Here is a 72,089-nt window from a genome sequence, read left to right as displayed (position 1 = left end):
TAGAGGTAGCGCAAATTAATACTAAAAAAAACGCAATCGGACTTCGAAGATGACTCGTGTACTTCTAAAAACGCAAACGGACTTCAGTTAGGTTAGGTTATAGGTTAGGTTACATTAAGTTAAGTTAGGGTTATGTTATAGGTTAGGTTAGTTTATAGGTTAGGTTAGAGCTATTGTCAAATTAATAGTAGAAAAAACGCAATCCGACTTCAAAGATGACTCGTATACTTTTAAAAACGCAAGCGGACTTCGGTTAGGTTATGTTATAGGTTAGGTTTAGGTTAGGTTTAGGTTATAGGTTTAGGTTATAAGTTAAGTTACATTAAGTTAGGCTAGGGTTATGTTATAGGTTATGTTAGATTATAGGTTAGGTTAGAGCTAGCGTCAAATTAATAGTAGAAAAAAGACAATCGGACTTCAAAAGTGCACACAGACTTCAAGAACCTTCATATATAGTCATTGACCAATAAAGACAATATTATTACCCTGTAGTCCTAATCTCCGTGCACCTCTAGATCAGGTGTGCGGGGATCGGGCTTGGCTAGAGAATGTGAGGTTGTTAGAGCTAGCAGAAAATAGTTGAAATAATGCAATCGGACTTCAAAAGTTCACATAGACTTCAAGAACTTAATATATAGTCATTGACCAATAAAGACGAGATTATTACCCTATGGTCCTACTCTCCGTGCACCTCTAGACCGAGGTCTGCGGGGATCGGGTCTGGCTAGAGAATGTGACGTTGTTTAAGCTTGTCATGTACTTAGTAGTGTGTATTTATAACAACTAGAGTGTTTTAATTATTTGTTGCATCATTGGTAGATAAAGTATGGACGATAGGATGGCGTGTCCTTGTGCGCATTGAAAGCATCAGATCTTTCCAAAACAAAAAATTTACGATCAAGACATACTCAATCACGGTCTCTTTCCGATAGAGCAAGTACAAGACATGCGTTATCGATCTCATGGTCTAGAGATTGAAGGTCAAAGTCCGCAAGTAGATATTGCTCCAACTTCATCCCAGAGATGAAGATTTTCAAACAAGCAGCCATCAACTGAGTCCTCCCAACTAATACCTGAAGCGGCATTTCAAGAAGTAGAGATGGAGCAGATGTTCTTACCATCCAAATGCATGTATTTGTGTCTGTGGTCGATGATGTTGCAGTTGTTGGGGTGGTCCATAGCAGGTGGATGTTCGTCTAGGAGAGATTTATAAAGACTTTAAAGGGGTTTGTTCGTCAAAGGGCTCCCCCGAAGGTAGAATGGCCGAAGGATAACTTGTACAAGAGTCTCTTGTCCTCATCAATGAATTTTTGGTCTCAATTGATCCAGAGATGCATTGAATGTAGACTACTGAGGTGAAGGTCAAGGTGATAGGGGACGAGCCGCAGGGACAAGGCATCATTAGGAAGATGGACATCACGATGCGAGAAAAGGTTATGAGATTTTGCCTTCTCAACTCAAACATCATGCAAAAGTGGCTAGAGAGGTACGAAGGGAAAAAGCAACAACGTTTGACAGATCGCCTTCAATTCAAGCGCAATCATGCAACTAGAAACCTTCCTTTTTCAAATCATCTTCAAAAATTTCTTGACTTTCCAACTGGCGGTGGTTAGATGTGTCACTCTCATAGGTAAAGAGGAGTGGAGTGTTGATTACTGAAGAGGAAGAGGAGATGTCAAGGGGTTGCGATTGGCATGTACATTTCACAACTTCCTTTTTGAGCTCCACATGTAAATTAGTTTGCTTTAATAACTTTTAATATGTTTCAATTTTGTGGCTGCAGTATCACAAATATGGAGCTTTGTGGTCGCATGAGAAGCACTTCAGAGTGCAACGGATCGTCGAACAAAGGGTCACTTTCGACAGTGGTGTTAGGGCAAGCTTTGTCCAAGAAAGTAAAAGTAGTGTTAGGGATGAGAATATAGAGACTAGCCAGCTTGAATACTTTGGCTACATCCAAGACATCTTGAAGATTAGCTTTAGAAAGTTCGATATGTTTATCTTTGATGTGAAGTTGTTCAAAGTTATTACCAGCGGCCCTAATGCAACTGTGCACAAAGACAAGAGTGGATTGATTCAAGTGAACTCTAAGCGGGTGTGGACAGATGTGCAGGATACATTCGTTCTTCTGCAGCATTGTGAACAAGTTGTGTTCATACACGATCCACTATGGACAGAAAATGATGAGAATGATCTGTCTAAACCCTGGTGGGTCTATGTCGTTCAAGTTGCTCCACGTAGCAAGCAAGTGTGTGAAGGATTGGATGTTGAGCTCGAAAGAGATGATTCATGAACAAAGCGCAGGACCGACTCCAACTTTAAGTTTAGATTTTGAGGTGGATGTCAGCATTGAGCAATTGTCTGAACCTAGAGATGAAGTGTCAAATAGTGAAGCTGATGTGGAGAGTGACGAAGAAGTAGAGTTTGATGACGAATATGCAGAAGTACAGATTGAGAAAGACATATTTGGTGCATCAGATCTCATAGAGGATGAGAGATTAACTAATGACTTTTGCTAGGAAACCTTTTGTAAAGCTCTTTTTATTAGTTTACAATACAATTTAGATGTTGTCATTTGTGTAGCAGTTTCGTTGATTTGTTATTTGTATGATTAAGCATTTCTTACAAACTAACGTATTTTGTGGGTGTTGTTTGTGTATGATTAGCCATGGCCGATGAAGATGAGCCATACTCTTCTAGTTTTAGTTTTCCTGTCACTCCGGTCGGCATGTCACCCGAGCAGATGGGCAGATCGCGATGACACAACACCTTTGGGGTGCAGATCCCTCTAGACCTACTACGGCCAATCCTATGCCCTGGACTAGTGTGGTCCCTACATCAAGCGGCCCCACATCTCAGTCTAGTGTGCCCTCTACGCGTAGGACTCGTGTGTCCCCTACACCGACGGGTGGTTCATCCTCGAGACGACGTAGGCGTCGCTCTACAGGCAGTGGTTGCTGTGGTAGAGGTTCTACCGATGCATCCACACCATCGAGAGAGCATCTACCACTCTCTTCAGTAGACAGTTCACCGATGGGCACACCACGTACACCTTGGGGATAACACGAGCATGATCCTAGCAAGGTGTACAAGAGTAGGGATGGGGCTGTTGTGGCAGATAGGGCCGGAAAGGCCATGCGATAGAGGATTTGACAACTCTGTACGATTTAGTTTGATCACTCTATGATGGACATTTGGGAAAACCTCGATATTGAGAGAAAAAATTACATCGTCGACGCCATTCAAAGAGAGTACAGGCCCACAGAGGGGTACGATCAAGTCTTGAACAACTGGATTTTGAGTGTGGCGAAGTCCAAAAATGTCACACCGTCGGTCAAAGGCGAGACACAGGTACAATGACGACAGTCCCAAGCCGGCATGGTTGGATGCAGAGGAGTGAACGGGGATTGCACGAGAGACACAAAACAATCCCAATAGATTTCAGCAGCAGAGAGATGCAGCCAGAGACGTTTGGAGTCTGTTGGAGCGTCACATCTTGAGAGTGGAGGCTACGATACGCTTCGACATGAGTTTGTAAGTATTATACGTATGCTTTAAATTATTGAGGTAATGGGATCCATTCTTCCAAAACCCAACAAGATGAACACACTAGATATACCACAAACTTGGAATAAGGTAAATCAATGGCAATGCTAGCTTAAGAATTTTCAAATGTCAGGTCACTATCTCATAACCTTCACTTTGTCTTCAATGATACACTATGAATAAGTCAATTGAGTGCATATGGAGCTCAGCATCTTGACAAGGCCAGCTATGCCTTCACCTTCACACCATCAGGCAAGGAAAGACGTTTTTAATGAAATCTTAGATTTCTTTGCTTTGACCCCAAAAGGCCTTCCCATCCTTTAACAAGGTTCACAGGCAACGTTGTGAGAATTATCCCAAGTGCTTGTTCCTCTCTTAATTGAAATTGTGCTTGGCAATCTTAGTTGGATGGTTTCACCTGTCTCCATGGGTTTGATAACGCCCAAAAGATTTTTGTTCCTAAGATTTTTCTCACATCTCTCTATGGGTTTGATAACACCTCATGGTTAAACACGACACCTACATGAACAATCTAGGAATACACATGGGAAGGAACAATACCTCTCGAGCAATTAGCACAGAGATAGCAATCAGAAGCATTATGTGCCAATGAAACTGTGGAGATTCTTTGAGAGCATAGGATGTGAGACAACTATAACCCTTCAACAAAAATGCATGAAGACTCTTAAGGATACACATGGGAAGGAACAATGTCTTCCAAGAAATGAGACACGAAGATAGCAATTACGAGCATTTTCTGTGAGTAGTAAGAATGTGGAGATTCTTTTGACACCATAGGATGTGAGAAATCAAGACCCTTTTGCAAACACTCCTTGGACTCGACGGTTTTTACTAGGCATCCTATGAATACAATGTCCCTCCACCATGAATTTTCTTGTGTGTTGTGTCATCACTTATCTTCGTAAACAATTTATAAGTTCTCAATTAATTAATAAATATCATGGGTGCATCCATGAAGAATAGACAAGCTTCTAATTGCGAAAGATGCATGGTATCAAGTGCCAATAGTTGAAATGAGTAGCCACACCCATGCAATCTCAATGTGAAAGCCTTGCATGTTGTCTTCCTAGTAACAACTGTAACCATATTCTCCATCTAGCCAAATGGTTTTGCTCTCTCTCTCTCTCTCTCTCTCTCTCTCATGTTGTATATCACTAACCTGCAAGAACTGTAATCTGAATAGAATTTACCTAGTTAATCACAAAGATACGAGAATACCATTCACTACAAGAGGTCACTTGAATTTCAGCGCCACATTACCAGCGTCACTGGCGGGCGTCGGTATATGTGTGTGTATTTATGGAGGGATCTAAGGTTTTTTTTTTAAATTTGATTTTCAAATTTTCGACGCTACTTCCGGCATCTATTGCGACGGCAACTCGAATGCACCTACCGACACCTGCTCCGACGGCTCTACCGACACCTGCTCCGACGGCTTTACCGACAGCTGTATCGGTGGCACCTGCAAAAATCAAAACCGCGGGATTTCTTTGCGCACTTCTCTTAGTTCTTGCGTGTTTTCTCAAGCTCTCCTCTTCCCCATCTCTCACAGATATGTTGCGATACACGCCGTCAGAGTGTGTGCTAATCTTGCTTGTGGCTTAGCGCATAAAACTAAGGTAAGATTGTTTTCATGTTTACTTGTAGATTTAGGGTTTAGGATTTAACTTTGTGTTTGTGTGTGAGTTTTTGCAGGTTCCAGGAATTTTACAACTTTCATTGCTCAAATAGGACAAATGTGAGTGCTCAAACCTTAAAATGCATATTAAATTTATTTGAATTACTTTGTATATTACGAAAAGAAAATTTCATGCTCTAAACTTTGAATGCTTTAAAAGAAATTAGGATTTGTTATGTGAGTTTTATTTTAAATTATGAAAAAAAATTATTTAAGTTTATGAAAAAATCTTGTTTTGAAGAAATTTATTTTTTATTGAATTATATCGTTTTTCAAATTATGCAGTTGATGGGGTTTATGTCTTAAGTTAAGTTTAGGTTATATGTTAAGTTAGATTAAGTTAAGTTATGTTAAGTTAAGCTACATTGTTAGGTTAGGTTATATGTTAGGTTAGGTTAGGTTAACACGTTAAGTTAGATTAAGTTAAGATACGTTAGGTTAAGTTATATTAGGTTAGATTATGTTAAGTTACGTTAAGTCAAGTTAGGTTATCTTATATGTTAGGTTAGGTTAAGTTAATCTACGTTAGGTTATGTTAGGTTAGGTTAGGTAAATCTACATTAGATTAAATTAGATTAAGCTATGTTCGACAATACGGCAAGCCATGGAGCTAAGCAACCCTAAAAACAACACAATGGAGATCCGTTTGGCAAAACGGAAATTCATAGAGCTTGCCCACAATGCATATGCATTGTGGGCAATCTCTATGGCTTGCCGTATTGCCAACGGCTGGCCATTGTGTTGTCTATATGTTTGGATTGATTTTCAAGCGCTAAAATTGCCTCGTGTCCCTAAAAACAACACAATGACGATCCGTTTGGCAATACGGCAAGCCATAAAGCTTGCCCACAAGGCATATACATTGTGGGCAAGCTCTATGGATTGCCATATTGCCAACGACTCGCCATTGTGTTATCTATATGTCTGCGAGCGGTTTTCAGGCCATAAAATCACTTTGCAACTCTTAAAACAACACAATGGTGAGCCGTTTGCCAAATTGGCAAGCCATAGAGCTTGCCCACATCGCATATGCATTGTGGGCAAGTTGTATGGCTTGTCGTTTTGCTAAACGTCTCACCATTGTATTTTTTTTATGTTAGGTTAAGTTAGGTTAGGTTTAGGTTATAGGTTAGGTGAGATTATAGGTTAAGTTTAGGTTATAGGTTAGGTTAGAGCTATCGACGGCATAATAGTTGAAAAAATACAAACGGATTTCGAATATGACTCGTGTACTTCGAAAAATGCAAACGGACTTCGGTTAGGTTAGGTTATAGATTAGATAGATGTTATAAGTTAAGTTAGGTGTAGGTTTTACATTAGGTTAGATTATAGGTTAGTCATAACGATTATAGGTTACGTTAGAGCTATCAACGGTATCATAGTCGAAAAAATACAAACGGACTTCGAATATGACTCGTGTACTTCTAAAACTGCAAACGGACTTCAGTTAGGTTAGGTTATAGGTAAGGTAGATGTTATAAGTTAGGTTACATTAAGTTAAGTTAGGCATAGGTTTTATGTTAGGTTAGATTATAGGTTAGGCATAATGATTATAGATTATGTTAGAGCTAGTGTAAAATTAATAGTAGAAAAAATGTAATCGGACTTCGAAGATGATTCGTGTACTTCTAAAAACGCAAACGGACTTCGGTTAGGTAGGTTATAAGTTAGGTAGATGTTATAAGTTAGGTTACATTAAGTTACGTTAGGTATAGGTTTTACGTTAGGTTAGATTATAGGTTAGGCATAACGATTATAGGTTACGTTAGAGCTATCGTCAAATAAATAGTAGAAAAAACACAATCGGACTTCAAAGATGATTCGTGTATTTCTAAAAGCGCAAACGGACTTCGGTTAGGTTAGATAATAGGTTAGGTTTAGGTTAGAAGTTAGGTTAGGATTATGGTATAGGTTAGGTTAGAGCTACCATCAAATTAATAGTAGAAAAAATGCAATCGGACTTCAAAAGTGCACACAAACTTTAAGAACCTTAATATATAATCATTGACCAATAAAGATAAGATTATTACCCTGTGGTCCTAATCTTCGTGCATCTCTAGACAAGGTGTGCGGGGATCGGGCCTGGCTAGAGAATGTGAGGTTGTTAGAGCTAGTAGAGAATAGTTGAAATAATGCAATCGGACTTCAAAAGTGCACACAGACCTCAAGAACTTTAATATATAGTCATTGACCAATAAAGACGAGATTATTACCCTGTGGTCCTAATCTCCGTGCACCTCTAGACCGAGGTGTGCAGGGATCGGGCCTGGCTAGAGAATGTGAGGTTTTTTAAGCTTGTCATGTACTTAGTAGTGTGTAGTTATAACAAATAGAGTGTTTTAATTATTTATTGCATCATTGGTAGATAAAGTATGGACGATAGGATGGCGTGTCCTTGTGCGCATTGAAAGCATCGGATCTTTCAAAAACAAAAAATCTGCGACCAACACATACGCAATCACGGTCTCTTTCCGATAGAGCAAGTACAAGACATACATTCGATCTCATGGTCTAGAGATTGAAGGTCAAAGTCCGCAAGTAGATATTGCGTCAACTTCATCCCAGAGAAGACGATTTTCAAACGAGTAGCCATCGAATGAGTCCTCCCAACTAATACTTGAAGCGGCATTTCAAGAAGTAGAGATAGAGCAGATGTTCTTACCATCCAAATACATGTATTTGTGCATGTGGTCAATGAAGTTGCAGTTGCTGGGGTGGTCCATTGCAGGTGGATGTTCTTCTTGGAGAGATTTATGAAGACTTTAAAGGGGTTTGTTCGTCAAAGGGCTCGTCCCAAGGGTAGCATGGCCGAAGGATGGCTTATACAAGAGTCTCTTGTCCTCATCAGTGAATTTTTTGTCTCAATTGACCCAAAGATGCCCCGAATGTGGACTACTGAGGTCAACGTCAAGGTGACAGGGGACGAGCCGCAGGAACAAGGCATCGTTAGAAAGATGAACATCACAATGCGAGAAAAGGTTATGAGATTTTGCCTTCTCAACTCAAACATTATGCAAAAGTGGCTAGAGAGGTACGAAGGGAAAAAGCAACAACGTTTGGCAGATCGCCTTCAATTCAAGCGCAACCATGCCACTAGAAACCTTCTTTTTCCATATCATCTTCAAAAATTGCTTGACTTTCCAACTGGGCGGTGGTTAAATGTGACACTCTCAGAGGCAAAGAGAAGTGGAGTGTTGATTACTGAAGAGGAAGAGGAGATGTCAAGGGATTGCGATTGGCATGTACATTTCACAACTTCCTTTTCGAGCTCCACATGAACATTAATTTTCTTTAATAACTTTTAATATGTTTCAATTTTGTGGCTGCAGTATCACAAATATGAAGCTTTGTGGTCGCATGGGAAGCACTTCAGAGTGCAACGGATCGCCGAATAAAGGGTCACATTTGACAGTGGTGTTAGGGCAAGCTTTGTCCAAGAAAGTAGGAGTAGTACCAAGGATGAGAATAAAGAGACTAGCCAGCTTGAATACTTTGGCTACATCCAAAACATCTTGAAGATTAGCTTTAGAAAGTTTAATATGTTTATCTTTGATACCAAGTGATTCAAAGTTATTACCAGCGGCCCTAATGCAGCAGTGCGCAAAGACAAGAGTGGATTGATTCAAGTGAAATCTAGGCGGGTGTGGACATATGTGCGGGATACATTCGTACTTCTGCAGCATTGTGAACAAGTTGTGTTCATACATGATCTACTATGGACAGAAAATGATGAGAATGATCTGTCTGAACCCTGCTGGTTCTATGTCGTTCAAGTTGCTCCACGTAGCAAGCAAGTGTGTGAAGGATCGGATGTTGAGCTCGAAAGAGGTGATTCATGAACAAAACGCAGGACCAACTCCAACTTTAAGTTTAGATTTTGAGGTGGATGTCAGCATTGAGCAATTGTCTGAACCTAGAGATGAAGTGTCAAATAGTGAAGCTGATGCGGAGAGCGACAAAGAAGTAGAGTTCAATGACAAAGATGCAGAAGTACAGATTGAGAAAAACATATTTAGTGCATCAGATCTCATAGAGGATGAGAGATTAACTAATGACTTTTTCTAAGAAACCTTTTGTAAAACTCTTTTTATTAATCTACAATACACTTTAGATGTTGTCATTTGTGTAGCAGTTTCGTTGATTTGTTATTTGTATTGATTAAGCATTTCTTACGTAAACTAGAGTATTTTGTGGGTGTTGTTTGTGTATGATTAGCGATGGTCGATGACGATGAGCCATACTCTCCGAGTTTCAGTTTTCCTGTCACTCCGGTCGGCATGTCACACGAGTAGATGGGCTCGTTTTTGTCTCATTTCACACCAGAGCAGATCGCGATGGCACAGCACCTTTGGGGTGCAGGTCCCTCTAGACCTACTATGGCCGACTCTACGTCCAGGACTAGTGTGGTCCTTACACCGAGCGGCCCCACACCTCAGTCTAGTGTGTCCCCTACGCGTAGGACGCGTGTGCCCCCTACACCGACGGGTGGTTCATCCTCAAAACGATGTAGGCGTCATTCCAAAGGCGGTGGTTGTTGTGGTAGCGGTTCTACTGATGCGTCCACACCACCAAGAGAGCGTCTATCACTCCCTTCAGTAGATAGTTCACCGATGGGTACACCAGGTACACCTTGGGGATCACACGAGCATGACCCTAGCAAGGTGTACAAGAGCAGGGATGGGGTTGTTGTGGCAGATAGGGTCGAAAAGGCCATGCGACAGAGGATTCGACAGCTCTGTACAATTCAGTTTGGTCACTTTGTGATGGAGATTTGGGAAAACCTCGATGCTGAGAGAAAAAATTACATCATTGACGCCATTCAAAGAGAGTACAGTCCCAGAGAGGGGTACGATCAAGTCTCGAACAACTAGATTTGAGCTTTACGAAATCCAAAATGTCACACCGCCGGTCAGAGACGAGAGGCAGGTACAATGACGGCAGTTCCAAGCCAGCATGGTTGGACACAGAGGAGTGGACGAGGATTGCACGAGACACAAGACAATCCCGATAGATTTGAGCAGCAGAGAGATGCAACTAGAGCAGGTTTGGAGTCTGCTGGAGCGTCACATCTTGTGAGTGGAGATTACAATACGCTTCGACATGAGTTTGTAAGTATTATACGTATGCTTTAAATTATTGATAATATATATGTTATTTGAAGATTTATCTAATGATTAAACCATAATTTTACAGGAAGTTGCCGTGAAACGCTTTCCGACACGCTAAGAGGAGAAGTATAGGTATGAGCATGAACTTGTAGCCCTTTTGACCTTGCAAGAAAAGGGAGAGGACGTCGATTGGGAGGCATTACCATGAGGGTCTTCTCAGTCAGTGATTGTTTACATATGTACAGTTTTGTAGTGCTTATGTTTATGATTTATGGTTATGTTTATGGTATGGCACAGATGTTATAGTCAAGGTTTGACAGTCAACTTAAGATTATGGTTTTGCTATGATGGTATGACAATCATCTGATGGTTATGATTATGGTTATGGTTATGATTATGGTTATGGTTGTGCAATGATGGTATAGCAATCAGGTGATGGTTATAGTTTTGCTATGATGGTATAGCAATCATGTGATGGTTATGGTTATGGTTGTGCAATGATGATATGGCTGTTATGGTTATGGTATGACAAGCAAGTTATAGTAATGGTTATGGTATGACAAACAAATTATGTTTATGATTTTACAATTTTCGACTCGTGTTTTAATTATGTTAACAAGTTATGTTATTCATACAATTTTGCTAATTACCACACACTTGCTCTTTAGCGTCAGCTTGTAGGTGAAGTGCGGTTGCTTGTGCACTCTTCCTTTGGGCAGAGGGGACTGTTTTCTTTTGCTGCAGTATACATGCAACATTAGTTCCCAGCCCTCTCTGTCCAAAAAAGATTTGCAGGTTTTGATTGTCGATTCAGGTGCGGTATCGATGTCGGTAGGGGCAACGGTATGAGCGTCGAAGTTTACTATATAAATATCGATGCTTATTACGTTACGTATTTCGACGCCTATTTAAAGGTGTATTCCAACGCCCGCTATACGGATGGTCATATTGACGCTACGATACCGGCGTCTCTTCCGAGGCTTATTTCAACGCTTTTTAGTTTAAAAAGTAACGCTATTTCGTCGGTACCTGCGCGACGTCTTGTAATGATTTGTTTAAACTTCTTGCCATAAGCAAACAAGGTGGTGGTAAGTGGCTGAATAAAATGTGCCCTAAGCACAAAGGTACTTCAACTCTTGTGGTGCTTCTTTTATGTTAAAACGACGTACTTCAACAAAATTAGTAGTTACCTCCAAGGCAGGCTTCAAGGAAAGCAATAACTACTTGCACCCACGGTCATTCATAAGGGTGCAACAAAAATGTGGACGTGCATATCCTCCCTCCCTCTCTCTCTCACTCTCTCTCTCTCTCTCTCACACACACACACAGCAAAAACAAAGAAAATCCAGACAATGTGCTATGCCTACATCCAATCATCTCAACACCTTCGATGCGCTACATCCTACATTCCTGGCTCTTTAGAATGGGTAGCTTGTCAACATATAGCGATGCCATATATTGAAAATGGGATAAACATTGTTGGTACAGGCCACAATCCATGGCTTCTTTTCAACATCTGCACACCAATCTATGCGCTTTCACAGTCAAACAGTGGGTCGGGGGAATCAAAAGAAAAGAAAAGGACTTCAGAAAATGACCAAGTTGAATAACCAGCACGTCGACTTCAAAATGTAGGTTCTGAGGCAGTCACAATAGACATTCTAGCTCCTTTCGACCACTTGTATTTTCTGTCTAGTTTACATAATCCTAGGACTCACTGGCCTGTCTCTAGTGAAAATAACATCCTTTTGTTCAAACATAGCAATCCCTTTCGTTCAAGCATAACAACGTGAAGATGCCCATCATCCATAAGCTACAAAGATCATTGAAACCCACAGCATTTTTAGTGCGTTTTTCCAATAACAAATACCAGAATGAAACAATTTATACATGTAAGTTTGTCTCGTAAACCCATTTGGCCTTCCAACAAGGCTTTTATCTTCTAAATAATAGAAGGCAACCAAAAACTACGCAGTGGGAAAAAAAAAAATCATGTACGCCAAACACGAACTGAAGAACTCCCTACAATGAGCACAAGCTTTTATATTCATTAAGAACATACATACAAAGAAGACATTTCCAAATGTTGCCATTTGTTGCAATACAAACATAGATCAATTGCCTTTGCTACAGTTGTGGCATGCCAACTGGGACGTCACTGCTTTTGCTACCGCCGCCTTCGTTTGCTAATGTACCTATCTAAGTTATCAAAGGCTTGCTTCACTCCCAAAACAAAGTCATCAATGATAGCCCCTATTTCTGCCCTGCAAAAACTAAACCTTGTAAGCGTGCAAAAAGTGAAAAGAAATCAAATATGATAATGGAAATGGTTCTCTCTCTCTCTCTCTCTCTCTCTCTCTCTCTCTCTCTCTCTCTCTCTCTCTCTCTCTCTCTCTCAAAAAAGAGCTCTTTCTGTGATGTACCTAAAGTTTTCTTTTCCCGATAAAATTTGCGTCCACTCGAAACTTTTTTTTTTAAGTTTAAAAGCATTATTAAGCGTAGAAAGAATCAAGGCACTATCCAAACAATCAGTTCTGAAATGAACACCGTTATGTTGTAGATCTTAGGGAAAGAGGGAAGGTTCAGGAAACCCTTAGTATTAGGAAAGCGAGTATTGAATACTTTTGTGGCCCTCGGATAACTGAGAGAAAAGGACTCCAGAGAGGCCCATGGAACTCATAACTAAAAGCAAAGGACAACAAAAGTTGACTGCACGAAAAGCACTATCGTGGGAGCGCATTGCCGAAACTAGTAACTCGTGAGGCAAGGAGCCAAAAAGCATGTGCTGAAAAAAACGCACCTCAGAGGCCTATACAAAGGGCCAAAGGGCGAACACAAAACAAAGAGCGAGGGAACTCCACAACAAAACTTCTGCGAAGCTGCGAAAGCACACCATCCCGACACTTCCAAGACCATCACCTCCTCGAGGCCACACAACTTTCTTCAAGGCAACCGAAAGGCAGCCACCTAGGCATAGTCTTGGGACACTAGCAAAGAACGAAGGCTTTGTTGGTGTTGTTGGCTGTGTGTGAGGGACAACCGTTCTCCATAAGTCAAAACTTCCCGGTCTGGCCCAAGAGTGCTTAACCACAAGGTAACTAACCATTGAATTAAATCTCCTTGTTGTCTATATTTTCAAAAGAATGTGGGGTTAGGCTTGAATTTTCGGTCTACCTAAGCTAAACCATGTGTAGAATAGGCATATAAAGGAATATCTAGAACTACTTAAGTATGCATGTAGGGGGGCGTATTATGGATGCATGTAATAGTAACTTAGGGATAAAATCCCTTGTTTCTTTGTGATTTTGTTTACCTTAATCACCCCCCCACGTGTAACTGCTCCTCGCTAATTTCACCCTTCCCAACCACTTGAAAGTGGTATGTAAAGCAGGTTTTCCTTCCATTTTGGTTATGTATGCGGTAGAATATTCTTTTTTTTTCGAGAAAAAGATCCTTCTATTAGTTACTGAAACTGCCCATAGGGCTAAAACCACCTCTTCAAGAGAGGGCTACAACAACCATGGTGGGACAATGAAAAAACCAGCATATGTACAATGGGGCTAAATCAAGACATGGGGGGAGGGAAAAGCCACACAGGTGGTCGGTAGTGCCATCGGAGTACACCATGGACCATGGTGTAGAAAGGCCCAGGACGCCAGAGTCGAAGGAAAGACTCTCTGCGCTCCCGCATGCGGTCGGAGCTGCCCTGTAGTCCCTTGAGCTGTCCTCTGAGAGTGTGGATCAGCTCTAGCCAAAAATCGCGAACAGTCTCTGCTGGTGGCACAGGGCGAGCCTCAAAGATGCGGAAGCAACGGGCCCGCCAGATGAACCAGAGTGTCACGCCACTAATGAGCTCCCAACACTCCTCTCTCTCACTACACCACTCCTGTGCAGTAAGCTCTGTAGAGGCTGGAGTGTAGGTCGCCCCTCCTGCATCACTATCATCCTGCTGGTGGAAGATAGCTCAAACTGAAGTGCCGGGCTGGAGTGTAGATCGCCCCTCCTGCATCACTATCATCCTGCTGGTGGAAGATAGCTCAAACTGTAGTGCTGGGCCCGTGAGGGTGGACCAAGCCGCTGCTCCCCAAGTGTACTGTCGAGCCGTGGAGAGAGCAGGCATCAGCCGAAGAACTCGCAGCCACACCTGCTGGGTCAAAGGACAGTCCCAAAGACAGTGACACTGACTCTCCACAAGATGGCCACAAGCTGCACATGCGGCCGAGAGACCACTATGCACTAGCCAGCTCCCAATTGCTGTAGCTTTGTGTGCGACTAGCCACTGAAACAAGGTGACTCGCCTCGGCTGTCTGGAGTCCCACAACCTCTTCCAAAAGGCTGCCAAGAACTCAGCTGTGGGACCCTCCTCCTGCCAATGAGGTGCTGCAGCAGGACGGGCCTCTCTCTGTGCTGCTAGTATATAACGTCCCAATCAAATAGTGTACTGAAAGAACGGGACACCTGGGTGGTCTGCAGAAGAGAAAGGGTCCCTCCAGAGCCACTCACCAGGATCCCATTGTACTCGTGCCAGTGGACAGCACTCCCAAGCCCACACCACCCTCAAGTGTCCAGTCTCAAGAGTTGCTGGGTCAGGATCGATGACACAAGTCCTCCCACAGATGCCCACTACTCGGATCCTCTGAAAACAGCACTCTGCCACCTGCGGGGCCTCTACTGCAACTCGCTGTAAGCGTCCCCCACCCTAAAGCTCGAAGAAAAGGGATGGAACAGTCTCTGAGCAGGCCCTGATTGAGATGAGAACCTCCAATCGTGTGAAGGCTCCCATCCCCTGGGTGCTACTGGCTCAAGAGGTGTGAGCCACTCAGCTGGAACTGCCTTTGAGATGTCCTGGCACATGCTCTGCACCCCTCTCATGCCCTGGAAACCCTGCACCTCCTCTGACAAGCTTGTGAACTCTAACCAGTCACCTAAAGAGCGCGCTGGACCCGCTGCCATGGGACCCCAGGAAACATGAGGCCGACTATCAACCAAGTGGCCTCTCTGAGTGCTAACCATGGGGTTCCAGACAAGGGGCTGCCGTAGGCGCTCCTCCGTGCAAGTAGGCTGTCTCTGCTCCAGGCCTCGCCGCAAGAGCTCCCAAGATCGAAGCAAACTCACAGCGAAGCGGTCCTACAGTCTCCTGCTCAAACCAACTCTGCGCATCTCTGTGAAGATCCATCTGGTCGAAGGTCGCCAGGGGCCTCCTGCCTGAGGCACCCTAGCACGAAGCCGCTATAGCAAGAACTCCTTCCAGGGCTCCTCACCTGGCAGAAGTCCTCTAACGATAGACTTCCCAAGAAGGGCTCTGCTCTACTGTGCTGGGTCAATGATCCCAAGCCCTCCCTGTGAACAAGGAAGAGTGATGACCTGCCAAGCCACTTTGGCTCGGGCTATCTGAGTGTCACGTCCTGACCAAAGGAAGTTCCTGATCAACCTCTCTACCTGGCTGATACAAGAACTCGAGAAGATCCAGCAAGAAGTGATGTACCACATAGTCGCCAACAACACCTGGTTGGCCACTACTACTCTGCCAGCCAAAGAAAGTCGTGCTGAGCTCCAATGTAACAACTTCCTCCTGATAGACAGGAGAAGGGGAGCAATTTGCTGCTCGGGAGACAAGTCCAAACCAACCTGACACCCCAAGTACCGAACTGCAGTCCTTGGGGGAATCCACCTAAAACCCTCTCCTGGCATCCAATCGAGCACAAAAGCACTACCAACCAAGAAAGCCACTGTCTTTCTCCAGTTGATCAGTGCGCCCGATGCACAACAGAAGGTCTCCAGAGCCTGCTCACACCTGTGAAGGTTGGCCTCCTAAGTACAAGGCTGAGTCATCGGTAACCTCAGCATCCAGTAGCTCATCTCCCCGAATAGGGAGTGCTAAGCCCCGTAGACCAACCTGCTGCGACACCAAAAACCTGCTCATCGCCTCCGCATAGAACAGAAGGAGGAAGGGGGCAAGAGGACAACCCTGTCTGACCGAACGTGTGAGCATGAAGCGATCACCTCTACCTCATGCCAAAAGTACCTGACTGTGAGCCTGTCTGTACAAAGCTGACACCCCTTTGATCCAAGCATCTGAGAAGCCCATCCTGCATAAAGTGCCCTCTAGAAAGTCCCAGTCAACTCTGTTGTATGCCTTCTCAAAATCGAGAAGAAGAATCACTAGGTCCTCACCACGGAGCCGTGCTAGGGCAGAAGCCTCCCAAAAAGTAAAGATGTTGTCAAGGATACTGCGTTCCTTGACAAAACTTGTCTGAGTCCCATGTATAAGGCTCTCTAGAAGTGGCTGGATCCTCAAACTCAGAGCCTTGGCAAGAATTTTGTAGGCTGAGTTGAGGATGGTGATGGGACGCCACTGTCGAATCTCATCCAAGGAGCCACCCTCCTTGGGAATGAAAATAGGTCAAGCCCTCACTCATGCTGTCAAGCATCACTCCTGTGTGCAAAATGTACTGAAAAGCACTACAGAGATCTGGGCCAAGCAGGTCCCAGTCCTCCAAGAAAAAACTGGAAGTCAGCCCATCCTCACCTGGACAGCTACCACGGGGGAGGGCCCTAAGAGCCGTGTGCAGCTCCTCAAGCTGAAGTGGCAGCTCAAGCCTCTGACGCATCTCCTCAGTCACAAAACAAGGCATCTGTGCCCAAACCTGCTCCCTGCATGCATCCTAACACTCACTGGGGCTCTGCAGCCAGTAACTCACAGTAAAAGTTACTAGCAACTACGCATATCCTCGGGCTCAGAAGCAACTGACCCGTCGGGCCTCCACAACTAACTGACCTTGGCATGCGAATGCCGAGGTCCCACTGCCTCAAAGAAAGCACCAGTCACTCTGTCGCCCACCTGGGTCCACTGAGATGCCTGTCGGTGGTAAGCAAACTCATGTCGCCTCTCCTCTGTGCTAACAAGCTCCTATCGAGCCTGTTGTAGCTGCTCCTCCAACCAAGGACTGTCTGGATGCTGCTCCTGCATCCTTTGTAACGAAGCAATGCCCCGTTTGAGACGCTGCTCCTCCTCTCTCGCTGCAGCCCGGCGAGCCAGCGACTCCTGGAGAAAAAACGGCTAATCTAAGCTAATCCTGAGGCCACTCTGTCAACAGGAGAATCCTGCTTGTCCAAGCTCTCTGTCTAGAGAGCCTCTACTCGCTCTCTGAGTGCAGAGTCCAACAAGACCCTCTCTGGGATGCGAAGCATCGTGCTCCCTCTCCTCTGCCTGTCTGCCACTGTGAGAATCACTCGTGCATGGTCCGAGAAGGAAGTCCCTGCCAGAATGCCAACAGTCCCTCCCAAGTCACTGAAATGGTCACTAGTGTAGAAGCGATCTATCCGCGATAGATTCACTCCTCCCACTCTACGGTCCGAACGAGAGAAGGCAAGGCTGTTTGGGGGCCTCACAAAACTAGAGTGTTGCCAAACATCCGAGACCCTCAGAGTCATACAAAACCTCTCCCAAGCTGCCAGCTCAACTCCATGCACAGTAGCATGGCTACCACCAATCCTGTCAGAAGGGTCCTCCAACATGTTGAAGTCCCCTCCTATGCACCAATGTTCTGCCTGCGGCAGAGACTCAACTATCTGTGACCGAAACTCTGCTCGAGCACTCGCCACATTGGGTGCATAGATGTTCAGGAAGCCCACTAGGCAACCCTGAACCTGCATAGTAATCCATTGAGCCCTGCCTGGCACAATAATCCCTCTGCCAACAATGGCCTGCTGCAAAGAGTCCGCAATAGTCATACATACCCCACCCTGGATGCCTCCAGGTCCAAAAGCAGCTGACCAAAAAGTATCATATCGTCCACGTAAGAGCTGACCACAACATCTACTGCGGCTCTCACACAAATGGTGCTCCTGAAGCATAAGGAGATCAATCTCTCCTCCCACAAGGCAGCACTGAAGCTCCTGACGCAGTCGGCCCCGCTGACGCTGAAACGGGGGCCCACCTAGTCCCTGCACGTTCCATGAGACGATCCTCATGGGAGCGAGAGAGAACAGATGCTATCGCAGCAGCTAGACGGGCTATCTTCGAGGCTGGCTTGGATGGGGAGTAATCCGCATCCGAGCGTCCTCTAGATAGGCGTGACTGCAACGAGTGCCTGGCTCAAGCCCAAGCAGAGCGAGCCGTACGTAAAGCAATCTCCTCGGTCCAGGAGTCCTCATGAATGTGTACATAGCATGGCAAGCACTGTGTATCGGCAAAGAAGTAACCACAATGTGTCTACATCCTGCTGTATCTGGAGGTGTCACCGCAAACTTGGCCAATGGCCACAAAGTCTGAAGCATGTCTATAACTCCTAGTTCTCCCATGTGGTGAGAGAACTCTAAGACCTGTGTGTGCAACCATCCCAACACTGAGTCGAGAGTCCACTCAGTCTGGTCCGTGCCGCAAAGGGGAAAGGAGAAGCCAACTGCTGAGTCCAAGGCCTCTTTCTCCCTAGCTGCAAGGAACAGAACACGGACCCTGAAGAAGGCTGCCTCATGGTCTGCTGAGGGGTCGCCGAGAAAACGAGTGAAGTCGTAGTCGAAGAAGTCACATCGGCGCCAGATATCAATGCTCGTCAGATCACGAGGGATAGCTGCAAGGGGAGACGTCTGTACCTGTAGAGGGGTCCGCAAGTAAGGTTGTCCCTCTCGCCAAGCGACTCGTGGCAAAGGCGCTGCCAAGAGATCTCCTAGCAGCCGGAGAAGGCCCTGCCCCCGGGGTCGACTGTGGAACTGAAGCGGGAGGGGGGGGAGAAGGAGCAGGGGGGAGCGGCAGAGGTAGAGAGGCGGGGGGAAGAGGCGGGGGGAAGAGGAGGCGGAGGGGATGATGATGAGGAGGGGGGGAACTCTGGGGGGGGGGGGGGGGGGGGCTGTCGAGGGTGAAGCTGGGCTGGGGGCTGGAGCAGGGACCTCATTCTGCTCAAGAGGACCAAACCGGTTCCCCGTGGGAGCCCACTGCTACTGAGTAGGCGACCACGGACCTGCTGCCATCCCTCCTCCACTGGAGCCCCAGGCTCAGAGGGTGGCTCTGCATGTGTGCGTGGTGTCTCTGTCTGTGGCTGCTGGCCAACCCTTGCAGGCTGGGGCTCAGTCTGTGGTGTAGGTCGAGGCCTCCTCCGGGGATAGGCCTTCGCAATATGGCCCATCTGTCGACAAATGAAGTACTGGTTCGGGAGGCCCGAATACTCCACACTCTGTCTAAACCAACCCCCACCCACCCGAGGCAGAAGAACGACCTTCGGGAGCGTGTGAGTGTCTCTGACCAAAACGCGAACTAAGGGAATGCCAGCCGCCTTGGCAGATACTGAGGCTGCCGTGCGAGGTGTCTCCAGGACAGTCCCAATGGCTGAGCCTATCCTGGACAAAAGTGGTAAGTACTCCCTCCGCAAACCCGGAAAGCAGACAGAGATTGAGATGTCTGCCTCCTCTACTAGAACATCCGAAGTAGGGCCGAAACCATGCCTCCACTGTCGAAAGTGGGCTCATGCTGCTCGGATGGTCAATGGACTCATGGCGATGACCTTAGACGCCATCTCAGAGGTCTCAAACTCGATCTGATAGTAACCTCGTCCAAGTATCTGTACGTCCAAGATCTTGCCCACCTCTGCGAGAAGGCGGGCCTGGAGAAGGTCACGCAGCTTTCCTCTGCTAGGTCGGGTGCCGAGAATCTTGCAGATGACAGAAGTCGCCTGCAAGCGCTCTACCTCTGCGACTAGGCTCGCTTGCTCTGTCGGTGAAAGAGCAAGTTGAATGGTGGGCTCAGCGGGGTCGGGCGAGGGGGCTTCGACGAGTCCCTCTGTGGCGGAGTTGGAGCCTTCATCTGTGTCTACTGCTGTGGCGAAGAAGCGGATGGAGAAAGTGTAACAGACTTGGACACTCCAAGTCAAGAATCAATCGCGATAGCACCAAATAACCACTTCAAAACAAGTCACAGATCACAATAGATTTGCTATGGCCCGGCGGAGTTCCGTGCCTAGAGATATTGGCCCCAAACACTGGCGCCCCTTTCGGTATTTCTTTATGTATTAAAATCAATGTCAGAGTACAAAGAGCGGTTAGGGTTTCACTCTCAGACTCTGCGTCCAGATGCTCTACAGAGTGAGCCCTAAACCGTGTATATAAAGATTACAAGGGATGCCCAAAAGCAGAGCCCCAAAAGCTTGAAAGCAAAAGCAGATTCTCTCTCTCTCAATGAGAGTAAAAATAAAGCATATTCTCTCTTCCAATTTCCTTGCTAAGCCAAAAAGCAGGGATTTGCGTCGCTAAACAAAAAACAATTTTTTTTTTCCCACCTCCGTGATTTCCGGAAATTAGGGTTTCTGGCAGAAATTAGGGTTTCTGCTGCCGGTAGCCACGTCATCACTTTGTGACATACCCCCCTCTTGAAAGCATTGTAATCGACCGCGATTACGCCTGCAAAACCGACAAAAGCCATAAACCGTCTTAGCAGACACTGACTATTAGTACCTACGTACTAGGGACACACATCTGACACATGTACCAAATCGACAGTCACATCACACGACATCACATGACATTCAACATTAATTCGGATCTTAGACTATGATTTATCGGCAATGTAGCTAGCAATCACATCTAGGTCCAATCGGGACCTCATCGATGTCCGATTGACTAACCCCTATTGCAACCATGTCTATTCGAGATCAATCAGACCAAAATGCTGCAGTCATTTCGGCTATCAGTTCCTGCACTCAAAAGAAGTCAAGAACAAATCAGTATCATTATCAGGAATGCCATTTCATAAAGTCATCCAGCAGAATACTGTCAGCTCTCAGTATCCCTGAAGCTCAAAGAGACATCAGTGACTTTAATATCAAAATCAAGGCATCTGTTGACAAAGGAGTGGAGTGACTCCCCTCTTGTGCATCCCACTGCACCAGATCTCCGGCCAAGCTGAATTCTGGGTTCCGTTTGGAATAGACTATGCTAAACCAAAAGCATCGAGGTAAAGTTTCACAATTTGAGGAGTATCTGCTAGGTCCTCCTCCATCCACTTCGCATCAAATGCAGGATAGTTCTTGAACTTAACCAAGAACCGCCTTCGGACTTTACCTTTCTTCGTATCCTTGTGTGCCAAAATCTGTTCAGGAACAAGGATCTCCTCGTTTTCTTCCACTCCGGGTTGCTCATCAGGCTCCCCATCATCAGGCACATCACCCTTAAAAGGTTTCAAGAGACTCACATGGAATGCATTGTGAATCCTCCAAGTATCTGGTAGTTTCAATCGGAAGGAGACATCATTTATCTTTTCAGTAATCTGGAAAGGTCCGTAGTATCGCATACTAAGCTTTGGAAAAAGCCTCTCCTTTCCCTTTCTCTTTCTTAGGCCCTGCCTTCTCAAAACGTAAGAGCACCCAATCATCCTCCTTCAATTTCAAGTCGGGACGATGGCGATCCGCTACCTTTTCCTGTTGTTCTTGAGACTTCTGCGAAGTCTAACGAACCTTGGCAAAAGCCGTATCCAAATCTCGCGAATATTCATCCGCTTTAAATATCTAATCTTTCGTGCTCAGGAAGGATGGAACCTTCGCAGCACTTTCAACAATCTCAAATGGCGTCTTCCCCGTCGAAGAGTGTATCTTGTTATTGTAGGCATATTCCACCAAAGGTAAGTTCTTTTCCCATTGAGTCTTCTGATCCGAGATACAAGACTTCAATAAATCTAAAACCACTGAATTGGCAATCTCAGATTGCCGTCAGTCTGCAAGTGAAACGATGACGAGAACTGCAACCACGTGCCAATATTCTCCCAAATTGCCTTCCAAAACAAACTCATAAATCTGGGGTCTCTGTCGGAGACAATCGTCTCAGACGTGCCATGTAATCGGAAAATCGTCGTGTGTCTTCAGCAAGGTCGATCTCAAAAGTGGATACCATCAGGTACGGGTATTCAAAGGCGACATTTTCAAGACCGCCTTTCGCATCGAGCGAGGGCAATGGGAGTATGTTGTTATGCCTTTTGGACTGACAAGTGCCGTGGGTACATTCAATCGTCTCATGGTAGATCGTTTCGGCGATATGGTCGGTGTATGTGTGTTCATCTTTTTAGATGATATTGCTTTGTCTCGGAAGACGTTGGTTCTGGCTTTTTCCGCGATACATCATAGGAGCTTCGAGGATATGGTCGATCAGTATGCCACAAATACAGATTTTGCAGATAGTTTCACACGGATACGGGATGGGGAGACAGTAGCTGGATACTCCCTTCGGGAAGGCTACTTGATGAGAAAGACTATGTTGTGCGTTACACAGCCGTTGAGGGAAAAGGTTATAACTGAATGCCACTGTCCACCTTTTACGGGTCACCGCGTCATTGCTACCACCATGAAGGGGGTAGAGAGATACAGAAGGTCAAGTTTGACAGGCATAAGGCACAGGGATTGTTACAGCCTTTACCCATACCCACCCGCCCCTGGGAAAATATTGAAATGGATTTAATTTTTGATCTCCCGAGAACAGCCTATCAAGGATATACTCAATACGAGGCATCGAAAACTTGTTCTTGACGGTCATCTTGTTTAATGCCCTATAATCAACACACAAACGAGACGAACCGTCCTGCGAACAAACAAAATAGGAGCAGCAAAAGGACTTACACTAGGGCGTATGAATCCTCTAGCCACCAACTCTGTGAGTTGTCGCTCTAACTCTTCCTCCTGTGTCTTGTTCAATCGATAGGGAGCCTTACTGACAGGCTGTGCTCCCTCCATAAGCTCGATGCGATGGTCCTCCGGCCGCTTGGGTGGGAGACGAGGTGGAAGATCATCCTACAAAAAGAGATGTTTAAACTTCGTAAACAACTCTGAATACTTAGCTGGAGCCTGAATGCTCTGGGAAACTGGAGCAACATAGATGAATGCCGCTTGTGCTCCTCGTCGTAATTCACGCTTTACCTGCACATGAGAGCTGATAGGCAAAGAATGCAAGCCCTCCTCAGCACGAATGATGAGGGGGGAATCAGTTTTGGCATGTAAAGTGAGAGTGTTAGCCTCCCAATCAATGAGAGGTTTGAGTTCACGAAACCACCTTATGCCCAAAATCATATCACATCCTGAGAGAGGAGACACAAGAAATTTCCTACTGAAAGAAGCTTGTTGAACGGTAAACATCACATCAAGGCACTCCTTCGTGATGAGAGAGTCCATACCAGGAGCGAAGCCAGAAACCTCGAGGAGATTTCTGACTAACCTCTAGGCGGGCTCTCTCAAAAGAGGGAGACTAATCACATCATGCATACTGCCTGGATCAAACAATATGATAAAACGCTGACCTTTTACATGACCATAATAACACTTCATGAGGGACTCATCAATGTGTGTGTCAGAGTCATGAGAAGAGGCAGGTTAGTGTGTGATAGTGCTTGTGGTTGTTGTGGGTGCCTTTTGTTCTTTAGGTGGGACTGTCTTAGGACAGGCCTTCTTAATGTGCCCCTTGACGTGACATTGAAAACATCTACCTTCTTTAGCATAAATCACTTGTTCTTCAGCCGTGATGTATCCTCCTACAATTCCTTGTGCAGCTTTTTCATCTAGGGTTAGCTTAGGTTTTGCAAGTGCTTTAGCTTTACCCTTAGATTCATTGTTAGAGTTCTTTTCCAACGAATTAGAGGAAGAAGGGCTAGAAGAATTACCATTCTTACCATTCTATGTGTTCTGACAATTCTACGGGGAAGTCTTGTTTTCCTTAGGCTTTCCTTTGTTGTGCTTCATCTCGTGTACGAGAGCAATCGCTACCACCTAGTTGAGATCGATTGGATTAAGTTCCTCGACATCATACTGGATATACTCGTCCAATCCGTAAAGAAATGCCTCTTTGCGCTCCGAATCCGATTTGCGTAATTGAGTGCCGAGCTGCAAAACACGATTAGAGAAAGACATAACCGGCATACTATTTTGCTTGAGAGCGCGCCAATCATCCTTTAATCGTGCGAGGTACTAAGGTGGCATAAACCGCGCCTTGAGCTTGTCTTGGAAATCAGCCCAATTGAAGGACAGGGACGTGAGTTCGTCGTCTTCCTCAAGGTGCGCGGCTAGCTGTGCCTCTTGCCATGCGTGGTACCAATTGATGGCATCACCAGCAAGGTACATAGCTGCTGTCAAAACCTTGCTATTTCGTGTCTTCTTAGTTGTCGCAAAATAAGCATTAAATCGATGCAACCAAGAATGAATAACCGTAGCATCCATCTTACCATCATACTTACTGAAAGTCAACTTCTCTGTGACTGAGTTGTTGGAATCCGCATCATGGCTTGCGCCACTGGATGAACTCCCACGATCTTTGGTTGGTTCGGACTTCGAGGCAAGTACTTGTCGAATCAATTCTTGAGTGCGTAGTTCTCATTGAGCCTCACGCTCGATCTCCAAGGCTACTCTTTGAGCTTCACGCTCGGTCTCCAAGGCCACTCTTTGAGCTGCACGCTCGGCCTCCAAGGCCGCGCTTCGTGTTGCCGCTTCCTCCTTTCTTTGTTCTTTTCGTTCGTCGCGCTCGCGTTCTAAAGCAAGGTGATTTGCTTCTTGTTGTGCCAACGCAATTCGATTAGCTTCTTGTTGTTGGGCCATCATGTCCATCATCTGCTTGACCATTGCCTCCATAGGGTTTGGTACACTTGGTGGCGTAGATTGCGAAGGGGGAGGGTCGAAAAAATCTCCTGGTGGGGAAAATTCTTCGTCGCCTCTCTCATGCTCATCACCTGTATACGAAGTATCCATTCCGCTTCGGGTGACGACCATGCCACTATGATCTTTGGTTCTTAAGTCCACGAGGAACTTGGGTTCTTGAGGGTCTTGAGGTTCTTGAGGTTCTTGAGGTTTTCTTTCGCTTGCAAACCGTGTTTGAGAAGGATCTTCTCTTCACCCGAGTTCTACTCCTTTCTGCGGGCGCACCCCTTGGCGGCCTTGCGCTCACACCAAGGTTGCTTTTTCCCACCTCACGTCGATTGGCGGGCCGCTAAGTGCATGGTCCGCTCTCAATGAGTGAAAAGAGACACAAGGGGAGGTTGTACTAAGCCCTTCTTTCCTGGGATTCCTGTCACTCTTCAAAAACACGATTAGGAATCGACACGCCCAAGCGAACTTGGGTTCGTGCGACCGCAACAAGCAAAAAAATTTCTTGTGATTCTTGTGGTTCCTTCCTTGAGTGATACAGAACACTACCAAAGCTCTGATACCAATGTATGGTGCAGCGGAATGAATGTTGTTCTTTCTCAATATGAGTGATCCATATTTGCTCAAGGTTCCTTTTAGTTCTTAGGGAAGGGAGAGCCTTCCGTTCTTAATGGAGAGTGCTATGATCACGAACAAAGTGAGTGGACACTGTGCGTGCAAGTGAATGAGACTGAGAGATAGAGAGAAGAGAGATACGACACCAGAGACGTTGTAAAACCCTCCTCCGAAGGCCCCACTCTCGTTGGCGAGAGTGGTCTACGATTGATTGTACAAAGTGGTACAATGATGATGCATGGAAAATTGATGCAGATCTAGGCTATGTCAACGACGACAACCGTGAGAGCGAGGACGACAATGGGGGCTGAATTGGGGGTGGATCTAACTGCTGTCCAAAGATACTAACTGCTGAAAATATTCTGAACTCTGGGGCTGTTTTGGGCGGCTGAAAACGCAGGTTTGGCTGCGTTTTTGGGGGCTGAAACTTCTTGATAAAAACGCTGGTGTATGCAGGGGTTTAGGGCTGAAAAAAATGTAGGTTTACCTGCTGCAAAAACACTGGTTTTACCTGCTGTCCTTAGGCTGAAAATGCTGCTTGGTCTGCTGCGAATGAAGGCTGAAAACGCTGGGTAATGCAGCCTCTGTTGATGGCAAAAACGCTGGTTGCTGGCAGCCTGCAGCGATGGTGACAAACGCTAGGTATTGTGGAAGCAACGCGGTCCAGAATTGCTGAAAACGCCAAGCAAGATGGGGGCTGGCGATGAGCAAAACGCTAGGGCTGATGGGGTGATGGGGTCGCCAAGGGAAGCTTGGAGAGTCTGTTGAGAGAGGGGAGTACCTGTTGCCAAAGGTCTGTTGTGCTCCTTGCTCATCTGCCAAAGAGTGCTAGCTTTGGTTTGCTTATATATTTTCTTATCCAAATTGCCCTACCTACTTTTGTTGAAAAGTCACTTAAATTAATAAGTGAAAATGTCAAAAATAGGGAAAATAGGCTAAATGCACTGGAAAATTCCCCTGATGGAATGTGATGGATTCTAATGGGAATACTGACGATCATGTTGTGTGCAACCAAAGGATATGCATCTATGCTAAGTGACTAAGCATGCACGGTCTACGAATAGACTCACAAAAAGTGCCAGATCACTTCTAATCTAGACTGACTGGACTTGACGGAAACCCTGTTATGGTGTAGCTTGTCCACGGACACATAGGGTTGGATGTGACACATCAGAGATGTCCGCTCCCGGATGGTCGAATACTTCTTCCCGATGCTCCCTATCACCCATCCGATGTGACGCATCAGAAGTACCCGTTCCTTGTGGCCTCACATATATTCCCTTTCACAGTGCTCCTGTCATTACTTTGAATGACGCACTAGGAATACTCTGTACTCGGATGTCTCCACTGAGAAAAACCCTCTCACTTAAAATTCCAATAATTCACTTAGAATTATTTTTCCTGTTGTTCCAAGCGAGAAAACCCTCTGACTTACAAATCCAATAATTCATTTAGAATTATTTTTTTGTCAGATAAAGCCAATTTAGCAACACATGCCGATTGCTTCTCAGAGGGCCTGCCAGGCGGGTTACCACCCGCTCATCTTGAAGATCATACATACCATTGATATGATACCTGGAGGCACACCACCGAACCGGCCACCTTACCGGGTGAGCCGAGCCCAAAACAAAGAGATTATGAACCAAGTGAAATACCTCTTGGAAAAGGGTCTTGTCCAGCCTAGTACATCACCGTACTGCTCTCCAGTATTGTTGTTTTTGAAGACAGAGGGATCTTGGAGAATGTGCATCGATTATAGAGCTCTCAATAAAATCACCATCAAGAATAGATTTCCGATTCCTAGAATTGATGATATACTTGACCGACTTAAGGGATCCTCGTGCTTGAACAGGATTGACTTGAAAAGTGGATATCATCATATTCGAATCGCGCCAGCAAGACGTCTACAAGCAAGACAGCCTTTCGGATGACTTTTGGGTTATTTGAGTTTTTGGTGATGCCTTTTGGCTTAACCAATGCTCCTGCGACATTTAACTGGATGATGGACAGATTTTTAGAGAGTACAAACTATTCGTTGGCACTTTTTTTGACGACATCATTGTTTTCTCCAAGGATGAGGCAGAACATAAAAAACATCTGCTTCAGGTCTTTCGGGCATAACGAGATCACAAGTTAGTGATTAATGCGAAGAGCAGTGGATTTTTCCTACCAGAGATACACTTTTTGGGACACATTGTCTCGGCAGCAGGAGTGCAGATGGATCCGGCCAAGATAGAGACTATCCGTGATTGGCCCGATTTGAAGAATGTCCATGAAGTTAGAAGCTTCTTGAGATTGTGTTCGTACTACAAGCGGTTTATTAGAAAGTTTGCAGAGGTTGCTTCCCCTTTGCATATCTTGACACAGAAAGGAGTCCCTTTCTCGTGGGGGACCCACAGGTGACTGCCTTTCAGAATTTGAAAGAGAAATTGACTATGGGACCAGTTTTGACTTTGCCAGACTTGCAGAAGTCATTTAAAGTATATTGTGATGCTCGTGGTCGTAGTCTGGGTGCGGTCTTGATGCAAGAAGGCCATGTCATTGCTTATAAGAGCCGATTGTTCTCAAGGCCGGATTGACAGCACAGATTTATTTATGAGAAAGAGCTTTTGGCGGTTATCCATGCTCTTACTCAGTGGCGGCATTACCTACTCGGAGTGGATTTTACTGTCTTTACAGACCATCAGAGTTTACGCTACTTCTTGTCACAGAAGCAGCTATCGGAAAAGCAGATGCAGTGGGCGAACATCTTGTCATAGTTTCACTTCCACATTGTCCATGTTCGGGGACAAAAGAATTTGGTGGCAGATGCTTTGTCTCGGAAGCCGTTGGTTCTGGCTATTTCCACGATACACCATAGGAGCTTCGAGGATATGGCCGATCAGTATGCCACGGATACAGATTTTGCACACATTTTCACATGGATACGGGATGGGGAGACAGTATCGGGATATTCCGTTCAGGATGGCTACTTGATGAGAAAAACCATGTTGCTCGTTACACAGCCGCCGCTGAGGGAAAAGGTTATGACTGAATGCCACTGTCCACCGTTTACGCGTCACCACGGCATTGCTACCACCTTGAAAGGGGTAGAGAAATACTTCTTTGGCCGAGACTCAAGAAGGATGTGGACGAGTTTGTGTGCAGTTGCTTGGTATGCCAGAAGGTCAAGTTTGACATGCATAAATCACAGGGATTGTTACAGCCTTTGCCCATACCCACCCGCCCATGGGAAAGTATTGCAATGAGTTTCATTTTTAATCTCCCGAGAACACAGAGTGGTCACGATGGTATCTAGACTGTTATTGACAGATTTAGCAAGCAGGCTCATTTTATTCCAGTGAAGAAAATAGTCAAGTCGGATCACTTAGCGAGACTGTTTGTGGGCCAGATTTTTAGATTACATGGCATGCCCAGACTATTGTCTCCGACAGGGACCCCAGATTTACGACTTTGTTTTGGAAGGCAATTTGGGAGGACATTGGCACGCAGTTGCAGTTCTCGTCATCTTTCCACCCGCAGACTGACGGGCAATCTCAGATTGCCAATTCGTTGGTTTTAGACTTATTGAAGTCTTACATCTCGGATCATAAGACTCAATGGGAAAAGTATCTACCTTTGGTGGAATTTGCCTACAACAACACGATACACTCTTCGACGGGGAAGGCGCCATTTGAGATTATTGAAGGTACTGCGAAGGTTCCACCCTTCCTAAGCACGAAAGATAAGATTTTTGAAGCCGATGAGTACACGCGGGACCTAGACACGGCTTTTGCCAAGGTCCGCGAGGCTTTGCAGAAATCTCAGGAAAGAAAAAAAAAGACAGCAGATCGCCATCGTCGCGATTTGAAATTAAAGAAAAATGATTGGGTGCATTTACGTTTTGAGAAGGCACGCCTGAGAAAGAAGAAGGGAAAGGAGAGGCTTTTTCCAAAGCTTAGTATGAGATACTACAGACCTTTCCAGATCTTCAAAAAGATCAATGTCTCCTTCCGACTGAAACTGCCTGACACTTGGAGGATTCACAATGCATTTCATGTGTCTCTTGAAACCTTTTAAAGGTGATGTGCCCGAAGATGGGGAGCCTGATGAGCAACCCGAAGTGGAAGAAAACAAGGAGATCCTTGTTCCTGAACAGATTTTGGCACATAAGGACAGAAAGACTAAGGGTAAAGTAAGAAGGCGGTTCTAGGTTAAATTCAAGATTCCTGCATTGCATGCGAAGTGGATGGAGGAGGAGGACCTAGCAAATACTCCTCAGATTGTAAAACTTTACCTTGAAGCTTTTGGTTTAGCATAGTCTAATCCAAATGGAACCCCGAATTCTGCTTGGCCGGAGATCTGGTGCAATGGGTCTGCACAAGAGGGGAGTTACTCCGCTCCTTTGTCAACAGATGCCTCGAATTTTAGAATACTAGAGTCACTGATGTCTCTTTGAGCTTCAGGGATGCTGAGAGCTGACAGTATTCTGTTGTATGACTTTATGAAATGGAATTCCGGATTATATCAAACTGACTTGTTCTTGACTTGTTTGAGTGCAGGAACTGATCGACGAAATGACTGCAGCATTTTGGTATGAATGATCTCGATAGACATGGTTGCAGTAGGGATTAGTCATTCAGGCATCTATGAGGCTTGAGTGGATCTAGATGCAATTGCTAATTGCATTGCCGTTAAATCATGGTCTGAGATCCGAATGAATGTTGAAAGTGATTTGTCATGTGATGTCCTGTGATGTCAAGTGATGTCGTATGATGTGATTGTCGATTGGAAAATATGCTAGATGTGTGTTCCTAGTGCGTCGGTACTAACAGTCAGTGTCTGCTAAGACAGTTTATGGCCTCTGTCTGTTTTCCAGGCGTAATCGAGGGCGATTACAATGCTTTCAAGAGGGGGGTATGTCACAAATTGGTGACGTGGCTACCATGTACACACACACCCGCCATGGCTGAAAATGCTGACGTGGTGCTGCAGTACAGACAAGCCCGCAAATTGCGGAAATGAAGACACGTGTAATGCTCTACGGACGCCCGCGTTCTGCGGTGTAAATTGCGGAAGCCCTAGGCTGCTTTTCTGGCTACGTAGTGTGGCCTGCTTTTCCTACGCAAGAGGAGAGAGAGAAAGAGGTTTTAGTACCTAGATTTATTTTTCCCTAAGAGGGCTTGTGAGAGGAAAATTGAGGGAGCTTTATTTTATGAAGAGCTTTTGATTTCTAGCTTTTGGGCCTTTGCTTTTAGCATCCCTTGTAAACCCTTTGAATATGTGTGTAGGCCTCTCACAACTCAAAGCATCTGGATGCAGAGTCTGAGAGTGAGCACCTGCCTACACTCTTGTACCTTGAACACAGATTAATACAAAAAGAAATACCGAATGGGGCACCAGTCTTTGGGGCCCATATCTCTAGGCACGGAACTCCGCTGGGCTAGTGTCAAATCAATTGTGAACTCTGAACTGTTTTGAAGTGATTATTTGTTTTGTCGTGGTAGATTGTCGACTTGGAGTGTCCAAGTCTGTTACAAATGGGGTCCCAAACCCCCCTCCAAGGGCCCCCCTCTGTATTGCTAGAGAGGTATTTGCTTTAGATTGCATTAAGTATGGTACAATGCTGCTAGATGCTGTGGTACTTGACGGCGATGATGTCGACGACGACGATGAAGACAACGATGACGATGTCAACAACAATGATAGTGTCGACGACAACGACAAGGTCAATGCTGAACTCGCTTATTTCATCTCTCTTATAAATCAATTAGTAAAGTTCTGAATTTCTTAATCATCTAAGCCAAGTGATTAACTTAGAGCTAGTTCCCATAGGGCAAGTAAAGAACTACCCATAAAATTGATACGTCTCGAAGGAAAAATCAAATCTCTTGCATAAGGTGGATTCATTAATGATTCTAATATGCCAATTGGTTTGTTATGATGCTCTCGGACTTTAGCTCTTTTTCAAGTTTATCATTTAAAGTAGTCAGTAAAATGGCCCCGGTTAAGAGAACTCACTTCGGTGGTACCCACGACCGCAAGGCGGGAACAAGCAATGTCAATGGAAAGGGAAAAGCTCCCATGGACGAACAAATACCGGCCATCTCACGGGCCATTGACGAAAAAATGGAAGAGGTAGGTCATAATTTTATTCAAGTCGTTTGAATTAACATTGCACACGTTTAGTTAGGAATGAACATATCCCCAAAACATGTTGGAGAAATCCGACGGAAACCTCGGCACTGAACTCATTTGTACATTAAAGTCTAAAGTAGGAAAGAAATGATTGATGGGTATGTTGTTTGCAATAGGAAAGAATGTCTGCTAGGGAAAATTTAGCTCGACATGTTCATTTTATTTCCAATGTTGAATCAGTCCTGACCCCCCTACTGATCACAGGGGACAGAGTTTCTCGTTAAGGGCTCTTGAATCCACGACTTGCTTTTTATGCGGTGGATACCCACGACTTGCTTTCTATGCGGTGAGAACCCACGACTTGCTGTCTATGCGGTGGAAGTGTCCATGTCGTGCTTTCTATGCGGTGGACATACGTAGTTGTATGGGCAGCTAGGCGACAACGGGAGGAGTAAACTCTCACTGGAGGGGGGATGTTGTACCTCCAGAACATTGGAATTTTAATGAATAAGTTTGAGTAGAATTTTTACTAGAATACTGTTTTGGTGCCGCTTTGCAATACTGATTGAAGGGCTGTCTTAATGAACATTGTGATTCGGAATTTAATCAAAGAATGTTTATGTTGAACAATCATTGTGGTAGTAATTAGGACACACAAGGAAGTGTGACTGTGGGGGTGGAAAGTGGGGACTTGGCTCAGGTTGCCAATGCCTATGAGATGGGTGGTCCCGATTGGTCGGGAACTCTCTATCTCCATAGTGTTTAATTCGATATTATAATACTCATTGCCCCTAGAGCGGTGAAATCTCGAGAGTACGTGCCTCTGAAACATGGGAAAAAAGGTACTCGGGGTTTCTCTCCTCTTGGAAGGTGGGTCTTAGGATCGCTAGATAGTTTAAGTACGCTTTCCTTGCGAGGTGGAGCTAGATCTCATTGCTAGTAGGCTCGAGCTCGACTCACTTTGTGATGAGAGATCGTCCGCTAGCTGAACCCTGAACCACTTTGTTTGCTTCCGCTATAGATCTAGAGGCCACCAGGTGCACCATCAGATCCGCTGTTTGATATGGCGGGGTCGGGACCTCACAGTCTCCTTGAGGTGCTCTAGCCCACATTCAGGCGCACATAAGGCCCTAGGACTATTTGTTTTGTTTTGTTGTGCACACAACTAATTAAATATTTTCGATAATGAATTATTTATTTACAAAATAATTTATTATTTACAAAAGTCTGATATAGTTACACTTGCGGTGAGAAATGCTCATGCTGGTTACTAGCTATTAATGCTAATGGTCCTAGGTTGTGCAATCAGAGGTATGCAGCTACTCTAAGTGGATAAATATGCACGGCCTACGCACAGGCTCACAAGGTTGCCAGAACACTTTCTAGGCTTCTTAAACCCTAGAAGTAGGAACTTGTCCACGTACACATAGGGTTAAATGTGCACGTGCCAGCACAGGATGAAAAACAAAGTTTTGCTTGCATTTTTGAACCTTCGACAAGCCTATGATCTATGTGTGAATTATTGATGGCATCAGATTAACGGAAATGTATGATGTTTTTTTTAGATCAAAAGTGCTTCAAAGTGGGCTAAGTGGGATGGCAAGTTGAAGATGTCCAAAGTGAGGGATTTTTTTGCTCAGGGATGTAGAGCTTGAAGTGTTGAGAAAGTTGGTTCAGACGGCTTATCAAACAGAGCTATGGAGTGTGAGATATGGATGTTTGCAGCTGGAGGTGGTTGCAGATCCAAGACGGATAGGGCAGATGATGACAGGTGATCAAAACAAGTTTCAGCGGATAGAACTGTAGAGCTTGAATTACAGAGCCTGTCGGTCTTCTCAGATCATCAAACAAAGTCGCCGATGCCGAGATACTGAGCTTTGAAGTTTCAGTAGGGGTCAGTTCTGAGCCAATTTGCCCGCTTTGGAAAATGTGCCATCAGGCAGTTTTTGGAGCTCGACAAGGTTTGTGGACGTAGTATTCACTGTATGAAGTCAACAGGAAGTGGCGGTTCGTGAATCGGATTCTCGGTGGCCGAGATATGTTAGCCTAAAGTCGGATGCAGTTGACGGTGGAATGTGGACAGATGCTTTTCTCTATTTTTTGCGGCTTTGGTTCGTTTGGTTTCGGAGTTTTGGAAAGCAGCAAAGATCCCACTGGTACTTCACCTTGCTGACCTCAATTCCCCTGACATTACAGCTTGGCAGTAGGACCTTTGGGCGATAAATTATAGAACTTCAAAAGGGGATGTGGAAAGAGGTTTTTTTATATGTATACTTGAAATTCAAGGTAGGCCTAGAGGGGGTTTGGTCACAAGCCGCCACGTGGCATCGAGTGCTTCCACATGCGAGGACAGGGACAAGGCACTTGGGGTATATGAGCCACACGAGTACCCCCTCATTGTGTACACCGTGGAGAGAAGGGAGAGCTTCAAAGGGGAGGCGGCCATGACGCCCGACAGCCCTGGCACTGCACGGGGCTGTCGTCACAGGAGTTTTGGTTGCTTTGGGCGTGCGGTGGCGCCTCTAGGTGGAGCCGATCGGCGATGACGTGGCATGTTCGGCTCGATGGCATGTCCTGCGGTGCCCTAAGGGCCCATAACTTTTGAATGCTGAGGGAGGGACCCTACTAGCGCTGGCGCTAGTGCCTAGCAGGGGCCCCTTCCCCGGTGCGCTCGGGAGAAATGTGTGTGTGTGTGTGTGAGAGAGAGAGAGACAGAGAGAGAGAGAGAGAGAGAGATGAAAGCCCAAGGGGGCGGTTCATGCTAAGAGAGAGAGAGAGGGGTCTAAAGCGAAATCAGAAGCACGAAAGAACTCGACGGGGGTTCAATTCTTGGGAGTTTTCTAATCAAAGGGTTGCAATTCAAAGGGCATAGTGAAGCAGGCGTATGCAACAGAATTGTAAAAGAGACATCAGAAATCTAAAGTTGTATCACTTGTCAGTTGACAGCTTCTCTTGTGACTCGATTCTATGTTTCTTACCCCTTTAATAGTTAATAGCGTTCTCATTTGCAGTCTTTTCTCTTAAACTCTCTCTAATCACCATAAATACTTATATTAAACCTCTGCACTCATTTATCTTAGCTTGAACGTCTGTTAAGCTCTTGTCTACAGCCAGAAGCCGAGTGCTTTCCCGGTTGACCCTGGAGAAACGCGCACTCCGACAACGCAAGCATCAACCGCATCTCCATTCGTTCGTATTCCGTAGGCCGAGGTGGCCCATACTCTTTGTTTGTTGTTCCACTAGAATTTTCCGTCCTTTCACCCAATCCAAAATTGTCGGGTGGGTTTTGATTCTTGCCGGAATCGTCACTTGAATCTATGTGTGTCACGGTAAAAAGGGATCGGATTTTCCCACTGGAAGGAAAGATCGACTGAGCTCTAATACCACTGTAACAGAGTTGGACACCCAAGTCGAAAATCTGGCACGACACACAAGAGAATCACTTAAAACACTTCACAAATTTAATCACAATTCACTTGAGTCACCCGGCGTAGTTCCGTACCCAGAGATATTGGCCCCAAAGTCTGGCGGTCCCTTTCGGTATTTATTTTTATGCTTGAGCAAGTTACAGAGTGCGAGGGTCCTCTCTGCTCAGCTGTTCATCAGCAAGACAGAGACAAGAGACCCTCCCCATACATATTTAAAGGCCCCATGGGCTCTCAAAAGCAATACATGAAAAGCTTCAAACTCCAAAAGCTTGTGCTAAATCCTGCCAACCAATGCACGGAATTCAATACAGCTACCACGTCATCAATCAGCGCGAAAAGCGAAGAGTCCGTACAATTGCCATGTCAGCATGTTCTACACGATCTCTCTCTCTTTATGACTCTACTGTCCCCAAGGCCCCATCGGACGGGACCCTATAAGTTGGAACAACTTATAACTTTAAATCTCGTCAATTTCCGGTGCACATGCCACGTCATCATTTTGTGACAACTCTTGTGCGACAATACCTTTGAGGAATTCCAGCCATCCAGCTAGAGTGTTTTGTGCACAAGAGGGGGCTGATCTTGGATTGATTTCAGCCAGTGTACTCGCCCTTGTTGAGGAGTTTGAAGACCCTTCCCATGGGAGGTTGATTGCAACTTGGAAGCCTGGTTTGTACATGGCTATAGAGCATTCCCTTGCAAGTTGCGACCTTTGAGTGTCTTGTCCATGGCACCCAAGAAGGATGTGGCATGGAGTTCTCATAATGTGGTCAACACAATCGATGACATGCATGTTGACACAATCGATGATTCTTTGGAGCGTTTGCAAAGGTCTACTCATGATGAGGAGTTACAAGAGTTACTTCAGAGGAAGGTTCTAGTGTTTCTAGTGTCTCTACACTATCAAAAGCTATATGCAGCCAACTACCAGGATTGAAAGGTGCATATGCAGGCACTATTAGAGACTACAACCTTATCTTGATGGTGCACAACGAGATTGAGTGGTCAAAGGCTCCTACGGATGTACTCTTTCTTCCAAGGAGTTGGAGAAGCTTGCACAATATCAACAATCATCGGATCGGTTGAAGCATGTGGCATGGAGTTCTCATAATGTGGTCAACACAATCGATGACATGCATGTTGACACAATCGATGATTCTTTGGAGCGTTTGCAAAGGTCTACTCATGATGAGGAGTTACAAGAGTTACTTCAGAGGAAGGTTCTAGTGTTTCTAGTGTCTCTACACTATCAAAAGCTATATGCAGCCAACTACCAGGATTGAAAGGTGCATATGCAGGCACTATTAGAGACTACAACCTTATCTTGATGGTGCACAACGAGATTGAGTGGTCAAAGGCTCCTACGGATGTACTCTTTCTTCCAAGGAGTTGGAGAAGCTTGCACAATATCAACAATCATCGGATCGGTTGAATGCTAAAATCCGGTCTTTCATCTGCCTCAATTGCACTCAAAAGGCACTTGGGCATATTCGGAGTATGATTAATGCTCGGTAGATTTTGAACCACTTGGATGAAGTTTACAACGGGATGACACCTATGACGAGTGCTCACCTTGAGGTACAGTTGCCCACTTTAGACCCTAGGGATGAGCACGCTCAAGCAAGCAGGTGGAGATGGATAGCAAAGTAGTGGTGGGAAAGACTGAGGGCTTGCATGACAAGGGTGAAGTGGCAGGTTGTGAGGATGCAGGGTAGCCGCGTCTCTCTCTCTCTCTCTCTCTCTCTCTCTCTCTCTCTCTCTCTCTCTCACACACAAAAACTGGTGACGTGGCTGCTCTGTACACACACACCCGCTTTGGCTGGCTGACGTGGCAGTGATGTGGCAGCAACGTACGGACCTCCATGAAATCGCGGCGCATTCTACAGAAATCCGTACGGCCTAATGACGTGGCAGCAGCGTACAACAGCTTTTGGGCCTGCTTTATTCTACGCAATTTAGCAAGAGAGAGAGCTTTATTTTAGCTTCACTTTATTTTAGTAAGCAAGCCTTGTGAGAGGAAATTGCTTTATTTTGAAAGCTTTTGGAGCAGCTTTTGTAATCCCTTGTAACTCTTTATAAGTGTGGTTTGGGTTCCCACTTCTCAGAGCATCTGGACGCAGAGTATGAGAGTGAGACCCAATCACTCCCTTGTATTTTGAGCACAGATTATAGTACAAAAAGAAATACCGAAAGGGGCGCCAGTCTTTGGGGCCCATATCTCTAGGCACGGAACTCCGCCGGGCCGTGTCGAATCAATTGTGAACTGTGAACTGTTTTGAAGTGAATTCATGTCGTGTCGCCGTAGAATCTTGACTTGGAGTGTCCAAGTCTGTTACAGTGGTATCAAAGCGCGTCCGATTTCTCTTCTACCGAGAAATCCGATCCTTTTTCTAGCGACACTTATGGATTCAGATAGAGATCAATCGACTTCCTCTGCATCTGGAGATGCAGGAAGAGATCACAAAGAAGATTCTCACAAGGAGTATGTCCCGCCTCGGCCTACTCAGGCGGAGATTGAAGAGATGGAGCATCGAGATTGGTTGACGATGCAACAAAGATGATGATAAATTTTGCAATGGACCCGAAATTTGCAAAATTTTTGACCCAGACCTCCTTCGACGAGGTGCACTCACAGTGGCGGCAAACCAGAGGACCACCCCTCAAACCGGCACTCAAGAAACCTCCTACTCCAAGAATGTTTACAGAGCAAGAATTAGAAGAGGTGGTTGATACACGAATTTCTCAGCTTTTTGACGCATCCAACAAAGCCAAAAAGCACGACAAAAAGCAAAAGAAAGGAACTCACTTCCCGGGTTATTTGGGTCGTCAATTTGCTTTTTCCTTGGCAAGAAAGCAGAAAAACCATGTCAGATTTGAAGGAGTATCTAGTTCTTCTTCTTCTTCTTCTTCTGACAATCCTTCTAGCTCTTCTGACTTGAGCGAAGAAGACAGAAAAGGGAAAAAGCGAAGCAAAAAGCAAAAGCTTCGGAAAGGGCAAGAAAAAGACAAAGAAGCCTAAATTTTGCCAAGTTTCGGACAGTTCTACAAAGGACTCGTCTTCTGACAGTTCGGACTCTGATGATCACAGATTCTATGCAAAGAAGAAGAATTTCTATAAAGCCAACCAGTATGACTTTCTGGAGGATAAGAGCAAGAAAGTCTGAGAGTTTAAAGAAGGTGGGCAGTCAATTAAATTTGACACGTTTTCTGGATTTCGAGATGCTTCGAAAGGCTCTGGCCTTCATACAGCAGTTTGACATAGCTTTCTCTGGAGGAGATTACTTACAACACTCCAAGATTCGGAGGGCTACCTCTTACTTCAAGGGAAATGCTCTAGCTTGTTGGTACACTCTTCTATTGAACAAGAAAGCGCCAGTTAAATGGCTGAAATTTAAGAGGCTTTTTATTTCTTCTTGGTTGAATCGGGAGTACGAACGCGACATACGAACTGCTTGGAACCATCTTCGGATGACCAAGAAAGATTCATTGGACGCATATTGCGAGAGATTTTGAAGCTCTTTTCTACCAGCCTCTTCATTTAAGAAGATCTCGTTCAAAGAACATATTGAGCGGTTTACCTTGGGACTTCCTACAGAGATCCGAGATCAGGGCTTAGAGCAAAAGTCAGATTCCATTCAGGAACTGATGAGTCATGCGAAACGGGGTTTTGCCATTCATTCAGGCAACTTGACCTACCCTTCATATGAAATCGTGACCGAACAAACTTCGAACAATGAAAGTAGAAAGCAGAAGAGCAACCCTGAAAAGAAAGAAAAGGATGCACGACCCAAGCTCACTCTTCGAGAGAGGGCTAACTACATCAGAGAGGGGAAGTGCTTTGGATGCGGGGAAACTGGGCATATCTCCGCCAAGTGCCCTAAAAAGGCACCGAAAGAACAGAATGACAAAGATGAAGACAAGCCTGAGGGTTCGAAAGCAGCTAAGGAACATGGTCGAAAAGGCAAGATGAAAGCAGGACTGGTTCCCGATTGCATGGGTACTAACCCAAGCACGATTGACGAGAGTACAGAACTTTGCCGAGCATGGGGCAAAGTGAAAGACCAAGAAGCCCTCATTTTCTTTGATGAAGGAGACAAGGCCAACTTCATTTCACTTGAATTGGCAGCGCGGCTCGAGATCACACCCGATCTGATGGGACCAATAGCAGAGCCAGTTCTAGCGGCACCCGGCAGGGACGTAGCCATTACACCTGTCATTGGCAAACTTCGGTTGCATTGTCAGGGGTATTTGGGGCACAAGGACTTCTACATAATGCCCTTGGAAGGTTGTGTTGTCCTCCTGGGAATTCTTTGGTACCATAAGAACAATTCCGTCGTCGACTATCGGGCGAGAAAAGCGACTTTGAGTACAAAGAAGGGCCGAACTACTGTACTTGATGTAAAACTTAAGTGCGAGTCTGTCCCTATTGTATCGGCCTCGGCCATTTCAAAATTAATGAAATCCAGTCTATTTGTTTACTCGATCTTTTTGAAAGAGTTGAATGTTGAGATGTCACGTGACACATCCCAACCCTATGTGTCCGTGGACAAGCTACACCATAGCAGGGTTCCCGTCAGTTCAGTCAGTTTAGATTAGCAGTGATCTGGCACTTTTGTAAGTCTATTCGTAGACCCTGCATGCCCAATCGCTTAGCATAGATGCATATCCTCCGGTTGCACACAGCATGATCATCGGAATTCCCATCAGAATCCATTAGCATCAGTTAGGGAAACTTTCCAGTGCATTTAGCCTATTTTCCTATTTTTGGTTTTTTTCACTTATTATTTTTAAGTGACTTTCCAACAAAAGTAGGTAGGGCGATTTTGCTAAGTTAATATATAAGCAAACCCAAGTTCACACTTTCTGGCAGAAGAGGCAGCAGGAGCTTCCCGCTCAACAGGTCACTTCTCAGCAGTAAAACCCCCCCCCCCAGAAGCCTGGCATTTTGGTTTTCCATCCTCGCCTACAACATCAAAGCCCTAGCGCTTTGGACACAGAGATCAGCCGATGTGTCCTCTTGCAGTACCACGGCAACACCAGATCCCCAGGATCCTCCCCCCCTTGCATCATCGCCAAGACCATCAGCATTGTAGCGTTTTGCTCACCAAACCTCAGCACCAACATCAGCGTTTTCAGCCCATGCACTAACGCCAGCAAGACAGATCCCTTCAGCGTTTTTGTTCAAGTATTCGGACCCTTCCAGACCAGCGTTTTCAGCATTATAGCACCTGCTGTGGCAGCATTTTTCAGCCAAGGAACTCTCTCCAAAAACGCAGCCTAAAGAGCAGCAGCATCAGCGTTTCCATCCTCAGCATGACCCCCGACAGTACCAATCATTTTCAGCCATCAAGACAGCAGTAGAACAGCCAGTTTCAACCCCGAAACAGTCCATAAATTCAGCCACCAAGAAGATCACAGATTTCAGCCTAAGTCGCCGTCGTCATCACCGTCGTCGTCGGCGGCATAGTCCAATTGCATCAGTCCATTGCATACGCATTGTACACTTTTGTGCAATCAAAGATTAGACCACTCTCACCGACGAGAGTGGGGCCTTCGGAGGAGGGTTTTACAACCTCTCGGGTGTCGTATCTCTTCTCTCTCCTTCTCTCAGTCTCATTCACTTGCACGCACAATATCCACTCACTTTGTTCGTGATCATAGCACTCTCCATAAGACGGAAAGCTCTCTCTTTCCCTAAGAACTAAAAGGCCTTGAGCAATAAAGATCACTAATCTTGAGAAAATACAACATTCATTCCGCTGCACATTACATTGGTATCAAAGCTTTGGAAGTGTTCTGCATTACTCAAGGAAAGAACCACAAGAACTTTTTTTTGCTTGTTGCAATCGCACGAACCCAAGTTTACTTGGGCGTGGCGATTCCTAATCGTGTTTTGTTGAAGAGTGACAGGAATCCCAAGAAAGAAGGGCTTGTCCAACCTCCCCTTGTGTCTCTTTTCACTCATTGAGAGCGAACCGTGCACTTAGCGGCCGGCCAATCGACGAGAGGTGGGAAAAAGCAACCTTGGCGTGAGCACAAGGCCGCCAAGGGGTGCGCCCGCAGAAAAGAGTAGAACTCGGGTGAAGAGAAGATCCTTCTCAACGCGATTTGCAAGCGAAAGAAAACCTCAAGAACCCCAAGAACCCAAGACCCTCAAGACTCAAGAACCTCAAGAACCCACGATTCTCACGAATCAAGGACCTCAAGACCCTCAAGAACCCAAGTTCCTCGCGAGCTTAAGACCCCAAGATTATAGTGCATGGTCGTCACCCGAAGCGGAATCGATACTTCGCATACAGGTGATGAGCATGAGAGAGCCGACGAAGACTCGTCCCCACCCGGAGATGATTTCTTCAACCCTCCCCCTTCGCCATCTACGCCAAACCCTATGGAGGCAGTGGTCAAGCAGATGATGGCCATGATGGATAGACAAGAAGCAAATCACCTTGCTCTTGCCACAAAACAAGAAGAAAATCGACTTGCTTTCGAACGCGAGCGCGATGAACGAGAGGCTCAAAGGGAGATTCGTCATCAAGAATTTATTTCCCATATCCTAACCTCGAAGACCGAACCACCCAAAGATCGTGGGAGTTTGTCAAGTGGCACAAGCCACGACGCGGATTCCAATCATCCAGTCACAGAAAAGTTGACTTTCAGTAAGTATGACGGTAAGATAGATGCTACAGTTATCCATTCTTGGTTGCATCAATTTAATGTTTATTTTGCGACAACTAAGAAGACAGGAAACAACAAAGTTTTGACAGCAGCTATGTACCTTGCCGGTGATGCCATCAATTGGTACCACGCATGGCAAGAGGCACAGCTAGCCGCGCACCTAGCGACGATTTCACGCCCCTCTTTTAGTTGGGCTGATTTCCAAGACAAGCTCAAGGCACGGTTTATGCCACCTCAGTACCTTGCACGATTGAAGGACGATTGGTGAGCTCTCAAGCAAAATGGTATGCCAGTTATGTCTTTCTCTTATCGTGTTTTGCAGCTAGGTACCCAACTACGCATGTCGGATGAAGAGCGCAAAGAGGCTTTTCTCTTTGGATTGGACGAGTATATCAAGTACGATGTCGAGGTACTCGATCCAATCGATCTCAACAAGGCGGTAGCGATTGCTCTCGAACAGGAGATGAAGCACAACAAGGGAAAGCCTAAGGAGAACAAGACTTCCACAAGTACCTCGCAGACTCCTCAGATCGGTAAGAACGGTAAGAATGGTAAGAGTGATAACTCTTCTAACCAATCTTCCAACAGCCTCTCATCAAAAAATTCTTCCAATGAACCTAAGGGTAAGGCTAACACAATTGCTAAACCTAAGCTTACTCCGGATGAAAAGGTAGCACAAGGAATTGTAGGAGGTTACATCATGTCGGAAGAACAAAGCACTTATTCTAAGGAAGGTCGTTGTTTTCATTGTCACATTAAGGGTCACATAAAACGAACATGTCCTAAGCTTGAATCGAATGAATCTAAAGAACCCACAGCACCCACTACATCTGTCAATGCAATGAATGATAACACGGGTGTGCCCAAAGTTTCTCAGGACCCTCCCATTGATGATTCTCTCATTAAATGTTATGGTCGTACGTCGGGGCACCGTTTTGTCATATTGTTTGACCCAGGTAGTATGCATGATGTGATCAGTCCCTCTCTTGTTGAGAGAGCCGACCTCGAAGTTAGTCAGAGATATCCTATCGAGGTCTCTGGCTTTCGTCCTGGTATGGACGCTCTCATCACGAAGGAGTGCCTTGATGTGTTGTTTGCAATTCAACAGACTGCCTTCACTAGAAGATTTGTTGTTTCTCCTCTCTCAGGATGTGATATGATTCTAAGCATAAAATGGTTTCGTGAAATAAACTCTCTCGTTGATTGGGAGGCTAACACTTTAACTCTCAATGCCAAAAGTGATTCTCCTACTGTCTTCCATGGAGTGGATACTTCTCCTTCTCCATCTCTCATTGCTAATATGCAGGACAAGGTTGAAAGGATTCGAGATAATAGACTCTTTCAGTCTCTTTTTCTCCACAACATGACACACAGAACTTGCATGATTATGAGAAGCATGATGATTTGAAGGATAATGATTTGCATGATGATTTGGATGAAAAAGACAAGCATGATGAATTGCATGAAGATGGTGTGATTGTTCACAAGGATGATGTGTTAGTTGATGCTTTTTCTAGCAAAGTTAACCTCGTTGTAGATTCGATCAATCACCAAGAATCGATCTTGGCTTTCAAGTTGAGGTCCACAGATCCCCCACAAGAAGATTCGATAGATTCTGAAGAAGCGATCTTGGCTCTCGAGTCTTGGTCCTGAGAACCATTACAGGAAGTATTATGTGTTCGCATGATTGATACGCACGCATTGTTCGAGAGTTTCATTCGTGAAGGTTTCCTGTATTTTAGTCAACATCGTTATGTGATCCCTTTTCCTAGGCATGACATATTGTATGTTGAGCACGTTTCTCTCTTGGATGAATACGAATGTATGCGGATTGTTCATGAAAAGCTGAAAAGTTTGTATGTAAGGAAGTCGCATTGCATGTCTCTTCCTTGGCATGACACAGTTTCCGGAAGAGCACATGATAGTATGAGCACCAAGCATGGGCATTTCCATTGTGATTTGTCACAGTTGATTGATTTCGATCAAACAGAAAAGATTCGATCTCATTGTTTGCATGTGTTTGATGAACGGGTTGTCACTCCGTCTCTATGTTCATCTACATTGCATGCACAGTCTTTAGAGAAGACACGATTTTTTTCCTTCACTTTACATGGAATGGGTATGTTCATGGTTTGGTGTTGGAGATGGTTTCAGGAATTTTCAGCCATGGAGATTCTTGAAGACGAAAGAAGCAGGACTCTACACGAAGTTGAAGCATTAAAGGAGCCACAGAAGACTTTGTGTCGCTTTCAGCGCGGCCCAAAGAAGCAAGCGTTGCAGACCTTTATGAAGTTCAAGTACCGCGCGACCCACACATCAGAGTGGGCCAGCGAAGAGTCCCTTCCAGGATTCCGGATGCTGTTGGCGATCTCCCTCGACGCCATACAGTTCGGTACCAATACCTCACTTTGAAAAGGAGGGGCTGTCACGTGACACATCTCAACCCTATGTGTCCGTGGACAAGCTACACCATAGCAGGGTTCCCATCAGTTCAGTCAGTTTAGATTAGCAGTGATCTGGCACTTTTGTGAGTCTATTCGTAGACCGTGCATGCCCAATCGCTTAGCATAGATGCATATCCTCCGGTTGCACACAGCATGATCATCGGAATTCCCATCAGAATCCATTAGCATCAGTTAGGGGAACTTTCCAATGCATTTAGCCTATTTTCCTATTTTTGGTTTTTTTCACTTATTATTTTTAAGTGACTTTCCAACAAAAGTAGGTAGGGCAATTTTGCTAAGTTAATATATAAGCAAACCCAAGTTCACACTTTCTGGCAGAAGAGGCAACAGGAGCTTCCCGCTCAACAGGTCACTTCTGAGCAGTACCCCTCCCAGAAGCCTGGCGTTTTGGTTTTCCATCCTCGCCTACAACATCAAAGCCCTAGCGCTTTGGATACAGAGATCAGCCGGCGTGTCCTCTTGCAGTACCGCGGCAACACCAAATCCCCCGCATCCTTCCCCCCTTGCATCATCGCCAAGACCATCAGCATTGTAGCGTTTTGCTCACCAAACCTCAGCACCAACATCAGCGTTTTCAGCCCATGCACTAACGCCAGCAAGACAGATCCCTTCAGCGTTTTTGTTCAAGAATTCGGACCCTTCCAGACCAGCATTTTCAGCATTATAGCACCTGCTGTGGCAGCGTTTTTCAGCCAAGGAACTCTCTACAAAAACGCAGCCTAAAGAGCAGCAGCATCAGCGTTTCCATCCTCAGCATGACCCCCGACATTACCAATCATTTTCAGCCATCAAGACAGCAGTAGAACAGCCAGTTTCAGCCCCGAAACAGTCCATACATTCAGCCACCAAGAAGATCACAGATTTCAGCCTAAGTCGCCGTCGTCATCACCGTCGTCGTCATCGGCATAGTCCAATTGCATCAGTCCATTGCATACGCATTGTACACTTTTGTGCAACCAAAGATTAGACCACTCTCACCGACGAGAGTGGGGCCTTTGGAGGAGGGTTTTACAACCTCTCGGGTGTCGTATCTCTTCTCTCTCCTTCTCTCAGTCTCATTCACTTGCACCACAATATCCACTCACTTTGTTCATGATCATAGCACTCTCCATAAGACGGAAAGCTCTCTCTTTCCCTAAGAACTAAAAGGAACCTTGAGCAATAAAGATCACTAATCTTGAGAAAATACAACATTCATTCCGCTGCACATTACATGAGAATAGGACAAATATGACTGAACTTGATAAAGAACGCCAAGATTTTCTCCACACTCATGCCGATTGCTTTTCAAAGGGCTTGTCAGGCAAGATACCACCAGCTCGTCCTCAAGATCATACCATTGATGTGATGCCTGGAAGCACACCACCAAACCGGCCACCTTACCGTGTGAGCTGAGACCAGAACAAAGAAATTATGAACCAAGTGAAAGACCTCTTGGAAAAGGGTCTTGTCCAGCCTAGTACTTCACCGTACTGCTCTCCAGTGTTGTTGGTTTTGAAGAAAGACGGATCTTGGAGAATGTGCATCCATTACAGATCTCTCAATAAAATCACCATCGAGAACAGATTTCCGATTCCTAGGATCGATGATATTCTTGACCAACTACAGGGATCCTCATGTTTTAGCAGGATCGATTTGAAGAGCGGATATCATCAGATTCGAATCGCGCAGGGAGATGTCTACAAGATAGCTTTTTGGACGACTTTTGGGTTATTTGAGTTTTTGGTGATGCCTTTTGGCCTAAGCAATGCTCTAGTGACATTTAATCCGATGATGGACAGGATTTTTCGAACTATTTGTTGGCACTTTCTTTGACCACATCATTGTTTTCTCCAAAGATGAGGCAGAACATAGAGAACATCTGCTATAGGTCTTTCAAGCATTACGAGATCACAAGTAGGTGATTAATGCAAAGAAAAGTGAATTTTTGCTACCCGAGATACACTTTTTGGGACACGTCTCAGCAGCAGGAGTACAGATGGACCCGGCCAAGATAGAGACTATCCGTGATTGGCCCGATTTGAAGAATGTCCACGAAGTTAGAAGCTTATTGGGCTTATGTTCGTACTACAGGCGGTTCATTAGAAAGTTTGCAGAGATTGCTTCCCCTTTGCTATCTTGACACAGAAAGGAGTCCCTTTCTCGTGGGGACCCACAGAGGTGACTGCCTTTCAGACTTTGAAAGAGAAATTGACTACGGGACCAGTTTTGACTTTGCCGGATTTGCAGAAGTCATTTGAAGTATAATGTGATGCTTGTGGTCGTAGTCTGGGTGCGGTCGTGATGCAAGAAGGCCATGTCATTGCCTATGAAAGCCGATTGTTTTCAAGGCCGGAATTGACAGCACAGATTTATGAGAGAGCTTTTGGCGGTTATCCATGCTCTTATTCAGTGGTGACATTACCTACTCGGAGCGGATTTTACTGTCTTCACAGACCAGCAGAGTTTACGCTATTTCTTGTCACAGAAGCAGCTATCGTAAAAGCAGATGCAGTGTGCGAACATCTTGTCACAGTTTCACTTCCAGATTGTCCATGTGCAAGGACAAAAGAACTTGGTGGGAGATGCATTTGTCTCGGAAGCTGTTGGTTCTGGCTATTTCAGCGATTCATCATCGGAGCTTCGAGCATACGGTCGATCAGTATGCCACAGATACAGATTTTGCAGATATTTTCACTCGAATACGGAATGGGAAGATAGTAGCGGGATATTCTATTCGCGATGGCTACTTGATGAGGAAAACGATGTTGTGCGTTAGATAGCCATTGAGGGAAAAGGTTATAACCGAATGGCACTGTCCACCTTTTTCGGGTCACCACGGCATTGCTAGCACCCTGAAAGGTGTGGAGAGATACTTCTTTTGGAGACTCAAGAAGGATGTAGACGATTTTGTACGCAGGTGCTTGGTATGCGAGAAGATCAAGTTTGACAGGCATAAAGCACAAGGATTGTTACAACCTTTACCCATACCCATGCGCCCCTGGGAAAGTATTGCAATGGATTTCATTTTTGATCTCCCGAGAACACAGAGTGGTCACGATGGTATCTGGACTGTTATTGACAAATTTAGCAAGCAAGCTCATTTCATTCCAGTAAAGAAAACAGTCAAGGCGGATCACTTAGCGAGACTGTTTGTGGACCAGATCTTCAGATTACATGGCATGCCTGGGACAATTGTCTCCGACAGAGACCCTAGATTCACGAGTTTGTTTTGGAAGGCTATTTGAAGAACATTGGCACACGATTGCAGTTCTCGTCATCGTTCCACCCGCAAACTGACGGGCAATCTGAGATTGCTAATTCAGTGGTACTAGATTTATTGTAAGACTAGATTTATTGAAGTCTTACATCTAGGATCAGAAAACTCAATGGGAAAACTATTTAACTTAGGTGGAATTTGCCTACAGTAACACGATACACTCTTCGACGTGGAACGCGCCATTTGAGATTATTGAAGGTGCTACGAAGGTTCCACCCTTCCTAAGCACAAAAGATAAGATTTTTGAAGCCCACGAGTACACGCGTGACTTGGACACCGCTTTTGCCAAGGTCCACGAGGCTTTGCAGAAATCTCAAGAAAGATAGAAAAGGCAGTAGATCGCCATCGTCGTGATTTGTGTCATAAACTGCTGACGTGTCAAAGCCTAAAGAATGGAGCCAACTTGCAGATGTCGGCCGAGGGGCCTAAACCCTAAGAAGAACAAGTAACAGACGAAGAAGTCCTACCAACTTATGGGAACCCCGTCTGATGGGGCCCCAAGTGACAAAGGATTAAAATAAAGCAGGACCCGCACGCACGCACAAACTGATGACGTGGCAGATTTCCGAAAATTGCGCTGACATGATGACGTGGCAGGCTGTACGGATTTCCGAGTTTTGCGCTGGCTGATGACGTGGCAAGCTGTACGGATTTCCGAGATTTACGCTGGCAGCTTTTTGGCTTTGCTTTTGGCCCAGAAGCTTTTGAGTTTTAAAAGCTTTTCACTGTAACTGCTTTTCAGGCCAAGGGCCTTTATGAGGTTAGGGCTCATTCTCTAGCATGCTTCCTGGAGAAGGTGCAGAGTTTGGAGTACCGGCTTGTACTGTGTTGATGCAATATAAAGAAATACCGAAAGGGGCGCCAAGGTTTGGGGCCAATACTCTCTGGGAGGAATTCCGCCACTCCGTGTCACATGTCATCTCTCTCTCTCACTTCAATTGTTATTGAAGTGCTAAAAGTCTGTTCAATATGTTCTTTTCTATTGGCACGTGGTGCTCGTCTTGTGACAATTTGAAAATGAAGGAGAACGATTGGGTGCTCTTACGTTTGAGAAGGCACGCCTGAGAAAGAAAAAGGAAAAGGAGAGGCTTTTTCCAAAGCTTAGTATGCGATACTACGAACCTTTCCAGATTTTCAAAAAGATAAAAGATGTCTCCTTTAGACTGAAGCTGCCCGATACTTGAAGGATTCCCAATGCTTTTCATGTGAGTCTCCTGAAGCCTTTTAAAGGCGATGTGCCTAAAGATCCCCTGATGAGCAACCCGAAGTGGAAGAAAACGAGAGATCCTTGTTCCAGAACAGATATTCGCACATAAAGACAGAAAGATTAAGGGTAAAGCGATAAGGCGGTTCTTGGTTAAATTCAAGAATTGTCTTGCATTGGATGCGAAGTGGATGGAGAAGGAGGACCTAGCAGATACTCCTCAGATTGTGAATCTTTACCTTGAAGCATTTGGATTAGCATAGTCAGCCCGAACTCAGCTTGGGCGGAATCTGGTGTAGCGGGTATGCACAAGAGAGAAGTCGCTCCGCTCCTTTGTCAACAGATTGCCTCGATTTTTTATGCTAAAGTCACTGATGTCTCTTTGAGTTTCAAGTATACTATGAGCTGACAATATTCTGTTGTATGACTTTATGAACTGGAATTCCCGATAATATGATACTGATTTGTTCTTGCCTTGTTTAAGTGCAGGAACTGATAGACGAAATGACTACAGCATTTCAGTCTGAACGGTCTCGATAGACATGATCGCAATAAGGATTAGTCAATCGGGCATCTATGAGATCCCGAGTGGATCTAGATGCGATTGCTAAAAACGTTGCCGAATAATCATGATCTGAGATCTGAATGAATTTTGAATGTGATTTGTCATGGTGATGTCCTGTGATGTCAAGTGGTGTCTTGTGATGTCGTGTGATGTGACTGTCGATTGGTAGATGTGCTAGATGTGTCTTCCTAGTGAGTCAATACTAATAGTCAGTGTCTGCTAAGACAATTTATGGCCTCTGTCTGTTTTGCAGGCGTAATCGAGGGCGATTACAATGCTTTCAAGAGGGGGATCTGTCACAAACTGGTGACGTGGCTGCTCTATACACACCCGCTTTGGCTGGCTGACGTGGCAGTGACGTGGCAGCAAGGTACAAACGTCCCCTGAAATTGCGGTGCATTCTGCAGAAATCCATACGGCTTGATGACGTGGCAACAACGTACAGCAGCTTTTGGGCCTGTTTTATTCTACGCAAATTAGCAAGAGAGAGAGAGAGCTTTATTTTAGCTTTGATTTATCTTAGTAAGCAAGCCTTGTGAGAGGAAATTGCTTTATTTTTTAAAGCTTTTGGGGCAGCTTTTGGGGCTTTGCTTTTGGTATCCCTTGTAACTCTTTATAAGTGTGGTTTGGGTTCCCACTTCTCAGTGCATCTAGACGCAGAGTCTGAGAGTCAAACCCAATCACTCCCTTGTACTTTGAGCACAGATTTTGATACAAAAAGAAATACCAAAAGGGGCGTCAGTCCTTGGGGCCAATATCTCTGATCACGGAACTCCTTTGGGCCGTGTCAATCGATTGTGAACTGTGAACTGTTTTGAAATGAATTCCTGTCGTGTCGCGGCAAAATCTTGACTTGGAGTGTCCAAGTCTCTCTCTCTCTCTCTCTCTCTCTCTCTCTCTCTCTCTCTCTCTCTCTCTCTCTCTCTCTCTCTCTCTGCACACATGTGGATAACTTGTTCTTACCCTGTAGTAGCATCACCTCGTCTGAGCTTTCCAAGATTGCTATGCCTACCATTTTCATCGTAGGCCCTTCCCCTCCCAAGACCATATCCAAATCCAATTCCAATCCCACAACCAGCACCAAGACCAGCTCCAAATTGCAAGCCTGGGAATCCAAACCCTATCCCAGCACCTGTTTGATAAAGTACAATAATAATTGAAAACTATAGCCTGGCAATTACAAGAATGTATAAAAACATAAGTATAACGTGCACCGTACTACTACCATTTGGCGTATGTAGGCTGTGTGTGTGTGTGTGTGTGTGTGTGTGTGTGTGTGTGTGTGCGCGCGCGCGCACTCCACGCACATGACGTGCATATGCATCCCACCTCACATGCTCATTGCATGCAGCAGAACTTCCGGACATAAGTTAACGACAAACATTCTGTTTGCGGGGGTGTGTTACCTCCAACCAGACCAGCACCAACGCCAACACCACATCCGACGCCATAGCCGAATCCAGGGCCGAGCTTGCCCAAGTCAGGGGTACGCAGCACAGGCAATCTCCATAACACACCTTTGTTTTCTTCCATTGCTCGCAATGCACACCAAATGGCCACCCCGAGAATGACAAATGCCGTCACAGGAAACGAACACGTCTTGAGTTCGAAACAAGCTTTTCTCTCTTCTCTCTCTATATAGGGCAGAGTCAAAGGGGAGTACAAAGTAACACGGGATCGCCAAGCAGTGGGATTAAGGGCAAGGAAACGGGGCACAAAGGGAGAGGGGATCTCGGCGCTTCATGCCGTTACAAAAAGTAAACTTGGACAGGATTAGTAAATTTGGGCAGGTCTGGTGATGTGGCGCGATTTTATGGGGTGGCGGGGTTGACTAGGCAGAATCGTGGCGTGCGGGGGGAGGGGGGTAGCAATTTGGATTTGATTTGGCAGGGCATCATGAGAGGGTGTGCCTAGCCATGCAAGAGGGGGGCATGCAAGCGCTCTGCATGCAAAATCTTAGAGAGCAGGGCTCGTTTAGACAAGTGGGACCATGTGAGTCTCTCTACACATTTTGTGGAGCGGGTTGGTGAGCAGCAAGATCTTGTGAAGTCTTGCAACCCCAATGGCACATAGAAGGAGAGAAAAAGAGGCTAGGAGCGGGCATGGGGCTAAGCTTTAGAACCAAAGAAGCAATTTGTGGAGAGTATTGTGAAGGAGTGCATGACCGCCTACCATGCATCAACTCAATTGCACCTTGCACGCATTCAAAAACGTACCAACGAAGGCTATGATCAACATGTAAGCTAGTTAATTGGTTAACTGACTTCTTTGCATGCTTATGGATGCTACGGTTTACATTCCTTGAATTTTTGAATTTTTATCATGTTAGCATGTTTAAGTTCCTTGTTTGCTTATGGTTGCCATGACAAGCATGTAAGTTTGATTGGTTAGATCATTTCACAGTTTTTATGTTTTGAAGGGTGGCTTGTGAGCATATTCAAGTTCTTTCTATGCTTATGGATGCTACATTTAAACTTACATTTCTTGTATGATTTGAAGCTTCATGAAGCATGTGGGCTTTGTTTATTTCATGTTTAGGGTATGTCTTGAAGCTTCTGGCATGCGGGTTGGCTATATATTTTATGGTCATTGTCATGTTTATGTGGTCTTTCTTTGTCCTTGTTTCACCCACCATTGTCCAAGTCCACAACGTACTTTTGTCCTTGCTTGCCACTATGGTTTACACCCAGACTATTCTTAATTTTTTACTTGTTACCATGGTAGTTTTTCCTTGTTGTTACGATTTTCGATAGTTTACTTGGACTTATCCTAGTTCGTTCTCATTTGTCTCCTGGTTGTTAATAGGAGGTCCTAGTTTACTCATTTTGATTTTCTTTGCAATGATCATATTTTGCCTTTAGTCCTAGTCTGCTTATATTTTATCTTGTTTGGCATGGACCTAGCTTATCTTAGTCTAGTGGTCTTTGTGTGCTGCCATGGTTCAAGTATACTTAGAGTTGTCCTTGTTTATCTATGTCTATCCTTGATTGTCCTAGGTTCTAGTTCACCAACCTTCACCCTCTTTTCCATGAGGATGGGGACCTCGATGACCATGAAACCTACAACACGATGGCCATGAAATCTACAACCCAAAGGTCATCAGGTTGTGGGTGAAATCGGTGAGTCATGGCTCAATTACACTTGGGGTTGTGCTCATTCATTTATACTTATCCTCAGGGAAAAAGAACACAGGGTCTTGAGGGAAGGCCTAGCGGTTGGATCAAGGGTAGGGAAGCGGCTATATTTGATCTTGTTTGGCATGGACATATCTCACCCTTGTCTAGTGGTCTTTGTGTGCCACCATGGTTCGATACACTTAGTGTTGTCCTTGTGTATCTATGTTTGTCCTTGATTGTCCTAGGTTCTAGTTTACCAAGTGTAACATTTAATGGCCTAATAACTTATGTGTAGCGGAAATTAGCATGAACATAGTGGGCATTTCATTAAAATAGATTCCTAATGAGAATTACAAGAGTGCTTGGGTGGAGAAAGCAACAAAAAGCATAACACCTAGTTAGATAGCATCAACAATACTTTCAAAAGAGAGAGAAATTAAGCTATTGACAACAGTTGAGGACCGGATTTGCATGGAGCCGGTCCCCCCCTCCAAAAGGCTTTGTATTGTGGTTTCTCCCATCAAGAGAGACATTGTACAATACAATTCTTTGTGTTCCTTCAAGACTAGCTAGTGCAATGAAGATGAAAGCTTCATGCACTAAGCAAAACACTTAACACACACAACTTTAATTATCCCCGTTCTCAGACCCAAGACCTCACACACCTTCAAAGATGGTGAGAGCTAGCAGGGTATGAGAGTAGATTGAGAGGAAGAAGGAGTATCTTACGAGAAAGATGTACATCTCCTCACATAATCACTCATATTAGCATAGATTTAGCTTAGTAATTAGCTTGGTAGAGGAGATGAGCATGCATTGAAGCTTGGCTCTTGGTTGGATTTGCATCCACATGCCAAGAGAGTGTTGATGTAGGCTTCTATCTCACAACCTTGGAGTAGGTGATGAGTTCTCCATTAAAGCTTGAGATAGTCTTCTCTTTCTTCACACATGAGATTGTGTGAGTGTGTGTGTGTGATAATGCCTTGCAAAAATCAGCCCCCTCTCTCTCATGGGCGAGCCCTCTTGCTATTTGCTCTTGTTGAGCCCTCATTGGCTCTCCCCAAGTCAAGCCAATGACTATTAAGCAGCATAAGTGATAGCCTTCTAACATGTGTCCCCCTTTCCCCTTTTGTGAGAGCTTTAGGTAATTAAATAATTAAACTAAACTCTCATTGGACCCCTTTGCCTCCTGGCCAATAGGAATCAGGCAAGCCATTGGGCTCCTGAATGCTCATTGGACCCCTTGTGAGACTGCCCAATAGTCTTCTAGGAGACTAAATTCTCATTGGTTTCTTTTATTAAATGTTTTTTAAATTAATTAAACTAGATTTACTCTAGCTTAATTCTCATTGGTGGTCCACTTCAAGGGTCATCCAATAGAAACTGGGCACACCTTGTGGGCACCTGGCCTAGGGAGCTGACATGTGTCCCTCATTCCCTTTGTGTAAAGGGAGCCTGTGTGTGTGTGTGTGTGTGTGTGTGTGTGTGTGTGTGTGTCTTTCTCTCTCATCCCCTACTCTCAAGGCTCGCCCCCTCCCATGTAGGGATATGCAAAGACTTTTTAGTCACACACAAAGCATCCAATTTCCCCTAGGTTTGACCTTTGGACACAACCTTTGAATTTTGGAACCTTAGCATTTTGGAAGTCTTAATGGGTTGAACCTTAGGGTCTTTTTAGCCCATTGTTGCACATGGATCTTTTGCAGATGGCCCCCCCCTTTGGATCCCTATTTTCCCTCCTTTGGATCCCTACTGTGGCCGGTCTGCTAGCTTAACCAATATTCTAGCTTTTTCTCCCCTGGCACTTCCCCACATTAAATGATCAATTTAATATGAGAAAATCATTTAGGAGAATTAGATATTGATTATTATGACATTACCTCTCTCTTGAAATCATAGTCGTCCTCGACTATGGTATAGAGAAGATAAAGCATATTCATGAGTCCTTTTCTTAGCGGGTAGAGGATCCCTATGTTACCCTATGACATCATTCCACAATGGATGACTAGTCCATTTGTCGCTTGAGAGCCTGAGGCTGCCGCAAGCATGTCTGCACATTAGTCCTATCAATCTTCCATAGTAGAGTGACAAGCTCTACGTGGTGTTTGGGAGACGTCCTCATTTTTGTGCATACTACTTCATTTTTGTGCACAATAAAGAAAAAGAGAGTCTTATAAGACAAAAAACTTTGTTCATTTTTAACATTTTGTACATTTTCTTACTCTTGGGAAGCATTGTAAGCATTGACAAGGTTTAGGTTATCCTTTAATTGTATGCCTTGCATCCATCTAGCATCTTCAAAAGGATAATTCTTAAACTTAATAAGATATCGTCGGATAGTCTTACCGCCTCTTAATACCTTGTCTTCATGTCGGAGAATGGACTCGGGCTGCAGCACCTCCTCTTGGTCCTCGATCTCCGGTGGGTCTTCAATAGTTGGTTCTTGAGGTGGCTCTCCTTTGTAAGGCTTTAATAGGCTCACATGGAAAGCATTGTGTATGAGCCAATGATTGGGCAACTTGAATTGATAGGCCATCTCGTTGATTGGCCTAAGAATCTGGAAGGGACCATAGTACCTTTTTGCTAGTTTAGCATAGTACTTTTGGTGGTCCGTAGGATTCTTGCCCGTCGTGTGCCTTAATCAAGCCTTGGGAAACTTTAACAAGACCCAATCGTTTTCTTTAAAGGCTTGGGCTCTTCTGTGCTTGTCAGTAGTAGCCTTTTTCCTTTGCTGTGAGATAGAGATAGCATCCTTAATCTTTTGAAAAGATTCTTGTAGGTCTCGGCTATACTCATCTGCAGCGAAGATCTTCCCATGTACCTTAAGTAGCAAGGGACTTTTTGATCTTCCCTCAATTACCTCGAAAGGTGCTTTTCCCGTGGAAGTATGTACAGTGTTATTGTAAGCATACTCCACTAAGGGTAAGTACTTCTCCCATTGGGATCTTTGATCTACTTCCGTTACATAGGTTTTTAGTAGATCAAGAATGGTTAGGTTAGCTATTTCACTTTGGCCATCCGTTTGTGGATGATAGGCCGAAGAGAAGTTTAGCCTTGTCCCTAAATTCTCAAAGAGACCCTTCCAGAAATTACTGGTCGTTCTAGGATCTCTATCCGACACTATGGACATTGGCAAGCCATGGTACTTAAAAATTTGTGAAATGAAGAGGGTTGCCATTTGATGGGCTTTGATAGTCTTTTTGACAGGTATAAAATGAGCTTGTTTACTGAACCTGTCTACTATCGTCCATATTCCCGTATTCCCATGGATAGACTTAGGCAATCCAAAGATAAAATCCATGGATATGCTCTCCCATGGTAAATTAGGGATTGGCAAGGGTTGAAGCAATCCAAGTTGCTTCCCTCTATCAAATTTTGTCTTTTGGCATACCACACATTTAGAAACATACTCTTGTATGTTTACTTTCATGGTAGGCCAATAGAAATATGTTTCAATTCCCTTTAAGGTAGATTGAATCCCTCTATGCCCCGCATAAGGTGGAGCATGAGATTCATACATTACTTTCTCACGTAGTGAGTTAGTAACGCGTAGTCTATTGCCATGGAGAAGATAACCATCTTGTAAAGTAAATGGTTCCTCTTTCTTCCCCAATGCAAGGGCTGAAATCACATCTCTAAAATCGGTATCAATAGCGTACTCATCTATCATTATAGATAGATCATTGTGAGTTGCTATGGAAACCGCATTCACTCTCGGCCGTCTTGAGAGTGCATCAGCTACTTGATTATGCTTGCCAGCAATGTGAGCAATATGAAAATGAAATTGCGAAAGGAAATTTGCCCACCTCATTTGTTTGTCGGAGAGCTTGGTCTGCGTCATGAAGTACTTAAGACTTTGGTGATCCGTTCGTAGAATGAAAGGAGTCCCCAATAAATAGTGCTTCCATGAGTCTAAGGCATGTAGAACTGCAAGGAGTTCCTTTTCGTAAATGCCTAGAGCTTGCTCAACAGGGTCGAGCCTTCGACTCTCATAGCCTATGGCATGCCCTTCTTGGAGCAAAACAGCTCCAAGGCAATCACCACAAGCATCACATTGGACTTCAAATGGTTTTGAGAGATCCGGTAGTGTAAGCACAGGTTGAGAGATAAGCTTTTCTTTAAGCTTTTTGAAAGCATTGTTCTCCTTAGCAGACCATGTATACCTAACGCTTTTCTTTGTTATCATGTAATGGTCCCGCAATTTGTGAGAACTTTTCTATGAAGCGTCTATAGTATGCACACATACCTATAAAGCTTCTTAGTTCATGAAGATTCCTTGGTTTAGGCCATCCTTTTATTACCTCTAACTTAGACGCATCCATTTGGATGCCATCTTCAGAGATAATATGACCTAAATACTGAATCTCTTGTAAGAAAAATTCACTTTTCTTTCAATTAACATAAATTTTATTCTCTCTTAAAACTTGAAATATTACATGGAGGTGTTGCTTGTGTTCCTCCAATGAATTAGAGTAGATGATAATATCATCAAAGAACACTCCAGTGAAGGTTCTATGAGGCCTGAACAGCTTCTCCATCAAGCGGTTGAATGTGGCTGGTGCATTGGTCAAGCAAAAAGGCATGACAATGTATTCGTAAAGACCAAATGGGGTGCGAAATGCGGTCTTTACAATGTCTTGATCAACTATCCTTATTTGATGATAGCCACTTTTTAGGTCAATCCTACTGAAGTAGGTTGATCCTTGTAGCTTATCAAATAGGTCTTCTACCCGTGGAACGGGAAACCTATTCTTGATAGTGATCCTATTTAGTGCTCTATAGTCGACACACATACGATATGTGCCGTCTTTCTTTTGCACTAGTAGCACAGGTGAGCAAAATGGAGAGGAGCTTGGCCGAACCATACCCTTCTCAACTAACTCATGCACTTGCTGCATAATCTCCTCTTGTTGAGCTTGAGAAACTCTATAAGGAGGTTTGTTAGGCGGTGAACTTCCTGGAAGAAGTTCAATTGCATGGTCATCATTACCTCGTTTAGGAGGTAGCTCACAAGGGATGTCGTCAATAAAAACATCTTGAAACCCCTTGAGAAAATTGGATAACTCTAATTCCTTTTGGTTGCTTTTATTTTCTTTTGCTAAAGCATTAGGTTCATTTTGAGAATCTTTAACAAAAATCATGTACACGGAAATAGAGCTCTTTATTGACTTGTTGAAAGCTGGTGTATGTACAATGGGGATAGTGTTACCCATTTCCTTAGCATCTATATACATGTCTTTTTCCCTGAACTTAAAGGAGATTCTCCTTTCAGGAAATTTAACATCGGTAGCCAGGCGGTCAAACCATGGTGCCCCTAGGATTACATCCTCATGCTTGAGAGGAGAGATAAAGAAGTCCTCTTTGTCCACATAGCCTTGGACATGAAGCCTCAATTTCCCAATTAAGGGAGTGGCTGAAGCTTCTTGCCCCTTGAAGGCATTGTCTGCGGGTAGGACATCTCCCATCTCGTAGGATTGTATGCCTAGCTTGGTGGCCAACTCTATAGATATAAAATTGTGAGTAGAACCAGGGTCAAAGAGAATAAAAGCATCATGTTCTCTTACCTTTCCCCAAGCATGGCATAGAGGAGATCCTTTGTGATGAGTTTGGTGAGTCTCCTCCTCTTGGATTGCAACCAAGGAAGCTCTAGGAGGATCTTGGCGGTTGTTCTTTTGGGGACAAGCGTGGTACGCATGCCCTTGTTCGCCGCACTTGAAACACCGGTTATCCTTACGATAATGCTCAAGCTCTTCAGGAGAGAGTTTATTCTTACCTTTGTAAACTCCCTTCTCTTTAGCTTTGTTGGAGTTGCCCTTAGGAGACTTTTGGACATTGTCCTTCCCCTTAGGCTCATTGGAACCCTTGTTTTCCGGGGGCTTATTATTTCTTTTAGCCCCCGTTTGGAAATTGATTCGAGAGGCCACCATAGTATGGTGTATTACCGCCGATATGGTACGTGGCCTTTGGGAGTTGACATACTCCGCCATTTCTTCGGTTAAGCCCGCACAAAATTGTTGCTTTTGCTCTCCAAAATCCAACTTTTTGAAGACAGTGGCTTTGAGTTGTAGGTCCCAAAACTTGTCTACATATTTATGGATGGATTCATTGGGAGAGAGCTTTAAGCTTCGCCATTCGGTGAGTACCTTGTCTTTGGCATCGGTGGCCAAAAACTGCTTCATAATGGAAGCTCTTAAAGCTTTCCATGTTCGTGGAGCTTCACCGTTGGCTCGTAGGCTAGACCACCATTGTCTGGCGGACTTTTGAAAGTGCATAGCTACATGGCGTAGCTTAGAGGACTCCGTGAAGCCCTCATCTCCAAACGCCGCATCAAATTGCTAGATAAAGGCCAAGACTTTGTCCGTAGCACCAAAGGTACCATCATAGGTAAGGAAAGAGATGCTCTTCCCTCCCTCTTTGAATTTCTTCAGCGTGGATGACCTCTTCCATGTGGCATAGGATTTCCTATGGCCTCTTCTTTTTGATGGTTCAAAGGTTGCACCATCACTTTCTTCAGAAGATGAAGAATTTGAAGAAGGTGGAGAAGAGGGTGACCTCTTTCTCGCCTTTTTCTTGTCTTGATCTTTGTCGTCTTCACCATAGCTTTCATAAGAGGAAGAGAATGAAGAAGATGGAGAAGAGGGTCCTCTTTCTCGCCTTTTTCTTCTCTTGCTTTTTATCATCCCTCTTTGAATTATGGCGTGGAGAAGAGTGTGATGGTCTTCTCCGCTTTGGTGGTGATGGAGAGCGTTTAGCCCGCCGTCTTCGTAAAGCCATCTCCGTCGAGGTGGCGGGAGACTCGCTTATTTCTTGTTCCTTTGGTGGAGGCTCTTGAGTTGTCCTTTGGGAGGGAGATGCATCATCAAGAAGTAAATTCTTGAGCCCTTCATATGGATTCTCTTCTTCTTCCCGAATCGGAGAGAGACCTCTTTTGGTAGTCTCACAAGGAGGCTTCCCAGGTGTTCTCTCGTCATGGTGATGAGCTTGGAGAATCCCGTGAGCATGGAGCTGCCGTTGCACTTCACTTTGGAGAGATGGATTGCCCATGGCTTGTTGAAGCCTAGTAACAAGATAGTTAACAAGCATTGAAGCATCATTAGTAGCTTGCTCATGAGCAAAATCAAAGTTATCAACATTAATTTCACTCTCTTTACTATTGTCAGCCATTCTAACAACCTTTAGGTGTAAAATTTTTAGGTATACTTTGGCACTTCAAGCCGTAGTTGCTACTCCTCTTTACCCCTTTAGAAAAATCACTCAAGCTACTGTACCCGCGGCTCGAATACCATTAATCGAAGGAATAGAAGAGAGGGTCTTTCGACACCAAAACAGCACCGGCTCCTGTCAAGCTTCTAATAGCTCAATAGTGGTTAAGCCGTAGGGAAGCCCCGTAGGACTCCACTATTAATACCATAGCTCTCGACGGTGATGCCTCGTTAACTGCACGAAGGCAGGCGCACTGCAAGGCTGAAAAATCCCTATTCTACTTACTCACAGGCAATTAATAATACCAACCATTTGTAGCTAGCTTGAGGACCTCCCTTCTTGAACAAGAAAAGAGAAACCTTGAGCTCTGATACCAATGTAACATTTAATGGCCTAATAACTTATGTGTAGCGGAAATTAGCATGAACATAGTGGGCATTTCATTAGAATAGGTTCCTAATAAGAATTACAAGAGTGCTTGGGTGGAGAAAGCAACAAAAAGCATAACACCTAGTTAGATAGCATCAACAATACTTTCAAAAGAGAGAGAAATTAATCTATTGACAACAGTTGAGGACCGTATTTGCATGGAGCCGGTCCCCCCCTCCAAAAGGCTTTGTATTATGGTTTCTCCCATCAAGAGAGACATTGTACAATACAATTCTTTGTGTTCCTTCAAGACTAGCTAGTGCAATGAAGATGAAAGCTTCATGCACTAAGCAAAACACTTAACACACACAACTTTAATTATCCCCGTTCTCAGACCCAAGACCTCACACACCTTCGAAGATGGTGAGAGCTAGCAGGGTATGAGAGTAGATTGAGAGGAAGAAGGAGTATCTTACGAGAAAGATGTACATCTCCTCACATAATCACTCATATTAGCATAGATTTAGCTTAGTAATTAGCTTGGTAGAGGAGATGAGCATGCATTGAAGCTTGGCTCTTGGTTGGATTTGCATCCACATGCCAAGAGAGTGTTGATGTAGGCTTCTATCTCACAAGCTTGGAGTAGGTGATGAGTTCTCCATTAAAGCTTGAGATAGTCTTCTCTTTCTTCACACATGAGATTGTGTGAGTGTGTGTGTGTGATAATGCCTTGCAAAAATCAGCCCCCTCTCTCTCATGGGCGATCCCTCTTGCTATTTGCTCTTGTTGAGCCCTCATTGGCTCTCCCCAAGTCAAGCCAATGACTATTAAGCAGCATAAGTGATAGCCTTCTGACATGTGTCCCCCTTTCCCCTTTTGTGAGAGCTTTAGGTAATTAAATAATTAAACTAAACTCTCATTGGACCCCTTTGCCTCCTGGCCAATAGGAATCAGGCAAGCCATCGGGCTCCTGAATGCTCATTGGACCCCTTGTGAGACTGCCCAATAGTCTTCTAGGAGACTTAATTCTCATTAGTTTCTTTTATTAAATGTTTTTTAAATTAATTAAACTAGATTTACTCTAGCTTAATTCTCATTGGTGGTCCACTTCAAGGGTCATCCAATAGAAACTGGGCACACCTTGTGGGCATCTGGCCTAGGGAGCTAACATGTGTCCCTCATTCCCTTTGTGTAAAGGGAGCCTGTGTGTGTGTGTGTGTGTCTTTCTCTCTCATCCCTTGCTCTCAAGGCTCGCCCCCTCCCATGTAGGGATATGCAAAGACTTTTTAGTCACACACAAAGCATCCAATTTCCCCTAGGTTTGACCTTTGGACACAACCTTTGAATTTTGGAACCTTAGCATTTTGGAAGTCTTAATGGGCTGAACCTTAGGGTCTTTTTAGCCCATTGTTGCACATGGCTCTTTTGCAGATGCCCCCCCCCTTTGGATCCCTCTTTTCCCTCCTTTGGATCCCTACTGTGGCCGGTCTGCTAGCTTAACCAATATTCTAGCTTTTTCTCCCCTAGCACTTCCCCACATTAAATGATCAATTTAATATGAGAAAATCATATAGGAGAATTAGATATTGATTATTATGACACCAAGCTTCATCCTTTTTTCCATGGAGACCTCGATGACCATGAAACCTACAATTCAAAGGTCATCGTGGTGTAGGTTGAAATCGGCAAGTCATGGTATAAGTATACTTAGAGTTGTCCTTGTTCATTTATACTTGTCCTATTTTACCAAATGGGACCCTTTTTGCTAGGGAACTTTGGGTTGTAGGTTTCATGGCCATTGGGTTGCAGGTTGAAATTGTTATGTATAAGGGATATGTACATTTATTACTCAAGTGCTCATTATGAGCTATGGCTATTTATGCCCGACGGGCCAATGTGTATTCATTTTTTAGCATTGAAGAATCTATAAATAAATACGTGCAAGAGGGAAATGCTCACTCTTGCATGGGGGGAGATTACGCCCAGTGCTTGTATCTTTCTTCTCTTCTCTCTTCCCTCCTCTCTCACCGTTCCGGTGTAGCACTTCGCTCTAGGAGGTGCACCTGCACGTACTCGCTTGCACTCTCCCGCTCTCTATCTCTCTCTACACGCTTATAGATTGATTATGGTTTGTAGATTATCCAGGTAAACAATTTTGTCAATTTATGGCTTGAAATATATATTTTTTGCTATTTTGCAGGGCCACTTCGCCTTCTGTTTGTAGCAGTGGTATCAAAGTTGTGGCTATGCTCTAATCAACCTCACATAGAGAAGACTACATACGCAAAGATAAGTGTATTCTATGCATCTCTATCATTTACAATTAGCTTGACTAATTGTGATTAATTAGCAAGAAACCATGTTAAAGGACCCTCAATTATGATTATGACCATGGTAATCACGAACGTTGTGACTAGCAGGAAGACGAGAAGCCTTGATGTGCATGAAGACAAGGAGGCATGTGACATGAAGAGTAGACATACATGCACCACGAGGACACAACTGGTGATCGTATACTTCATGCATGCAACACACGATGCAACGTGCATATTCCATGCAAGGAAGAAATCACATGTATACAGGGGAAGATGAGCTACAACGCTCAACATAGTACGCATGCGAAGCTAAGTAAAACTTTGAAGCTTAATTATAGCACTTTTATGAGTAAAATTTTGTTGGATTATCAATGACAATATGGCAAATTGATCAATCTCCTTTAGTGAAATTATTTATGTTTGTGCATCTGTTAACCCCAATGGGATTTGAACCCACATCTCCTTGTACAACACAAGACCATGACCGTTTGTGCTATGGAGTTTCAAGCCTAGAAATTATATACGTTTGTGCATCTTTTAACCCCAATGGGATTTGAACCCACATCTCCCTGTAAAACACAGGAGCACGACCATTTGTGCTATGGAGTTTCAAGCCTAGAAATTATTTACGTTTGTATATCTGTTAACCCCAATGGGATTTGAACCCACATCTCCCCGTACAACACAGGAGCATAACCATTTGTGCTTTGGAGTTTCAAGCCTAGAAAACGAGTAACTTAGCAGGAGGAGGCACATGCATGCAAAAGCGGCCGACTAACACTCTCTGCATAACACTGGATCCCTCGAGGCTCCGTGAAAATAGGGGGGTAGATAATGCAAGGGGGTGATGACGCCACCCACCCTCGACCCCCACACCAATGCCCTGCTCCTTCTTCTCCCCCTCATGGCATGCCACCCCATACGGTATGCAAAGCTGCCTCAGCAAGGGACCTGGTGGCCCATGCAACAGGCACGACCAGAAACCCTCCCCACCCTCCTACGACAAGTGGCCAACCACCTCACCCACCACCCCCTTGGTGACTCTGCATGCACCTCAGCACGTTCACTTCTGACCACGTTGGTCATCAACATTAGCAAGGTTTATCATTGACCACGACCAGAACATCAGCACAAGGCACTTGCACATAAGGCTACGTTGACGGCATAGGAACAATACATCCACCGTGGTGATGATCGACATGATCACAAAAGTGCGTACTATCGCTCAAAGTCGTGTCATCGGGCAGTCGACACACCACGACACACAATGGATGCTACAAAGGATACCTTTCATGAACAATAGTCACAATGGAGGTAATTGCTCAAGTGGTGATGATGAAAATCCAAGTATCCATGTCAGCTCTAAAGAAGTTATCACAAGACAGGGCAACCCTAGAGTATAGAAGGGATCATGGCCATCAAATTGCTGCTTGTACAACTCTCAAAAGCATGAAGATGTCAGCAGGGACACACACGATGAATAAACTCAAAGTGCTAATATTGATGACCACAATGACACTTTCTCTCTTTCTTACTACCTGTACCTACACTCCCTCTTTCTCAATTACGGATTATCATTGCTATGAATGGTCCTATATATCTCTAAATTTTCAAGGTCTTTATGAGACTGCTTCACCCGAGGCTCCACAATAAACTCCTAGAGGGTTCACCCCAAAACTTTGGCACAGTACTGAATTGTATAAAATGATTGTATTCTTTTACAATCGTTGTTTAAGCATGCCCAAGGATCATTATAATCCTTGTCCTAAAATCTCCAACTTCATCCGCAATCCCAAGCTTACCATGACCAATCCTGACCCCACTTGATACAATTGACAACACTATGTTTTCTTTTAACTAACCTTCGACTAAGATGGGGCAAACCTTCCTTGTACATTGGTAATAGGCCGGTCAATTTTATGTCATTTTTCCATTGTCTTTTACAAGTAAAATCATGACATGTCTTATATAAATAGCCTTAGTTACCCAAATATGTAGTATTTGTCACATTTGAAGGGATTAGGTGCCAATTTGACTGGTAAAGAGGATGGAGATGGTGACCATGTGGAGTTATAGAACAATAATTTGCTTCTCATGGGTCATGTTGGCTCTTAGTTTATTTTGATACTTTCATGTCCTACATTGTAAACATCGTGAATAAGCATAACGTGCTAGGGTAAAATTTTCACCCTCTAGATACATCAGGCCTTAATATTCTAGCAATGGTGACCATAGGCGACCTCTGACTAGGTACACTTTTAGCTACCCACATCCAGATTGACTGTTACCTGGATTATTAAGCAATTATCAAGCATAAACAAGAAAATCCCTCTCATCATTATTTGCAAGAGCCATTATCCCCATAATGTGAGTTTATATCCATTAGAAATGATATAATGTAATTAGATTTTCACTTTGATTGCTCTACAAATTGTCTTAAATGTTACATCATATGTCAGTCCAATTGTTGTTTCATATTACTCAATATTGTTCTATTTATTTTCTTCTATATCACATCCTTGTCAATGTTTCCAATACTCCTTCGCAAAGGACTATGTTTACTCAAGGATATTTACTTCTATGCCAGAATTTGAAGCCAACTACTTTCAGAGACCTGCTTTTGACCTATCCTAATGTAAGGACACGGGTCCTGTGGGAAAGGTCACCGGCACGGTCGGATAGTGTGTACGGTAGGGGGAGGCTACAAGATAGCATGGTTGGGTGGAGACTAGCACATGCATTACTCTCGTCCTTTCACTGGTATCCGATCTATTCTTGGGAAAGGGAAAAAGCGGGTTGCATCTGCAAGCAGGGACAATGACGCCCCTGCAGTGCAACAAAAAAAAGACAGGCCACAACCGCCTCTTCTATGCTCTCCACAATGCACAACCAAGGCGGGCGACCAAGGCAAACTCGACCGACAACTCTACGGCACCGAGGCTCCATTGGCGCCATAGGCTACGCGCTGATAGCCGTTTTTTGGCTTTCCATCATTGCCACCATTTCACTGAACATAGGCGTGTGTGAGTTAGGGGACCTTTCCCATATCTTCTTAAAAATCCTCAATTAGCTAGTCACTGGGCTAGTTGAGCCAAAAAAATAAAAAATATAAGTATTATGGCCCATTTGTGTGTAAATATTTCTTTGTATATAGGGTCTAAATAAAAGGATTTTTTATAATTATTTTATTATTTATTTAAATATTTCTACCTATGGTGTGTTATTTATGCTATGTACATTGACTGAACATTACCATATTTTTTCTTACCATTTTGCATACTCTTTATTCCATATAAAAATAATTTCATGCAAGCTTCTCTTATTTTTGGTGTAACTCCATCCCAACAAAAATCCAAAAAAACTAGTTCTATTTATGGGTATATTTTTTCACTATTGTGATTTTTTCCTTCCTACATCTATTCTCTATTACTCTCATAAATTAGACCACCAAAAATATTCATTTTTTTTTATGGTAGACTTATAATGAGAGAGATTTATTTTGACCCCTTTATATTTTTTCCACCTATATAATTTATATTTGACATATACATATTTTTTTAGACCCCTCAATATTTGATTTTCTTAGTTGTACTATTCACTTATATCATGATCTCAACAATATCTTCAATGATAGACCTACCAAATAAGGTCAAGGGTATGTGACATGCATGCATGCACCATGGGGAGCTCACTCTTGGAGGTATTCAAAAGAATCATTTAAAAAAGGACCTCACAAGGACCTTGTGCAGTGGAAAAAACAGTCGGTTTTGCTGAATTTTTAAAGATCACATGCTCCCCGAATTTGAAAAGGTGATACAAACAAAAGTTGTAGCTCGTGAGCTGAACTTTTAGCTCAAATTTTTTCATATTTTTTTGAGCTACGAGCTGTGAGCTATGATTTTATTGGTGGACCCCAGTTTGCCCGTGCTATGCAGCCACACTCCCTCTTCCACTTTATCATTTTCCTCTTTCACACACACTCCTCTCTCTCCTTCCCACTCCCAAACCTGCAACTCCCATGTCTTAATTCACCCTTTTCACCATTTCCACATCTCTCACACCTCCATAGCCTTCATCCTCCATTTCTACACTCTATGTGTCCCCCTTTCTCTCTACATATATGTCCATATTACCATACTCTCTTCAGCTTTGTAAAGAACTTCAAAAAATCAGCAAAAATCCAAGGATAACCTCTGAAAATGAAGGCTTTTATCATGAATTTTCCAAGGTTTGAAGATTCAATAGCTTCATGGACACGCGCTACTTCGCCATGCTGACTGCTTCTTCTTCCGGTGCTGTAAAGAGGTGAATGTCAACTTCTCCAAAGCTTCAATCTCTCTTTACAAGCTCATCCCTTCTCTAACTTTTCTCATCATATATCTCACCATTTGGTGAATGATTTTGTAAATATTTTTTAGTGATAATTACTAACTACTAACCACTAACCTTATTGTAAAATGCACCCTCTACTAGAGTAGGCACTCCCAAATTATTCACTCAATCCTCTCTCCTTTCATCCTCAATAATTATCTTCCCTTGAGCCCACATCCATATGACTCAAAGGACAAGAGAGACCCACCCTCATTAAATAAAAATAAAAATATGCATAATCTTTTATTCCTTCAAATAAACTTGATTAGGCCTAATCCTAATCGGGGCTTCTAAAACCTATAAATAGAGCCCTTCTCTCCCTTGTAAATCATCACATGATCACACTACACCACACCATTCTCAACACATAACACACCACTCTTCAAGCCTAGTTGTGTAGAGTGTGTGTACCGTGAGTGCTCTATTCCATCACTACACATAGGTGCATGGAGAAGCTTGAAGTTAGTTATGCCATGTAGAGGAGTGGAGTGATACCATACTCTACATCACAATTGTAGCCTACTCTTGTCCATAAATAAGATTCATAGTTTTGGGTGCAATTGTATGCTACAACTACGAATCTTCTCTCCAAATTGACTTGATAAGTTGGCTCATCAGGTGGTTGAAGGTATATTGTCCTTGTAGTCTGGTGTGCTATTTCATGCTTGATGGTTTGAGGGCTTGTTGAATTGTTTTCCTAAAAAATCAATTGTAAGAGGGTGCTCGGTGAGAGGGCTCCCGTGACCCTAAGACAATTTGTGTATTGGCAACAAAGTCAAGTTTTGTGTTGTCTCTCTATTTCTCATCAAGCTTTGTGTGCATCTAGCCTTTAAGGCTAAGACTGAGTTGCTTAGGTTGATTTGTGCTCTTACCTCTCTCTGGCGTGGTGAATGTTTGTGTTTGGTGTGTGTGGCTATCTTGCATTCCCCTCTCTTTGTGCGTTTGAGTATAAGGAGATATCACGTGCGTCCTAGTTCGCATCTACAACTAGGTGGTGCCCCTTTTCTTGTTTGGTTTCTGGTTGTGGGTTGTTGTTGTCTCTTATTGTGCTTGCCCCAGCCCCAATTGAGCACCACGGGAGCCTCGAAGGGTGTTTAGAGGCCGCTCTTCTTGTTGCCCGCCCAGACCGCCTCAAATTGGTGCCCCCACTGAGGACGGCTTGTGTATTTTTGTGAAGGCTCAACCTTTAGCATAATCAAGTAGCTTGCATGAATCACGAGAATTTGTATGATCCCTTCCTTCCCATTGCAAGGCAAAAGGTACACAAAATTGTTAGTACTAAGTTGCAATTTCAACGTGTAATTCGTAGAATTTTAGGTCCTCTTAGGTTGGCAGAGATAAACCCATCAGTAAATCCTTTTATTTTGCCTCTCATTAGGTACGACCTTAGTTTGGCTTTCTATATTTTTGTTTTGTTTTAAGAATTAGGTCATGCATAGACCATGGATAATGGCCCAAGAATAGAGGTTTTCCCCTTTCATTTCACTCCACACATTAGAATAAACATTGCAATTAGTAGAAAAATCCATTTTCAACAACGTATGGTGTTCATGTTTGGTGCCCAAAGAGTAGGATAAATTCTCGCATCACCAAACCCTGTCATCCTGCCTCTTATTGATTATAATGGGTCATTTGATGTGAATATTTTTATTTTGTTGTAGAATAGATTGCAATTTAGAAAACATTATTGTGTAAATTTTTTAAGAAAGAAAAACAAAAACGTATTGTCACTTTGAAACCGATTCAATGGAGACCCAACGCCAAATGTTTGGATATCCTCTTTTCTTTGGAGAGCCTGGAGAGGATGCAGAATTATTTTTAGCAAATTTCAAGATGTCTTGTCGTATCAAGAGGATAGTAATTGATCAGGAACGTGTAGAGATGTTTGAGGTGGTCCTTAGGAAAGATGCTAGCACTTGGTTTGACTCTTTGCCTGAGGAAGTTAAAGGGAATTACACGGAAGTTGTGAATCATTTCAAGAGATACTTCTTTGATCCCCAAAACACTTAAAAGCTATGGCAAGACATTGTTTCTCATAAGCAAAAAGACTTAGATGACTACTACTTGTACAAGCAAGAGTTTCTACGTCTTTGGGCTGTATGGGTGAGAAATGTTGCTAACCCTGGTGATGGTGCAGAGTTCCTAAAGAAGGAGAGGTTCATAGCCGGACTCTTTCCTGACCTTAAGATAAAAGTTGAGGCGGGTGCACCTGCTACCTTTGATGCAGCTGAAACTAGGGCTGCTGAGAAATATAGAAAACTCAAGTGCCTAAGGGGGGAGGTTCCAATAGAAGGTCTTAGACCCAAAGGTAAGTCACAAGCATCGACATCTAGGGAGCTTCCTGAGGTAACGACGGAAGTGATTGAGAAGTTAAATGAATCTTTAAGCAGCCTGCCAATTCACCTTACACAAGCTGTAGGTCCAAAAGGACAAGCAAAGAAGTCTGAAGAGCGAGATCCACAACCTAGGAGAGTCTTACAATGTTGGAATTGTGGAGAGTCTGGACATGGGATGTATAATTGTCCTTGGCCCCGTGGTGGGGAGCCAGGGAGACCTAACTTGAATTACCCAGTGATGAATGCAGGTGAAGGAACTGGTCAACAACCAAGGCTTCTACAAAGGCCAAATGGAGCAAGACCACCTCCACAAGCAGTGGAAGGAGTTCCACCTTTACTAGACCCAAATGTGCATGTGGTAGAGGTGACAAACTCAAATGAGGTTGACATGGAAGCAAATGGCATTAAGCGGGGCCGAGGAAAAGATAAAGAGAAAGAAGGTGTCACATCACAGAGTGACCATGGACGAGGCAAGAAGGCAAAGGAGACTAAGGAAGCTAAGAGGACTCCACGTCGTATCAATATCCAAGACTTCCCTCTTGGACATGGTATGGCTCCATACAACCTATTGGAAGACATGAGAGGTAAGGGTCCTGATATCTCATGGCCTCGGTTTCTTGCATTATGCCCACAAGTTAGGAGGGATTTAACGAAGGCAGTTAGCACTAGGAGAAAGATAAAAGAGAGTGTTCTTGTTGTAAAAATTGCACATGATGAAATGAATGAGGATATTACACCTGTGCTAGATTGTTGCATCAAAGGAAGATTGGTTAGGAAAGGTCTAGTGGATGGGGGTGCACAAATTTGCATCATGACAGAGGGACTCATGCAAAAACTAGGCATGCACATCCATGAGACACTTGAAATTAAAGTCAAGATGGCAAACAATAGCAAAGCTAGGTGTGTAGGCATTTGTAAAAATGTTTTTGTAGAGGCCTTTGGCATTAAGAAGGCAGTGGATTTTTATGTTATGTCTACGAAAGGAAATGGTTATCCATTTATCCTAGGGAGACCATGGCTAATGAAAATGCGAGCTTTGCACGATTGGGAGAGTGGAAAGCTAATTTGCAGGAATGACAATCATAAGAACGTTGTCTTTGACATGAAGGAGCAATGCCAAGAGGAGCTCCATGAAGAATCATCTCAAAGTGAGACGGAGGAAGGCTGGACCGATAGCACTTCAGAAGGAGAAAGTAGCGGCAGCATTACTGAAGAGGAGTCTTCCATCGAAGTCATGGGGGTAAGGTTTAAGCCAAACAACCAAGAGACCTCTTGCCCAGGTTTGGAAGAGGTAGGTTTCCAAGAAAACCAAAAAGTGGAAGATGAAAGAATGCTAGAAGGTATGTTATCTACAACACTTACAAAGGATGAAAGAGAGGAGCTCAAAGGTGTGTTAAAGAAATTTCCTAGGCTTTTTGCTAAAGACTACACCGATGTGCGTGGAGTAGATGCTGTTCAACACAAAATTGAGTTGAAGCCACAGGCCACACCTAAGGCTCAGAAGCTACGAAGGCTAGGAGTCATCAAGGAGCAAGCTTTACTCAAGGAGGTAAGAAAGCTTCTAGCAGCAGGTTTCATTTATCCAGTGGAGAATTCAGAGTGGGTCTCTCCCGTTGTTGTCACTCCTAAGAAAAATGGCAAGTGGAGGGTGTGTGTGGATTACCGTCCACTCAATGAGGCAACAAAAAGAGATCACTTTCCCCTCCCATTTCAAGATGAGATACTAAATGAGGTAGCTGGTCATGAGAAGTACACTGTGTGTAATGGCTACTCGGGTTACTTTCAAATAGGTATCGCATTGGAAGATCAGTTGAAAACAACCTTCATCACTCCTTGGGGTTGTTATGCTTTTAAAGTCATGCCATTTGGACTGACAAATGCTCCTGCAACTTTCCAACGCTTCATGAACATGGTGTTTCAAGCATTCTTTGTAAAGTCCATTAGGGTTTTTATTGATGATTTTTGTATTTATAGCTCAAAATCATTGCATCTACAAAGGGTAGAAGAAGGTTTAAAGAAGCTCTACGACATGGGAGGTCAACTCAACCCCGACAAGTGTCACATAGGTGAGGATGAAGTGATCTTGCTTGGTCACAAGGTTTCCTATAAAGGCATTGAGGTGGATCCTTCAAAGGCAAAGGCTCTTATTGAGCTCCCATCACCCAAGAATCTCAAAGAGGTCATCTCATTCATTCAAAAGGTGAAGTATATGTCATGCTTTATTCACTTAGCTTCGGAGTTTCTTCATCCTTTGCAAAAGTTGACACAACAAGTAGAATTTGCATGGTCTTATGAGCTTGAAGAGTACTTTTGTAACATTAAAGTCATCCTGTCAGAGCTACCAATACTCATGCCTCCTTGTTGGGAGTACACATTCTTTGTTAGCTCTAGTGTTGGGAAAGAAACAATTGGAGCGGTTTTGCTACAACAAGATCCCCATAGTACTCGGATGCGACCCATCTACTTTGCTAGTAGGGTCATGAATGCTTTGGAGAGAGGTTACACGGAGGCAGAACTCATGATTCTTTCTCTCATGTTTGCGGTGAGAAAGTTTAGATCCTACTTGCTACCAAAACCTTTTGTAATTCTCACTGCAGAAAATTTGTTTCCTTGGGTGTCATCTCAAATGAATCTTAGCACTAGGATCTCAAAGTGGATTATGGAATTGCAAGAGTTCCAATACTCTTTCAAGGTAGAAGATAGTGTGCGTGCACAATTGGCAGGGATCCTTACTTATAGGGTACATGAGAAGGAGATTAAGGTGCCTGAAGTAAAGACCCTACCATTGCCACCACCTAAAAGTATTCCTAATGCTTTTACCTTGTTCTTTGATGGAGCTTTTCGACGAGCCACAGGAAAAGCAGGGGGAGGGCTAGTATTGCTCAACCCAAGTGGGGAGGTGGTCATGCAAGAGAAGGTCAATCTACCAGGTTCAACTAGCAACAATGAAGCAAAATATGACACACTACTTCATGGTTTAAAGATATGCATTGGCCAAGGTATACAACAACTCATGGTAAAAGGGGATGCACTTCTAATCGTGAAGCAAATTTTAGGCATTTGGGCATGCAAGAATGAAAGCCTAAGGACAAAAG

The 72,089-nt window shown here is 44.3% G+C and overlaps 1 protein-coding gene across 2 annotated transcripts; it reads right to left on the bottom strand.

The window, feature by feature from the left end:
• Positions 1-12,381: 12,381 nt before the first annotated feature.
• LOC147426934 (uncharacterized) lies at positions 12,382-50,885 on the bottom strand. 2 transcript variants are annotated; one of them, XM_086498584.1, is made up of 3 exons: positions 50,691-50,885; positions 50,248-50,416; positions 12,382-12,612 (listed from the first exon to the last, which is right to left on the bottom strand). In XM_086498584.1, exons 1-3 carry the CDS (start codon positions 50,815-50,817, stop codon positions 12,594-12,596), a joined length of 315 nt encoding a protein of 104 aa, XP_086354710.1. In that variant the 5' UTR covers positions 50,818-50,885; the 3' UTR covers positions 12,382-12,593. The 2 variants fall into 2 exon arrangements, with proteins under 2 accessions (XP_086354710.1, XP_086354709.1); XM_086498583.1 differs by having other exon boundaries at positions 12,382-12,617; positions 50,691-50,877.
• Positions 50,886-72,089: the final 21,204 nt, after the last annotated feature.

Source organism: Adiantum capillus-veneris, chromosome 24 (genome assembly GCF_014529385.1).
Source record: "Adiantum capillus-veneris isolate H3 chromosome 24, ASM1452938v2, whole genome shotgun sequence".
Taxonomy (NCBI): Eukaryota; Viridiplantae; Streptophyta; class Polypodiopsida; order Polypodiales; family Pteridaceae; genus Adiantum; species Adiantum capillus-veneris.
This window is presented reverse-complemented; position numbering and strand designations above follow the sequence as displayed.

Bases quoted from the DNA above. Each gene is read 5' to 3' on its own strand.
- LOC147426934 (XM_086498583.1), bottom strand. From the start codon at position 50,817: ATGGAAGAAAACAAAGGTGTGTTATGGAGATTGCCTGTGCTGCGTACC. The intron at 50,417-50,690 runs GTAACACACCCC...TTTATCAAACAG, and splicing joins TGGTGCTGGTCTGGTTGGAG to GTGCTGGGATAGGGTTTGGA. The intron at 12,618-50,247 runs GTAAGAACAAGT...TAGTTTTTGCAG, and splicing joins CGAGGTGATGCTACTACAGG to GGCAGAAATAGGGGCTATCA.